The sequence below is a fragment of the Schistocerca cancellata genome, chromosome 8, assembly GCF_023864275.1.
Source record: "Schistocerca cancellata isolate TAMUIC-IGC-003103 chromosome 8, iqSchCanc2.1, whole genome shotgun sequence".
NCBI classification, from domain to species: Eukaryota; Metazoa; Arthropoda; class Insecta; order Orthoptera; family Acrididae; genus Schistocerca; species Schistocerca cancellata.
This window is the reverse complement of record NC_064633.1, coordinates 505,007,108-505,079,196: the sequence shown is the minus strand read 5'-3', so window position 1 is coordinate 505,079,196 and position 72,089 is coordinate 505,007,108.

Below are 72,089 nucleotides of genomic sequence, written 5' to 3'. Positions count from 1 at the left end.
TTCAATATAAAAAAGCTATATCTCAAACCCAAACTACTAGAAGAATTTTTCCATAAGTGATCCCACCACCACCCAATACATATTAAGATGCAGGCCATGCCTAGTGAAGCCCGATCTACTGATAGACACAACTACCAGCACTGAAAAGTGACCAATGCCCTCTGCCAACAGTGCCTTCTCCGGACCCATGTTAACTTGCCTAAGAGCCCGCCTTAAGATGAGGCCGATCATGACACTGAAACAGTCGCGCGGAATGCACATTAGTGCCAGCAGTTTGAGTAGCTATCTTAGTGGTTACCACCTACATCGTATTCCCCGTCCCTATCAAGAATATTCCCTGCTCCACCCACTATCACTTCGTGCTCCTCCTTCGTAAGAATCCTACATAACTCCCCTATGCTGTCAGTCACCTGATCAAACCTTGCACTAGGCTTCAGAATGCTGGTTACTCAGTATTCACGCCCCAACACTTCCTGCAACTGCTGGCCCACACCTCTAACGTATGTACTACCTAGCAGCAGAGTCTTCCTTCTGTTGGACTTTGCAATTGACTTAGGCTTTCTAACTGCTGAGGACTGCGAGATGTGTCCTACACCTATAGCTACAAGAGGCTCCTCTTCACTCAACTCAAATCTATTGCATATACGCCAAGAATAACTGTCGGAATACCTCCTCCTCCTAGTTGCCTTCTTTTCCACTGCCAGTTCCCATTCCCCAGCACCATTCACCCTCCTCAACCTATCTAGCTCCTCCTTTGCGAATTGTTACTGCACCTGAAGGACGCAGATCTTACGCTCCTGCTCCTCTATCAACTTATTTCTACTACAGGTTCTGCATTCCCAGGAAATTATCCCGTTGGAATGCCCACTAGCTTCCCCACTGCATTTCCCCCAATGAAAGTACTTTGAACAAATCCCACAATATTACCAACTACTCACAAACCTACGACAGAGTCAACATTTCTCACTCATGGTAAAAATTTAGTTAGTAAAAAAAGTAAACGTCTCCGTTAAGTAAGTCCAATTACGCAAGTAAAACTGTTATAGAACTAATAATAGTGGTCTCGAAATTCTCTCTCTACTACACCACAACGAATACCAATACCAACAAAACTTCACAACATTTATCAGCCAAAGCAAAAAATTCAGGTGCCCATTGGAACACTCAACTAAGTTAAAAACGTTAATGAAAATTTTACTGAAATATTACACTAGAAACAATAAGAAACGTCAGGTGAAAACTAAAGCACGAAATTTACTAAACAACTTCAGCACACAGGAAACTCTAAAAAACACAATGAGCGAACGTTTGCAAGAGTTTATTAAATCGTTACTTTGCTACAAACAGCACCAAATACCGTTGAAAACTATTAAATTTAATAACTGTATAACAGAGCACAAACAACTTTGTCAGTACTTGGCCTAATATCGCTACAGCTGTAACTGCTCACCACGACATGTAAACACACTACTGAGGCGTGAGATTTGCATGAACGACGTAAGCACCTTCAAGAATGACAGACCACTCGATTATATGATTGTCGAGCTCTGGAACGCATGCTGAATTATTTGAAGTGGAGCCACCTCTAAACAAATAGAGGGGGAAGACAGATGCCGAAATGAATCTCGTTGGAAGAATCCTTAAGTAGTATTGCCTAGCGACTTAGAAAGTAATTTACAAAACCCTCTTGCAGTCGACAGTTTAGTAGTGACCATTCTGGGGTCCGTTTACCTGTAGTACTGAAACTTACTGGCAGATTAAAACTGTGTGCCCGACCGAGACTCGAACTCGGGACCTTTGCCTTTCGCGGGCAAGTGCTCTACCATCTGAGCTACCGAAGCACGACTCACGCCCGGTACTCACAGCTTTACTTCTGCCAGCCTGGCTGTGGCTAAGCCATGTCTCCGCTATATCCTTTCTTTCAGGAGTGCTAGTTCTGCAAGGTTCGCAGGAGAGCTTCTGTAAAGTTTGGAAGGTAGGAGACGAGAGACTGGCAGAAGTAAAGCTGTGAGTACCGGACGTGAGTCGTGCTTCGGTAGCTCAGATGGTAGAGCACTTGCCCGCGAAAGGCAAAGGTCCCGAGTTCGAGTCTCGGTCGGGCACACAGTTTTAATCTGCCAGGAAGTTTCATATCAGCGCACACTCCGCTGTAGAGTGAAAATCTAATTCTGGACATGTAGGACTAATAGACGAAGTGGTGAATTTCTCAAATAACTCCGGTGACACATGGAGAAGGAGACGCTGTGGATCATTGTGAAGTTTACTGTAGATATTTAGATGGCGTACTTTCCAATTATTGTCACCCTACTAATTCTACCTCAAATATTTATGTGTTGAATTAACGATTGAGGTAAAATTAGAGACTCGAATTTGTAGGGAGGCTTACAAAATGTCGTTCTTATTGCGAACCATTCGCGAATGTAACTGGGAAAGGACGAATTAACAATTGTGCCCGAAGAACCCTTCGACGAAGATATATTTGAATAATCTCTGTATAATCGTCTGCTTCATATGACGAAATTCATACTGTAATCTCTGCACAGTGCCACAGCGTCCTTACTTTCTTTAAGTCGATCAATAGCACCCAGATTTCCTTTGCACGATAGCACAGAGAACCGCTACAGAAGACAGTTAACAAATGCGAACATTAGGCACGAGTTTTGACAATCCCGTGTTTCACAAGTTTGCTTTTATCCACAAACTTTCTACAAGCTTTGAAACATCCAGGGAGACTTGAGACAGCTCATTAATATCTCCTCTGGGAGTTTTGCGGAACCTATTAGTTAATGTCACACGTCTTCTTTCATCGTTACTCTCTTTTGTATCGCGCCACTTGCTGTGAATTAGTTTTGTCGTGTCAAGTTTAAAAGCAGTAACTGTTATCAAAGATGCACTCTCTGCTAAGGTTGTATGCGTCGGAAAATGTGGCCTTTTCGAGTTAAAATGGCTTACTACCGAAACTCAGGAAAGACAAATCTTGATAAAGTACAGAGCTCTGTTTAAAGAAGATGAAGTCCTTCAGAAAAGCACTTACCTTCTGCTTGTTCATGCCTCCATTCCAATCTCGTACCAGACAAATTTACATGACATCCCCACGGTGAAGGAGATAGTTAATGATTTGAGGAGTTCCACTTTCTGAACACTAGCTACCTCGGCGCCAGTTCTCATTTTGAGCGGACCCTCTGAGGTTAAATTTCCAGAATTGCAGATTGATCGTCGGTTGCTCGAACTGTCCTTTAATATACAGGGTGGTCATACTTCCGCTACTTGAGCCAGTATACAAGGGATACTATTTACCGTGTGGGTACCCAGCTTTGAAGAAATGATTTTCAAACTGTGCTCTGCAGGATTTCTGTTATTAATGGTATTAGTATCATCATTTGCTGTTGAGCGCTGGTGCGGGTACGACTGCAGACAGTGCTCTGCAGGACTTGTGTGTTGTTAATGGTATAAGTGCAATGACTTGCCGTTAGGCGCCGGTACCGGTATGATGACGTAATGTTGAAAAACAAGCATTGTGACTTACAGTTGCCGACTGTCAACGTGGGATCGACGCTTTAAAGGATTACGGTGGGATCCTCTTCTCTCACTGGGGCTGAATAACATTATGCAGAAGCTAGAATTAACTGGCGATTTGGGAATTCCTTCTGGGTAGGTCTAAGGTCAGTTCCGCTACAAACTGTTAAAGAAGTTACAGTTGCATTGGCTGAGAATTCCGGATGCAGTATGCGATCTTCAGCCAGTACAGCAGCTGTGTCATGACAGTTAAACATTCCACGGTCCACAGCTCGAAATGAGCCACGAACAAGCAGTGAGTTAACCCTTTTCAGGGACAAAAAATTTATTCAATATAGCCGCAGCCCCCCAGCCGTCCCATTGCATCACAAACGCCGTCCATACCCTGTAAATGGAGGGAAATTTCGGTGGGCGAAGGTCAGCCGGGCTAACTCTACTAACCTAACTTACCCCTTGGACCACTCCTGCCAGTCCTGTGACGTTACCCTTGAAAGATCATCTGTGCAAAATTAACCCCACGGAAATATTGAGAAAACGTGATTCTGTGAGTATGTAATGCAGGGTACTATGTTTGTTTATTTATGGCTCAACTGGGTTACCTCCAGTAACCTCACTCAGAGATGTGTGCGTTCACCTTGACGTGCAAGGGCCAACTGAACTAGTTAACACTGGTTCTACCAGAGGGTCCTCTTGGCCTTGCTCCCCCCCCCCCCCCTTGCCCACAAGTTCTGTGACATCACCTCCACCTCTCCACTACCTCCACAACTTGTTAATTGGTGGGAAAAGATAAGTCTGTTCCGAGCTGCAGGACAGGAAGCATGTAAGTCATTTACGTATTTATTTTCGTGTGAAATTTGTTCTTCGTGGCGTTACTTTGCTGGTGGATTGTCAACCACACTCCGCCACCCTCGGATCCCACTTTTTTCGATCACACATGTGTGTGTATCCCCAATACTTTTCGAGTTTCAGCTTCTTGTTTGGAGACACTCTCAGACAGAGAAACCATTTCAAAGTCCTACAGCTACTGTGATGTTCACTGCTTTTATGAAACGCTTAGTGGGATTACATTATTTTCGTAACTGGAGGCGGAAATGTTTAGGTAACAATTTTTTATTTTCTTCATTTTTCGAAGCATAGTCCTACAATGCTGTCTAATCACACATGGGAAAATCACACCAACTACATAAATAAAATTTATGGGATATTTCGAAAACTACAAAGTACTGTGTAGCCAGCCCGGTTGGCCGGGCGATCTAGCGCACGGCTTTCCGGGCGGGAAGGAGCACCTGGTTCCTGGCACGAATCCGCCCGGCGGATTTTTGTCAAGGTCCGGTGTACCGGCCAGTCTGTGGATGGTTTTTAGGCGGTTTTCCATCTGCCTCGGCGAATGCAGGCTGGTTCCCCTTATTCCGCCTCAGTTACACAATGTCGGCAATTGCTGCCCAAACAAGTTCTCCACTTTCGCGTACACCACCATTGCTCTACCACGCAAACATAGGGGTTACACTCGTCTGGTGTGAGACGTTCCCTGTGGGGTGGGGGCACCGGTGGTCGAACCGTACGATAACCCTGGGTTCGGTGTGGGGCAGCGGAGGGGTGAAGTAGACTGCAGTGGTCGTCGTGGGGTTGTGGACCACTGCGGCTGCGGCGGGGACGGAGCCTCTATATTGTTTCTAGGTCCCCGTTTAACATACAACACATACAATACAAGTACTGTGTAAAAAATACAAACACACAGGAGGTCGTAAGTCTGTCCTACAGACGAGAAAAATGGCTGGATTTTTCGCTGAATTTTCGATGTCCTGCAAGTACTGGTCCGGAGATGCTCTGAAGCCACAATGGAAGGTGGGGGACAGCATCCCAACTCTCTAAAAAAACGAGGCTGGTTTGCCTGGACTTTTCTCTGACCATTCGATCAAACAAGATATCAGCCGACTCTCTGACATCACGGAACTTTCTGTCTGTAGATGCGTTGTTCGGTCCCTGTCTTGTTTGAACCAGTCTGTAGAGACTCCTATGTCTCCCAGAAAGGATGTATTAAGAATATTTGATGTCACAGAACAGTATCCTGCTTGGTTCTTACGTAATTTACCCACCAAAATGCTGCTACAGGTATGGTAGCAGTATCTGTCACTTTTCACAGACAGACAGATTACGAGAGTTTCAACGGAAAACTATTTTGTACAGGTCAAAAAACCTATGTTAGTCATTTTGCAATGACAGCTAAACATAAAAAATTTGATTTGCCGAGCATGATATACGGAGCAAGCTTCAAAGACTATTAGTCAATTACACAGTTTTCCTACTACCAACGAAAGCTTGAATTTTTCGGCGTGAACTCGATCTCTAACCAGGCAGCGCATTTACCGAACGTAGTCGCAGCACCATATATCCCCCTCCGGCGAAAGCAGTTCATCCGCTAAGTCGGTTGGTCATCCACCGCAGCCAGCGGTCACGATGGCACGTGCTGTCATGCCGGGTAATCTCGGCGCCCACCGTGGACAACGGCCGGTCTCCGAACTGGTTTACAAAGGCCGGGCTGGTGGCGTTACCTGCCGGGTCCACTTGCTGCCGTGGTTTCAGCAATAAACTGCGAAAATCTCCAAACTCTGCGATTACGAGAATATTTACTTTCTGGGCTCTGGCGTTGAGAAGTGCTTCCTTCGTCAATCGCGAATTAATTTATCAGCATCGAAACTGATATCACCTGCATAGACGTCTTTATACTCCAAGAAACGATTATATTTGTGACACTTTTACAATGAAATCATCGAGGAGCTTAGAGAATTTCCAGAATTTACACAATCTTTGCCGTAATATCGTACTACTTATGTGACTTTTAACGATATAAACCACATAACAGTACGCTACCGATTGCCTGAAAATTATAACTCTGAAGATAAAGAGCGGAAAATATATCTTTAGATAGCCGGAGCTTTGACGACCAGATTATGTGAGGCTTACTGCAAACTACTGAGTGAATAGAATATTTTCTCATCTGTGAAATTTTTTATGCAAAAAACTCGAAAATAGAGGAAGCTTGTAGTTCCGCGTGTATTTATTAATAAATGCCGATGTCAATAATATAACAGATTCTAGATCATCCTTATACATTACAAAGTCAACTATCATTTTAATACTCATAATCGTATGTGTTTCTCATGTCCATATATCCCGCTAATGTCTCTTCTATAGGTGCTTCCCATCTCAATACAAACATCACAATCAGAGTTACCTCAGGTAACTAAAGATGGGACAGGAGTAGAATGGCAGTATACCTCACAGTCGAACAAGAGGTTTCTGGAAATTTCGGACCTGGTGGACGTAGAGAGAGAGAGAGAGAGAGAGAGAGAAAGAGAGAGAGAGAGAGAGAGAGAGTAACTACTACACTCCTGGAAATTGAAATAAGAACACCGTGAATTCATTGTCCCAGGAAGGGGAAACTTTATTGACACATTCCTGGGGTCAGATACATCACATGATCACACTGACAGAACCACAGGCACATAGACACAGGCAACAGAGCATGCACAATGACGGCACTAGTACAGTGTATATCCACCTTTCGCAGCAATGCAGGCTGATATTCTCCCATGGAGACGATCGTAGAGATGCTGGATGTAGTCCTGTGGAACGGCTTGCCATGCCATTTCCACCTGGCGCCTCAGTTGGACCAGCGTTCGTGCTGGACGTGCAGACCGCGTGAGACGACGCTTCATCCAGTCCCAAACATGCTCAATGGGGGACAGATCCGGAGATCTTGCTGGCCAGGGTAGTTGACTTACACCTTCTAGAGCACGTTGGGTGGCACGGGATACATGCGGACGTGCATTGTCCTGTTGGAACAGCAAGTTCCCTTGCCGGTCTAGGAATGGTAGAACGATGGGTTCGATGACGGTTTGGATGTACCGTGCACTATTCAGTGTCCCCTCGACGATCACCAGTGGTGTACGGCCAGTGTAGGAGATCGCTCCCCACACCATGATGCCGGGTGTTGGCCCTGTGTGCCTCGGTCGTATGCAGTCCTGATTGTGGCGCTCACCTGCACGGCGCCAAACACGCATACGACCATCATTGGCACCAAGGCAGAAGCGACTCTCATCGCTGAAGACGACACGTCTCCATTCGTCCCTCCATTCATGCCTGTCGTGACACCACTGGAGGCGGGCTGCACGATGTTGGGGCGTGAGCGGAAGACGGCCTAACGGTGTGCGGGACCGTAGCCCAGCTTCATGGAGACGGTTGCGAATGGTCCTCGCCGATACCCCAGGAGCAACAGTGTCCCTAATTTGCTGGGAAGTGGCGGTGCGGTCCCCTACGGCACTGCGTAGGATCCTACGGTCTTGGCGTGCATCCGTGCGTCGCTGCGGTCCGGTCCCAGGTCGACGGGCACGTGCACCTTCCGCCGACCACTGGCGACAACATCGATGTACTGTGGAGACCTCACGCCCCACGTGTTGAGCAATTCGGCGGTACGTCCACCCGGCCTCCCGCATGCCCACTATACGCCCTCGCTCAATGTCCGTCAACTGCACATACGGTTCACGTCCACGCTGTCGCGGCATGCTACCAGTGTTAAAGACTGCGATGGAGCTCCGTATGCCACGGCAAACTGGCTGACACTGACGGCGGCGGTGCACAAATGCTGCGCAGCTAGCGCCATTCGACGGCCAACACCGCGGTTCCTGGTGTGTCGGCTGTGCCGTGCGTGTGATCATTGCTTGTACAGCCCTCTCGCAGTGTCCGGAGCAAGTATGGTGGGTCTGACACACCGGTGTCAATGTGTTCTTTTTTCCATTTCCAGGAGTGTAGTTGCCCGCCCGGCTAGCCGCGCGGTCCAACACGCTGCTTCCCGGGTGGGAAGGCGTGCTGGTCCCTGCCACGAATCCGCCCGGTGGATTAGTGTCGGGGTCTGGTGTGCCGGCCAGCCTGTGGATGGTTTTTAAGGCGGTTTTCCATCTGCCTCGGCAAATACGGGCAGGATCCATATTCCGGCTCAGTTACACTGTGTCGGCGATTGCTGCACAAACACTGTCTCCATGTACACGTACACCATAACTGATTACTCTACCACGCAAACTTTTGGGGCTGACTCGTCTGGTATGAGACATTCCCGAACCGCACAATAACCCTGGGTTCGGTGTGGGGCTGCGATGGGGTGGGTGGACTTCTGTGGCCTGTTGAGGTGTTGTGAACCACTGAAGCCTCCAGGGGGACGAAGCCTCTCTTTCGTGTCTAGGTCTCCATTTCAATACGAAAGGAATACGAAAAACCACAAGTTCCACATAAGAACGCAACCAGGTACTCTAAATCAAGGAAACCTTCGTTCTGTGCCTGTACAGGTATGACATTAGACAAGGAGCAAAGTATAGGAATTACCTCTTCGTGACGACTGTAGCTCCGAAAATACCAATATTCTACCTAAGTATACCCTCCTTATGACTGGACATAATTATAGGTCTAACATCTTTCATGCCCCTACGACTGTATAAGTTTCGGAGCGCAATTCACCTCGTAAAAATAGGTGGATCAATACCTCCATTATGACCAAGCATAGCCTGTTCACTTGCAAACTGCATGTTCTTGCACATGTGCGAACACTGACCACAGTAACTTTACATTCCAACAACTACGCAGTTCAGACAAGCAGTGCAATTTTCTTTACAAGTTTATAGCACCCGAAAAAATTATATGTCCACACTCACACTGGCTAAATATCTAGTTTCTCCTCAGTTCCTTAGGTGTCCCTGCTAATCAGTTTCTAGAAACACCAGTTTTTATTTTCAATTATCGCGTCGTAGAGGTGCTGCATCATGCGGAGGCACTCTCAAACAAGTGTAATAAAGCTCTGGCGTCCAGCACTATGTGATAATGAACAGCGCTCCCGTGGACGAAACTGCTGGAAAGACATCACTGATATGGTTTGCTGTTCTTCAATACACGTCGCTACGACAGTGTGACCAAGAACATATGGGCATCTGCTTAGAGGAGACGATGAGGGGACGTTCAGCGTATCCACGATGTCACAGCCGTATTGCCTGCAGTGTTTGTACGCTGTAGCAGGTCCAGTTGAACACTTACATTTGTGTATTGTGCAGGTGTTTACGAAATGAATATCTCACCCATTATGGTTGGACATACTCGTCAATGCGTTGAAATCATAATTTCTCACATCAAATCTATAAGTGATTTTGCACAGATATACTAGTCTCATCACTTTCCACACTCGTGATAGGTCAGGAAGCTAACCACAGCAGTTTTACGTACCAACAGCATAAAATTTCAAGTAGCGTGAACATCATTTATATTCGTACAGCGTCCAAAAAATTATAGCATGTTTACACTCACAGCAGTTGGGTGCCGTTTTGTACGGCTGCTACCCTAAACCAAAACACTTCTGCCTCTTCGTCGTTATCACATTCCTGTCGAGTAATAAAGGACGTAATTACGTTTACGAAGAACTCTTTTCTTTATGTAATGTACGTCCTGGCACGATCGTCGACGTATGACAGAGCAGGAAGAACTGACATACTTAATGCAGGAAGGGTAACTTAGTAGTGACTGGATAACTTCTACGAAAACATAACCTCAGTCTCCTAGACGTCTCATTTCGCAACCCCCACAAAACGTTCTAACATATATGTCTTCCAGCCAATCAGAATAGAGTACAGACTGTAAGTATTCTGCTCTTGGTATGTCGTAAATAAATGAATTGGTCTCCAGATTTTATCACGAGTGCTGCTCCATCAAACATTGATGTGACTGATAGTGGCTGTTGGTCCTTTCCCATCCATATCCTGTCCTTGTGTGTATCGCGTCTCCTACCTTCCAAACTTTACAGAAGCTCTCCTGCGAACTAGTTCTGCAAGGTTCGCAGGAGAGCTTCTGTGAAGTTTGGAAGGTAGGAGATGAGATACTGGCAGAAGTAAAGCGGTGAGGACGGAGCGTGAGTCGTGCTTGGGTAGCTCAGTTGGTAGAGCACTTGCCGCCAAAGGCAAAGGTCGTGAGTTCGAGTCTCGGTCCGGCACACAGTTTTAATTTGCCAGGAAGTTTCACATCAACGCACACTCCGCTGCAGAGTGAAAATCTCATTCTGGCTCACGTGCAGTATTCAGTTCTCGTTACTGCTAATGGGCGCTAACCAGTACTGGATGTATGCAGCATAAAACAAAGAGCACACAGATTCAGGAGACATCAATTTAGTGAAACGCGGCACAGATGTTAAGAAACAGAGGGACTTATACATATCTGAAAGGCAGTAGTTACAATAATAAACCAGGAACATGACACAGGACATCGAATGCTCACCGTAAGTGAAAGTAACTTTGATATGTCTCTAGCAAGCAAAACACAGTGGCTAAGGACATCTATATCCTTAAAGGATTTATAAAATATATCCAGCAGCCATGTAAAAATTTGTTTTCGTTGACGCTGGTGTTCTCAACTGTACAATATTGCCTCCAGACAGAAGTGCAATAACACAACCGCTAGTTGCAACTTGCTGCATGAACCTTATGTTTATCTGTATGGCATGGGGAGGTAACGTGATTCATAACTGAGGAATAACCACAAACTATTAATAGTTGCAGGGGTACCAACTGCTATACCAGTTAGGAACTAAATACTGACGATCTATATACACTCCTGGAAACGGAAAAAAGAACACATTGACACCGGTGTGTCAGACCCACCATACTTGCTCCGGACACTGCGAGAGGGCTGTACAAGCAATGATCACACGCACGGCACAGCCGACACACCAGGAACCGCGGTGTTGGCCGTCGAATGGCGCTAGCTGCGCAGCATTTGTGCACCGCCGCCGTCAGTGTCAGCCAGTTTGCCGTGGCATACGGAGCTCCATCGCAGTCTTTAACACTGGTAGCATGCCGCGACAGCGTGGACGTGAACCGTATGTGCAGTTGACGGACTTTGAGCGAGGGCGTATAGTGGGCATGCGGGAGGCCGGGTGGGCGTACCGCCGAATTGCTCAACACGTGGGGCGTGAGGTCTCCACAGTACATCGATGTTGTCGCCAGTGGTCGGCGGTAGGTGCACGTGCCCGTCGACCTGGGACCGGACCGCAGCGACGCACGGATGCACGCCAAGACCGTAGGATCCTACGCAGCGCCGTAGGGGACCGCACCGCCACTTCCCAGCAAATTAGGGACACTGTTGCTCCTGGGGTATCGGTGAGGACCATTCGCAACCGTCTTCATGAAGCTGGGCTACGGTCCCGCACACCGTTAGGCCGTCTTCCGCTCACGCCCCAACATCGTGCAGCCCGCCTCCAGTGGTGTCGCGACAGGCGTGAATGGAGGGAAGAATGGAGACGTGTCGTCTTCAGCGATGAGAGTCGCTTCTGCCTTGGTGCCAATGATGGTCGTATGCGTGTTTGGCGCCGTGCAGGTGAGCGCCACAATCAGGACTGCATACGACCGAGGCACACAGGGCCAACACCCGGCATCATGGTGTGGGGAGCGATCTCCTACACTGGCCGTACACCACTGGTGTTCGTCGAGGGGACACTGAATAGTGCACGGTACATCCAAAGCGTCATCGAACCCATCATTCTTCCATTCCTAGACCGGCAAGAGAACTTGCTGTTCCAACAGGACAATGCACGTCCGCATGTATCCCGTGCCACCCAACGTGCTCTAGAAGGTGTTATTCAACTACCCTGGCCAGCAAGATCTCCGGATCTGTCCCCCATTGAGCATGTTTGGGACTGGATGAAGCGTCGTCTCACGCGGTCTGCACGTCCAGCACGAACGCTGGTCCAACTGATGCGCCAGGTGGAAATGGCATGGAAAGCCGTTCCACAGGACTACATCCAGCATCTCTACGATCGTCTCCATGGGAGAATAGCAGCCTGCATTGCTGCGAAAGGTGGATATACACTGTAGTAGTGCCGATATTGTGCATGCTCTGTTGCCTGTGTCTATGTGCCTGTGGTTCTGTCAGTGTGATCATGTGATGTATCTGACCCCAGGAATGTGTCAATAAAGTTTCCCCTTCCTGAGACAATGAATTCACGGTGTTCTTATTTCAATTTCCAGGAGTGTAGAAATGGCATTGACATATATCTTAACTGAATTTTCTTGACAGTAAACTGTGTGACGAATCGATACATGTCCTTTTGTTTATGAAAAAGGATGATAGTGTCGATTTAACTACCAAAGCATATTTAGCACATCGATTCAAACTTAGTAAATCATTAGCTAGGTCTCTCCCTAGTACCCATAATATGTGAAAACTCAGTGTTCATCTTTGCAAAGCTTCTTCTTAGGACCTTTCATCACCGTTAGCTGCAAACCAGACCAGTCAATAGAAAGCTGACAGCAGCGGAGGCAGCTAGAAACAGGTTGCCCGTGTGTATGGTGATAATGCCTTTAGACAGGCCACAGTAAGAAAATGGTTTTCTCATTTTACACTACTGAGTCGCCATGTTTCGATGAAGATCGTGTAACGCATTAACCTACGTTTCTTCACTTCACTGTTATCATTCCGCTATCGTGCACATTTCAATGGAACAGGGGATTCAAATATCAAGTGCATCGTTAGCATATATTATAAGTCAAAATCACGAAGTGTGCAGATAGTTACATGTGCATCAGTTTCTGCTCACCAACAGTAGCTTCATGAGCAACACCAACCTTTCCTACCCTGCATCGTTTCTGTAACAAGAAACGGTGTCTCTATGCTAACATATAGGAAAAAGAAAGTGATGATTTAGCCCAGACAAAGCAGAAACTCCCAGTTGAAAAAACTGTGCACATTCACAAAGGAATTGTTACGCATCTGGTGGAGTAGCAATGATGTGGTGTACTATGAATTGCTTCCATGTGGTGTAACCATCACTGTTGATTTTTATTGTCAACAGCTGAGTCATCAAGCAGATGCAGTTGAAGAGCAAGAACTAGAAAGACAACGTGAAGTGATGTTACTCCACGAAAACACCTACCCAGAAACTTCACCACAGGCACCTGTTCCTAACGACCCAGGCATGTGAACGATATCACCGGCGTTTCGAGAATAATACACCGAGACAATAGTGTAGATGGTACTGTGGGCTAATCATTTAAAAACACTCGACATCGGACCGCTAACTTCACAGACATAAAGCATAGAGGTTCAATACAGGTCCGTAATATCATGTCAGGGGCTCATTATATGAGTGAAAACTATCAAGGTGTACAGTTCAATGTAACTGATAGTGATAGAGTTCACCCCATGGATATTATACATACCCCAATCATAGATATGTTAATATAATAGCAATGCTCACAAGACAGAAGATAATGCAACTTGCTGCATGAACCTTATTTTGATCTCTATGGCGTGGGGAGGTAATGTGCTTCATAACTTAGGAATAACCACAATCTACTAAGTGCCGAGATCACTTTCACTGTCCTGGGGGTGTTGAGTTTTTTACGCGGTTGGATGTCGCGAAATGTTGTTGTTGTTGTGGTCTTCAGTCCTGAGATTGGTTTGATGCAGCTCTCCATGCTACTCTATCCTGTGCAAGCTTCTTCATCTCCCAGTATTTGCTGCAACCTACATCCTTCTGAATCTGTTTATTGTATTCATCTCTTGGTCTCCCCCTACGATTTTTACCCTCCACGCTGCCCTCCAATACTAAATTGGTGATCCCTTGATGCCTCAGAACATGTCCTACCAACCGATCCCTTCTTCTGGTCAAGTTGTGCCACAAACTTCTCTTCTCCCCAATCCTATTCAATACTTCCTCATTAGTTATGTGGTCTACCCATCTAATCATCAGCATTCTTCTGTAGCACCACATTTTGAAAGCTTCTATTCTCTTCTTGTCCAAACTATTTACCGTCCATGTTTCACTTCCATACATGGCTACGCTCCATACAAATACTTTAAGAAATGACTTCCTGACACTTAAATCTATACTCGATGTAAACAAATTTCTCTTCTTCAGAAACGCTTTCCTTGCCATTGCCAGTCTACATTTTATATCCTCTCTACTTCGACCATCATCAGTTAATTTGCTCCCCAAATAGCAAAACTCCTTTACTACTTTAAGTGTCTCATTTCCTAATCTAATACCCTCAACATCACCCGACTTAATTCGACTACATTCCATTATCCTCGTTTTGCTTTTGTTGATGTTCATCTTATATCCTCCCTTCAAGACACCATCCATTCCGTTCAACTGCTCTTCCAAGTCCTTTGCTGTCTCTGATAGAATTACAATGTCATCGGCGAACCTCAAAGTTTTTATTTCTTCTCCATGGATTTTAATACCTACTCCGAATTTTTCTTTTGTTTCCTTTAGTGCTTGCTCAATATACAGATTGAATAACATCGGGGAGAGGCTACAACCCTGTCTCACTCCCTTCCCAACCACTGCTTCCCTTTCATGTCCCTCGACTCTTATAACTGCCATCTGGTTTCTGTACAAATTGTAAACAGCCTTCCGCTCCCTGTATTTTACCCCTGCCACCTTTAGAATTTGAAACAGAGTATTCTAGTCAACATTGTCAAAAGCTTTCTCTAAGTCTACAAATGATAGAAACGTTGGTTTGCCTTTCCTTAATCTTTCTTCTAAGATAAGTCGTAAGGTCAGTATTGCCTCACGTGTTCCAGTATTTCTACGGAATCCAAACTGATCTTCCCCGAGGTCGGCTTCTACTTATTTTACATTCGTCTGTAAAGAATTCGTGTTAGTATTTTGCAGCTGTGGCTTATTAAACTGATTGTTCGGCAATTTTCACATCTGTCAACACCCGCTTTCTTTGGGATTGGAATTATTATATTCTTCTTGAAGTCTGAGGGTATTTCGCCTGTTTCATACATCTTGCTCACCAGATGGTAGAGTTTTGTCAGGACTGGCTCTCCCAAGGCCGTCAGTAGTTCCAATAGAATGTTGTCTACTCCGGGGGCCTTATTTCGACTTAGGTCTTTCAGTGCTCTGTCAAACTCTTCACGCAGTATCGTAACTCTCATTTCATCTTCATCTACATCCTCTTCCATTTCATAATATTGTCGTCAAGTACATCGCGCTTGTATAGACCCTCTATATACTCCTTCCACCTTTCTGCTTTCCCGTCTTTGCTTAGAACTGGGTTTCCATCTGAGCTCTTGATGTTCATACAAGTGGTTCTCTTATCTCCAAAGGTCTCTTTAATTTTCCTGTAGGCAGTATCCATCTTACCCCTAGTGAGATAAGCCTCTACATCCTTACATTTGTCCTCTAGCCATCCCTGCTTAGCCATTTTGCACTTCCTGTCGATCTCATTTTTGGGAGGCGTTTGTATTCCTTTTTGCCTGCTTCATTTACTGCATTTTTATATTTTCTCCTTTCGTCAATTAAATTCAGTATTTCTTCTGTTACCCAAGGATTTCTACTAGCCCTCGTCCTTTTACCTACATGATCCTCTGCTGCCTTCACTACCTCATCCCTCAAAGCTACCCATTCTTCTTCTACTGTATTTCTTTCCCCTATTCCTGTCAATTGTTCCCTTATGCTCTCCCTGAAACTGTGTACAACCTCTGATTCTTTGAGTTTATCCAGGTCCCATCTCCTTAAATTCCCACCTTTTTGCAGTTTCTTCAGTTTTAATCTACAGGTCATAACCAACAGATTGTAGTCAGAGTCCACATCTGCCCCTGGAAATGTCTTACAATTTAAAACCTGGTTCCTAAATCTCTGTCTTACCATTATATAATCTATCTGATACCTTTTAGTATCTCCAGGTTTCTTCCATGTATACAACCTTCTATCATGATTCTTAAACCAAGTGTTAACTATGATTAAGTTGTGCTCTGTGCAAAATTCTACCAGCCGGCTTCCTCTTTCATTTCATACCCCCAATCCATATTCACCTACTACGTTTCCTTCTCTCCCTTTTCCTACACTCGAATTCCAGTCACCCATGACTATCAAATTTTCGTCTCCCTTCACTATCTGAATAATTTCTTTTATTTCATCATACATCTCTTCAATTTCTTCGACATCTGCAGAGCTAGTTGGCATATAAACTTGTACTACTGTAGTAGGCGTGGGATTCGTATCTATCTTGGCCACAATAATGCGTTCACTATGCTATTTGTAGTACCTTACCCGCATTCCTATTTTCCTATTCATTATTAAACCTACTCCTGCATTACCCCTATTTGACTTTGTGTTTATAACACTGTAGTCACCTGACCAGAAGTCTTGTTCCTCCTGCCACCGAACTTCACTAATTCCCACTATATCTAACTTTAACCTATCCATTTCCCTTTTTAAATTTTCTAACCTACCTGCCCGATTAAGGGATCTGACATTCCACGCTCCGATCCGTAGTACGCCAGTTTTCTTTCTCCTGATAACGACATCCTGTTGAGTAGTTCCCGCCCGGAGATCCGAATGGGGGACTATTTTACCTCCGGAATATTTTACCCAAGAGGACGCCATCATTATTTAATCATACAGTAAAGCTGCATGCCCTCGTAAAAAATTACGGCCGTAGTTTCCCCTTGCCTTCAGCCGTTCGCAGTACCAGCACAGCAAGGCCGTTTTGGTTATTGTTACAAGGCCAGATCAGTCAATCATCCAGAGTGTTGCCCTTGCAACTACTGAAAAGGCTGCTGCCCCTCTTCAGGAACCACACGTTTGTCTGGCCTCTCAACAGATACCCCTCCGTTGTGGTTGTACCTACGGTACGGCTATCTGTATCGCTGATGCACGCAAGCCTCCCCACCAACGGCAAGGTCCATGGTTCATATGGGGGATGTCGCGAAATAGCTATCGGATTTCAGTTGTGGTCGACAACCACGGGGGCCAATGGCCGGGGAAGTCCGGTTTCGCACCTCCTGCGTCAGCTCCTGAAGCGCCCTCCCCACCCCGGCGGTGTGTTGGGCACAGGGGTCGAGCGCAGTGGTGAGCTGTATTGACGGTGACCTGTTCCGACTTTTCCGGGGTTCCAACTGCTATACCAGATAAAGATCGAACTTGAAACGCTTCCAGTCAATCGCTGGCTGCAATACTTTCTCTACGGATCGGAAATAGCGAAGCTTTTCAGGTGGCCCTCGATTTGGGGAACACCACTGAACGTCGCTATGCTATCAACGCACGTGAAATGATCACGGTTGAATACCTGTGCTACTTTTCGAGTACCCCGACGTGAATGAATATAGGTTAATGCGTTAAACGATCTTCATCGAAACCCGGCGAGTCAGTAATATCAAATCGGAAAAACCATCTTTTTACCGTGATCTTCACAGTGGCATTATCACCATACACACCGCAAAACGTTTCTACACCACTGGCCATTAAAATTGCTACACAACGAAGATGACGTGCTACAGACGCGAAATTTAACCTACAGGAAGAAGATGCTGTGATATGCAAATGATTAACTTATCAGAGCATTCACACAAGATTGGCGCCGGTGGCGACACCTACAACGTGCTGACATGAAGAAAGTTTGCAACCGATTTCTCGTACACAAACAGCAGCTGGCCGGCGTTCCCTGGTGAAACGTTGTTGTGATGCCTCGCGTAAGGAAGAGAAATGTGTGCCATCACGTTTCCGACTTTGATAAAGGTCGGATTGTACCCTATCGCGATTGCGGTTTATCGTATCGGGACATTGCTGCTCGCGTTGGTCGAAATCCAATGACTGTTAGTAGAATACGGATTCGGTGGCTTCAGGAGGATAATACGGAACGCCGTGCTGGATCCCGACGGCCTCGTATCACTAGCAGGCGACATGACAGCCATCTTTTCCGCATAGCTGTAACGGATCGTGCAGGCTACGTCTCGATCCCTGAGTCAGCAGATGGGGACGTTTGCAAGACAACAACCATGTGCACGAACAGTTGGACGACGTTCGCAACTGCATCGACTATCATCTCGGACACCATAACTGCGGTTACCCTTGACGCTGCATCACAGACAGGAGTGCCTGCGATGGTGTACTCAACGACGAACCTGAGTGCACCAATGGCAAAACGTCATTTTTTCGGATGAATCCAGGTTCTGTTTACAGCATCATGATGGTCGCATCAGTGTTTGTCGACATCGCGGTGAACGCACATTGGAAGCATGTATTCGTCATCGCCATACTGGCGCCATTGGTTACACGCCTCGGTCACCTCTTGTTCGCATTGACGGCACTTTGAACAGTGGAAGTTACATTTTAGATGTGGTACGACACGTGGCTCTACCCTTCATTCAATCCCTGGAAAATCCTACATTTAAGCAGGATAACGCACGAACGCATGTTGCAGGTCCTGTACGGGCCTTTCTGGATACAGAAAATGTTCGACTTCTGCCCTAGCCAGCACATTCTCCAGATCTCTCACCAATTGAAAACGTCTGGTCAATGGTGCCCGAGCAACTGCCTCGTCACAATACGCCACTCACTATTCTTGATGAACTGTGGTACCATTATTGTTGATGAACTGTGCTACCGTGTTGAAGCTGCATGGGCAGCTGTACCTGTGCACGCCAGCGAAGCTCTGTTTGACTCAATACCCAGGCGTATCAAGGCCGTTATTACGGCCAGAGGTTGCTGTTCTGGGTACTGATTTCTCAGGATCAGTGCTCCCAAACTGCGTGAAAATATAATCACATGTCAGTTATAGTATAATATATTTGACCAACGAATACCCGTTTATCATCTGCATTTCTTCTTGGTATAGTAATTTTAGTGTAGCTGCCGCCGCCGCTGTCAGCTCTCTATTGGTTGATCAGATTGACAACTGACGGTGACAAAAGAACGAAAGAAGAATTTTTGGAGGGATGAGAACTCAGTTTTCACATATTACAGGTGATAGAGAGAGCGTCATCTAATGATTTACTAAGCTATGATTCGATCTGTTAAAAATGCTTGGATAGTTAAATCGGTAGTATCATTCTTTTTCATAAATAAAAGTACTTGTATCGATTCCCTACACAATTTATTGTCAAGAAAGTTCAACTAAGTTACATGTCGATGGCGTTTCCGCATAGGTCGACAGTACTTGATTCCTAAAGGAATCTAGCGGTTATGATAGTTCACTTGTGTCTGGATGCAATACGTAACATCTGAAAACCACAGTGTCAACAAAAACTATTTTTTACATAATTGCTGGATGTATTTTACAAATCTTTTATGGATATCGATGTCCTTCGCCACTGTGCTATGTTTGCGAGGGACATAACCAAGTTATATTCATTTAGGTCGAACATTTTATGTTCTGCATAAAGTTCCTCGTTCAGTACTGTAACTCATGCCTTTCAGAAATATCGAAATCCCTGTGATAGTTAACATATGCGCTGTGTTTCACTCTAGCGATGTCTCCTGGTTCAGTGTACCCTTCGTTTTTTACAATATACATGCAGTATTAGTAAACCTTATATTTCCTGACTCGTTACGAACAAGTTGCTGTGATGGGGTTTACTAACATTTAGAGCGAAATTTGCGTCGTAAAACGTGTGTGTGTGTGTGTGTGTGTGTGTGTGTGTGTGTGTGTGAAAGAGAGAGAGATAGAGATAGAGAGAGGTTTTCTTGTTTTCGAATACCTAGTTATGTACCTATTTGAGATGAGTCGTTATAAGCCTGAAAATTCGGAAGCCTCATGTTCGTCTGTAAGGTTTACTGCAATCCTATGCGCGTCCTGTCTTTATTTGCTTGAGGGAACGTTCATTAGGATTCGTATCGAAATGGTCCAACACCTGTAGAAGAGACATCTGCAGGTTCTCTAGACATGATAAATGCATACGATTATGAGTATTAAAGCGATAGTTAACTTTGTAAAATATAAGGATTATCTAGAATGTGTTATATGATTGACACTACATTCATTAAGAAATTCATGTGGAACTGCAGGCTTCCTCTATTTCCGACTTTTCAGGTAAATATATTCGCAGACGAGAGAATCTCCAGGACATGCAATAGTTTGCAGCACGTCCCAAATAATGACATCGCTAAAGATGGTTCAAATGGCTCTGAGCACTATGGGACTCAACTTCTGAGGTCATTAGTACCCTAGAACTTAGAACTAGTTAAACCTAACTAACCTAAGGACACCATACACGTCCATGCCCGAGGCAGGATTCGAACCTGCGACTATAGCGGTCTCGCGGTTCCAGACTGCAGCGCCTAGAACCGCACGGGACATTGCTAAAGTTCAAGCTATCTAAAGATATATTTTCCGCTCTTTATTTTCAGAATTATACTTTGCAGACGATCGGAAGCGTATCACTATGTGGTTCTATCGAGAACATACACATAGATAGTATGATATTACGGTAAATTATGTGGAAATACATGAAAATCTGGAAATCATTTCAGAGTAAAAGAGTAAAGAATATTATCATATCTGGCGTATAATGTCTGATACACACATGACATCGGTTTAGATGTCGGCAAATTAATTCGCGATTGACGGAGCATTTCCCAATGACAAAACTTAGAAAGTAAGTATCCTCGTAATCGCAGTCAGGAGGTGATCACAGCTTGTTGCAGAAATCACGGCAGAAAGCGGGGCCAGCGATAACACTACCGTTACCGGACGCCTTTTTGCCGAACAACCAGCCCAGCCTTTCTCTGTACAGCAGTTCAGAGACTGGGCGTCGTCCACTGAGGGCGCCACGATTACGTATCATGCCAGCACGTACAGGGACAGTGGATGAGCCTTCGAATTTGCGGGTGAATAGCTTTCGTCGGCGGGGGATATCTCTTGCTGCGACTACGTACGGTACATGTGCATTTGCTTTTAGTGTCTGTGTGTCTTCACGGCGTTTGTAGAAGTGTCTGGTGGTCGATAGCCATATGAAGGACGCAGAAGTGATGATTTTGTATTATGTATTATATTCGTTACAGCTATGTAGTGATATGTTATTTCGTACAATCGTTTGTCGTGATACACTGTGGTTGGAGATCGGTTTCACGCTGAAAAATTCAAGCTTACGTCGACAGTAAGAGAACAATGTAATTGGCTAAGCCTCTTCGGCAAAATTCGTCGTATATCATGATCTGTAGACCAAATTTGCTGGATTTCTGCTGTCAGTGCATATGACTGCCATAGGTCTTTTAACCCATACAAAAGAGTTTTACGCTAAAATTCTTGTAATTTTCGGGTCTGTCGAAAGTGACAGAAGCTGCCATCAGACCCGCAGCAGCTTTTTGTCACGTAAATCCAGTAAGAACTATCCAGGATACTTCATTCACAGGAAGTTTCATGACGTCGAGTGTCACCATTCAGCCTTTGTGTGGTGCATATGAGTCTCTACAGACTAGGTCAAACAAGCTGGGGTGGAACAAGACATTTAAATAAATCTCTGTGACGTGGCAGAGTCATGAGACATCTTGTTTGATCGAGTGTTCAGAGACAAGTTCATTCCGACCAGCCTCCTTTGGTTCTGACAGGTAGGACACTGTTCCCCACCCGCCATTGTGGCTTTTGATCATCACCAGACCAGCAATTGTAGGACATCGAAAATTCACCGAAAATTCCAGCCATTTTTCTCGTCTGTAGGATAGTGCTTCGAATTCTAGGATAATCCGTTGACATCCGATCTTCTGTTTGTCTGCGGTTTTTCGTAATCTGCTGTACGTGCCGAAATATCTCATAAAGTTTTTGATATGTAGTTGTTCTGATTTTCCCATCTGTGCTCAGACAGTAGTGTGGGTTTCCTTTTGTAGAGCTGTGCTTAGATAAGCGAGGAAAATAAAAAATAAGTGCCTTAGCATGCCTGACTCCAGCAACGCAAATAAACTTAAGTCCACAGGGAGGGAATGAGGCGGTGGTGTGTGTGTGTGTGTGTGTGTGTGTGTGTGTCTGTGTGTGTGTTTGTGTGTCTGTGTGTGTGTGTGCGTGTGTGCGTGCGTGCGTTAGGGGGGGGCAGGGGTGGCTGCAGGATAGTTTCGAGCGCCCTTTAGTGGCAGTATTGTAGACTAGGGCAGTCCATCTTAAAATTTTAAGTTGAACATACACACACGATATCGAAATGGGTGGGGGCAATGTGTGGATGACATTGGTGGTTGCAGTAAAGCAACAGGAGGATAGCACCACCACGACCTTATTACCCACCAACACAAATACATAAATACCCAACGTCTTTCCTCTCCTGCTGCTCATTACAGACTATCTTTTAGCGCCAATTCAGAAGTAGGGGAGTGGTAGGGTATTTGTGGGTGACGTCATAGGAGTGGTGGACATGGGGAAGGGGGGGAGGAATGAGGGGTGTATGGGAGGATGGGTGATGTCAAGAGGATTGTGTGCTGGATGTAGTGTGAATTAGCTCAGTCGGTCCCTGCACCTCAAGGTGAACACACATGTCTTCGAATTGGGTGACTGGATGTAGCACAATTATTGAGCTATAAATAAATAAATACACTCCTGGAAATGGAAAAAAGAACACATTGACACCGGTGTGTCAGACCCACCATACTTGCTCCGGACACTGCGAGAGGGCTGTACAAGCAATGATCACACGCACGGCACAGCGTACACACCAGGAACCGCGGTGTTGGCCGTCGAATGGCGCTAGCTGCGCAGCATTTGTGCACCGCCGCCGTCAGTGTCAGCCAGTTTGCCGTGGCATACGGAGCTCCATCGAAGTCTTTAACACTGGTAGCATGCCGCGACAGCGTGGACGTGACCGTATGTGCAGTTGACGGACTTTGAGCGAGGGCGTATAGTGGGCATGCGGGAGGCCGGGTGGACGTACCGCCGAATTGCTCAACACGTGGGGCGTGAGGTCTCCACAGTACATCGATGTTGTCGCCAGTGGTTGGCGGAAGGTGCACGTGCCCGTCGACCTGGGACCGGACCGCAGCGACGCACGGATGCACGCCAAGACCGTAGGATCCTACGCAGTGCCGTAGGGGACCGCACCGCCACTTCCCAGCAAATTAGGGACACTGTTGCTCCTGGGGTATCAGCGAGGACCATTCGCAACCGTCTCCATGAAGCTGGGCTACGGTCCCGCACACCGTTAGGCCGTCTTCCGCTCACGCCCCAACATCGTGCAGCCCGCCTCCAGTGGTGTCGCGACAGGCGTGAATGGAGGGACGAATGGAGCCGTGTCGTCTTCAGCGATGAGAGTCGCTTCTGCCTTGGTGCCAATGATGGTCGTATGCGTGTTTGGCGCCGTGCAGGTGATCGCCACAATCAGGACTGCATACGACCGAGGCACACAGGGCCAACTCCCGGCATCTTGGTGTGGGGAGCGATCTCCTAAACTGGCCGTACACCACTGGTGATCGTCGAGGGGACACTGAATAGTGCACGGTACATCCAAACCGTCATCGAAACCATCGTTCTACCATTCCTAGACCGGCAAGGGAACTTGCTGTTCCAACAGGACAATGCACGTCCGCATGTATCCCGTGCCACCCAACGTGCTCTAGAAGGTGTAAGTCAACTATCCTGGCCAGCAAGATCTCCGGATCTGTCCCCCATTGAGCATGTTTGGGACTGGATGAAGCGTCGTCTCACGCGGTCTGCACGTCCAGCACGAACGCTGGTCCAACTGAGGCGCCAGGTGGATATGACATGGCAAGCCGTTCCACAGGACTACATCCAGCATCTCTACGATCGTCTCCATGGGAGAATAGCAGCCTGCATTGCTGCGGAAGGTGGATATACACTGTACTAGTGCCGACATTGTGCATGCTCTGTTGCCTGTGTCTATGTGCCTTTGGTTCTGTCAGTGTGATCATGTGATGTATCTGACCCCAGGAATGTGTCAATAAAGTTTCCCCTTCCTGGGACAATGAATTCACGGTGTTCTTATTTCAATTTCCAGGAGTGTATTTGTTTTTTGCATACCAGGTTCCACGTTGCGCCTTTGCTAGTTTGATGCTCTCCAAGTCATATTTACGACAGGGGTCAAAGGGAAAAGAGCGTGGAGAGTTGCTAACCGTTTTACAACAAACCACTATCTCTAATAGTTTGCAGTTCGGTTTCTTTCGAAACGATAGCTGGGCATGCACACTCTGTATACCGCGTGTTCCTTCGAGTGTCCGCCGATTTGAGTCTTCTCAGCACATTTGTAACAGCTTCTCACCTTGGAAGATATCTGTGGCTATTGGGCGCCGCTCTCCTTTGTATACATTCGATTCCTATGGTAGTAAAACTTATTACTGGTGCCAAGTAATTGAGCAGTATTATAGTATGGATCAACCAAGTGTTTTGTACGCAATCTCTTTTGCACACTACCTGCAACTTACCGATGTGTTCCTATTGAATCTCGGCTTTCCATTTGCCCTACCTGCAGCTCAGGCTACATCACCATATTTTTCCTAAATTAGCTGTGTGACATGACTTAGTCTACTTGTGACTCAATAATTCAGCACTGCAAATGATACCATACATTATATTTTGTGGTATTCACAACACTGCTTTTCCCTACATTAAGGGCAACAAGGACGACTTCAATATTTTGTCAGAATCTGACTATATATAACTGACGTCCTTACCAGATAGAGTTTCCTAATACATAACCGCACTATCTGCAAAATGTGGAGATCGCAACTTATACAGTTCACTAAACCACTAATGTATATCATTTACTTCAATGCTCCATTCAAAGCGCTGTGGGATACACCAGATATTTCGTCAATGTCTCCGGATGTTCCTCAGTCCAACGTGCGCATGTAGAAAGTTGTCAGTAATATAACAAATTTCTTACATACATCATAGGAATGAACGTTTATTAGAAGCTGACGTTAAGGTATTAAATCAAACGCATTTATAAAGCCTAGGGCTGACTAATATAACATCACCTAAGGCCTGCCGAGGGAGAGCCAAGGGTCAACAGTCCATCAGCCATCGACCGTCTATCTATGTGTGAAGGTGACAAATGTAACAAATAGGGGTCCAACGCAAACTATTAAACCCAGCAATGTGTTGGATATAGCCATGGTAGATATTAACGGCCCGTTGCCAAAAACCACAGGAAATTTAGCATATATCTTTGTAGTGGTCGATCTTTTCTCGAAATTTATTAAATTGTACCCACTGAGATAAGCAATGCCAAGAGCTGTGTGCAATAAGATGATTTTGGATTATTTCCCAAAGGTAGGAAAGCTGAAGCGTGTGTTGTCAGACAACAGCGCTCAGTTTTGTTCAAAATTATGGAGAGAAGGTATGGAGAGTAACCAGGTACAGGTGGTGCATATAGCTGCATATCATCCGTCCAGTACCCCGGAGGATATGTATTTTCGCGAAATCGGGTGGTTATGTAGAACATTCTGCCATGAGAATCACCGAGCATGAGGGAAATACATATCAGATTTTTTAACAAAGCATGAACCTGCTGAAACTCGAGAGTGATCGCTTTACTCCAGAGGAGATTCTAAAGCAGAAGCACACCAAGAGTTTGATGGAAAGCTTATTAGAGTTCCCACATTGTAAGGAAATGAGTATGGATGAAAAGAAAGACACATTGAGAAATAAAATGGGTAAGCCAGCTGAGAATAAGATACTTCGTCATGACGAAAAATTAAAACTTCCAAAGTTTGTCATTGGTGACTGGGTTCTCGTGAAAGTTTGCGAGAAATCAAGCGAAATTGATCATGAAATAATCTAATTTAAATTTGTTTATAATGGGCCCTACCGAATAATAAACGTACGACATACCAATCTGTACTGTTTGGAATACCCAGAGTCAAATAAGGGTTGTGGAATTAGAAATATTGTAGACTTGACGAAGTAGGAACCATGGGTTCAACCGACAGATAATCAGACTTAAATGCTGTCTGTAAAAACCTAAAAGAGTGAAGTAAAATAAGTATTTACTACTTGTTAAAACTCGACAATGGTAATAATGTATAAACGTATATAGATGAGATTGTAACATAGTTTTCTAAGTAACAGGGAAACCGAAATGTAAATATAGGTATGGAGGATCTGTGCTTCCAGAAATGCTCTAGGGCACATTGCCCTTTTCTCTATTCTTTTCTTTTGAATTATGTACAGACTTCCTCTATTTTCAGGAGAATTTTGTAAAAAAACTGTGTATTTGGTATACTGTTTGTGTTAATGTTTTGCGACCAATTTTATGTGTAGTTATAAGAGTAACATAGAACCTAGATTTCTGTTTTTTTGGTAAGGTGTTATCTTGGTGGAAAGTAGAACAAAAATTTTGATCATAGAGGAATAGAGTTTTACCAAGGAAACGTTCCGTTAAGCAAAACCGTTCAGGATGATTTAACAAAATGTGGGCCATATGTGATGCCACCATTAAAAATTAAATAAATTTTTAAAAATAATTTTTAACTTTGCTTTAGAGTATTGGAATGCTGAAAGATCGATATTATCGGCTACAGAGATATGTAAAAGCCAATGAATGTGTAAAAGTGTTATGATTGTATGTAAAGCTCTTTGACATAAAAAAATTACTTCATACCCAATTGTTATTTAACGATAAGGAAAATGGTATTGCCATTCAATGGAAACATTGTAATGACTGTAATCATCTCAGGGAAAAATTTTCATGGTTAATATGTTAAAAAATGTACAGAATAGGATGAGGGGAAGTACAAAGGGTTTTACGTGACCAGTTGCGGAGGTGACCTTGGCGAGAGGAGCGCCAAGGGAAAAAGCGGTGGAAAGAAAGGCAGTTGCGTGGAAGCCTTCACAGCGTGTGTATCGGGTTGTGATAGGACCGCTAAAGTGAGGCTTATATGGTGCTAAAGTGGTGAAACGTATTCAGGCAGCAGCGGCTTTTATGCCCCAAAGTGGCCTCCAGTATGTATCAATTCGGAAAGCAAGATTATCCGAACAGTTTTATAATGGAATCCGGCCGACGCTCCATTGAGCAAAGATGGCTTCTGCTTGTATTGTGGCTGTCAATAAGGAAGTCCATCACTGTGAACGTGAAGAGGCGACCAAATCTGTTGTATCAACAGTACTAGGAGCCCTCCAGCTCGCAACGCAAGGCAAGAACTAATTTTATATACTTGTTTGTTTGATCTCAGAACATGTAAGGGGTTACAGTCTACTTACTTTGAAACGAAAATATAGAAGATATGCAAACTTATTCTCCCACAATTTCTTCCCTAAGCCATCACCAGTCCTGTTTCCGGGTCATGTTTGCTGTGAAATGACAGTATTAAAGTTAAATGGCTTGTTTGTTTAATAGTTGAGTAAAACGTACGATAAGTAAATTCGTTATTACTACGAATTGCTTCATAGTAGAGAGAGGAGAGACAATTAATCTACGAAATTGCTATGGTTTATAACATCTTTAAATGTGGTCGCTTTGTTCAAAGAAATAAACTACTGTCCATTGAATAGCATTAATGTTGCTACAAATATTTATTTGCTTTGCTTGCTAATTCATTATTTACGTGACAAGTTTTTCAAAAGTAAAGACGGCTGCAACTTGTCCAGTGCCAGTTTGCTTCATGTTGTTTCTAAGTAAATTCACGAAATAATATACACTCCTGGAAATTGAAATAAGAACACCGTGAATTCATTGTCCCAGGAAGGGGAAACTTTATTGACACATCCCTGGGGTCAGATACATCACATGATCACACTGACAGAACCACAGGCACATAGACACAGGCAACAGAGCATGCACAATGTCGGCACTAGTACAGTGTATATCCACCTTTCGCAGCAATGCAGGCTGCTATTCTCCCATGGAGACGATCGTAGAGATGCTGGATGTAGTCCTGTGGAACGGCTTGCCATGCCATTTCCACCTGGCGCCTCAGTTGGACCAGCGTTCGTGCTGGACGTGCAGACCGCGTGAGACGACGCTTCATCCAGTCCCAAACATGCTCAATGGGGGACAGATCCGGAGATCTTGCTGGCCAGGGTAGTTGACTTACACCTTCTAGAGCACGTTGGGTGGCACGGGATACATGCGGACGTGCATTGTCCTGTTGGAACAGCAAGTTCCCTTGCCGGTCTAGAAATGGTAGAACGATGGGTTCGACGAAGGTTTGGATGTACTGTGCACTATTCAGTGTCCCCTCGACGATCACCAGTGGTGTACGGCCAGTTTAGGAGATCGCTCCCCACACCATGATGCTGGGTGTTGGCCCTGTGTGCCTCGGTCGTATGCAGTCCTGATTGTGGCGCTCACCGGCACGGCGCCAAACACGCATACGACCATCATTGGCACAAAGGCAGAAGCGACTCTCATCGCTGAAGACGACACGTCTCCATTCGTCCCTCCATTCACGCCTGTCGCGACACCACTGGAGGCGGGCTGCACGATGTTGGGGCGTGAGCGGAAGACGGCCTAACGGTGTGCGGGACCGTAGCCCAGCTTCATGGAGACGGTTGCGAATGGTCCTCGCCGATACCCCAGGAGCAACAGTGTCCCTAATTTGCTGGGAAGTGGCGGTGCGGTCCCCTACGGCACTGCGTAGGATCCTACGGTCTTGGCGTGCATGCGTGCGTCGCTGCGGTCCGGTCCCAGCACCTTCCGCCGACCACTGGCGACAACATCGATGTACTGTGGAGACCTCACGCCCCACGTGTTGAGCAATTCGGCGGTACGTCCACCCGGCCACCCGCATGCCCACTATACGCCCTCGCTCAAAGTCCGTCAACTGCACATACGGTTCACGTCCACGCTGTCGCGGCATGCTACCAGTGTTAAAGACTGCGATGGAGCTCCGTATGCCACGGCAAACTGGCTGACACTGACGGCGGCGGTGCACAAATGCTGCGCAGCTAGCGCCATTCGACGGCCAACACCGCGGTTCCTGTTGTGTCCGCTGTGCCGTGCGTGTGATCATTGCTTGTACAGCCCTCTCGCAGTGTCCGGAGCAAGTATGGTGGGTCTGACACACCGGTGTCAATGTGTTCTTTTTTCCATTTCCAGGAGTGTATATGAAAACGGTATGGTAGTATTATTGACGCCAGTAAGGGGTGGTCACGGGGGGGGGGGGGGGGGGGGAGAGGAGGCACGACAGGTGAAAACAAGCAGAATGACGTGTTATCAAAGTCTGAAAGAGAGTGCCAAACACTTTTATCGTGGTGTACATCCTTCCGTACCACAGGCACTTGTTGACAAGAGTGCAAGCTGCATTTCAACGCAGTCTCCAAAAGTCAAATCGCCGTGCATCCCGCGAATTGCAGAAGGCAAGATAAACTGACCATAATGTGTCACATTACAAAGTACAGACAATGGTTGAGGCATTGCAGCCAAATGAGCGTTTTCTGCAGTATGCAGGAAAAATGAGTGTTTTCAGGAGAAGCGAAGTTCTACATTTCTGGACATGGGAGTAACGACAACATTTGGATCTGGGGCTCCGAGTATCCAAACAACAGGCGTTAACACATCCGTCGCACACGACGCTTACTGTCTGGTATGGTTCAGTGCACGATAGGGTCGTAGGCTCATTATTCTCCACAGAGAAATTCATAACGGTAATTGCTTTCATGGACACGCTTGGAAAACTTCTGCTACCAAAGCTCGAAGAGCTGTAGCCGCCCATCATCGTCCAGCATATCGGTTCATTCCAAGATAACGCGTCTCCCGAGAGTTGGTTAAGACCCACGCGCTCTCCCATTATCATGCCTTTAGACTTGTTTTGAGGGTTCTTGCCAAGAATTGCGAGTATGCACATCACTGCGTACGGACGTTGTTACCTTTGTTCAAGAATCAGTGATGCAACAGAACTGCCGCTTCTGCGATGCACACCATTACGTATGCAGAACTCTAATGTCGCCAGTACGACCTACGAGTCTCAACTGGGGCACTCATTGAAACACTTCTACAAGAAAAAAATTTCTGCGGGACACTAAACATCTATCAATAGATGACGACGCTCTGTCTTTAATAATTTCGAAGTTAACATTTTTTCAAGTAATAGGGGAACTTTACAGACTCCCTGTACATCGTGAGAGGTTAAATAGACAATTCAGTCTCTGGTAATCCATGAAGGAAGGTGGGACACAGCCGGAGACATAATACTTGAATGATGATAACAAAACCAGCGGCTATATTTGAATCTACTGTCGTTCATTCTTTTTAATATATGCTACCAGTTGATACACCACGTGGCCTCGAAAGTAATCAGCCATCCACAGCCGTTTGTATGTGCAATGAGCAGAAACGAAAGCCACAGACCAAAATTAACTGGATTCGGTAGCTGCCGTGGCAACAACAGGCCCAGCGTGGTCAGACGACAACTGCAGTTGTGATACGACCATCATCAGACCACGAAAATTCCACAGCTGCAGTGTTAATCGTCGCTATATGGCATGCTCCCCCCTGCCTCTCTTCAGTGGTCATCGTGGAGTTTCAATGGTTGACGGTGATTTTACCACGATCGATACCAGTCACCTGACTAATAAACTTTAAATTTTAGCACGTTACATGCAGACCTAGGCTGTTTCTATTTAGAAACTTTAATTCTAATTTCTGATCACTTTTTTGCCATGAAATATGTTACAAAAGGTGTTGAAGATAATTTATAATGAATTAGCTGCTACCAGTGCTTTTATAGGCATTTTTCCATTATGACATTTAAAGGCGCATGGAATCCCATTTTACGGTGTTTGCATTTATTTAAGTGTCTTGAAAATTGTTCTTTCACTAGCGTCGTTGTAGAATTTAGCAACGGAAGTCTCCAAGGGATGTATTAGAAAAGTACATAAATGTAAATATCTTAAGAGGGGTGAATGTAACACGAATGTACTTCCAAAGACGTGTGTTTTGGGACATAATTTTCTGATGTGGCCTGTCGGGAAAGGGGTGCCATTCATTTGCCTCAAAAGCCAAAGACCTTGTAAAAATAACAAGACTCCCCGAGGGGGCTGCAGTCGCTGGTATTTGGAATTTTCAGAGGACGCGATTGTGGTGGTAAGCGTCTCATAAACAGAAGTGTGTTGTCGCTTCTAAGGACGCGGATTGAACATTATATATTTTTGAGGCATATACGAGTACATATCGTATTACTTTTTCGTAATTCTACTGTGTATACTTTTAATTTCAAGTGAAGAAAAATGGAGAGATGCTCAACATTTCGTTGAACAAATAAATTCGAGAAACGAACCAGTATTACTTTTTATGAGTTCTTAGGTATATAGAGATTCTTGTTTGATAATTAAAGTGCCCGATGAATGTGTTTACAACGAGATATGAATATAATGAAAGAGTATTTGTTTGCAAATTTGTTGTTCCACATCCACAGATTTTAGGAAAATGGTGAAAATGGTTAAATACTGTCAGGAGTCAAGGTTTCCGACCGACAGAAAAACATTTTTTTATGTTCGAAACATTTCGAGGGAAGTTGTTCCCTTGTGAACTGTGTAAACTGCAGAAGGTTGAAAGCTGGAGCTGTTCCACTTATCTTTCGTTTTCCGAACCATGTACAGCAGAAGGTAAAGTATTTTTGTAAATCGTACGAGCTATGGAGTTTTACCGAAGAACTTCAAAGGCAGTAAGATAAGCGGAACAGAGGATATCGCGCACATGTTTACTGTCACAGTGCCCGCCACTCAATTTGTCCACGATGCAGCGCAGACCACGTACGTGATTGTGGGAATTGAAACAGTCGTCAACGTGACGGAAATGAAACACTGACGTGGAGACATAATCGCGTACGTATGGTGCAAATGGGTAGTGCATTGGCGGAAGTGTCATTTTTTCTCTGATGATTTAATATGAATAACGTTCCGATGTGATTACAGCCGCAAGACGGGAATTAACAGATTTTGAATACGAAATGGTAATTGGAGCTAGACGCATGGGAAATTTCATTTCGGGAATCGTTACGGAATTTAACATTTTGACTTCCACCGTGTCAATAGTGTGCCCAAAACACTTGATTTCAGGCATTGTCTCTTACCAAGGCCAGAACGGTGGCCGACGGCCTTCATTTAATGACCGAGAGCACCGGCGTTTGCGTAGAGTTGTCAGCGGTACCAAACAAGCAAGACTAATCAAATAGTGCGCATCCATTAGGATACTGCGAGGAAAACTGACGTTAATGGGCTACGGCAGCAGACGACCGACGCGAGTGCATTTGCTAACAACATGACATCGCTTGCAGCGCCTCTTCTGGGCTCGTGACCATATCGATTCGACAATAGACGACTCGAAAACCGTGACCTGGTCAGATGAGTGCCAATTTCAGTTATTAACAGCTGATGGGAGGGTTAGACTGTGGCGCAGATGCCACGAAGCCATGAATACAAGTTGTGAAGAACGCACTGTGCAAGGGCTGTATTTGCATGGGATTGACTAAGTCGTCAAGTCCAATAAAACATTGACTGTAATTGATAATGGATCATGTTGCCGGACCACAAATGTTCGTGACTGGTTTGAAGAACATTCTGGACAATTCAGGCGACTAAATAGGCCACCCAGATCGTAAAACATTTGCGGTGTATAACGGAGAGGTCAGTTGGAGCAAATAATTCTACTCCACCAACACTAACGCAGTTATTGGACGACTGTAGAGGCAGACTGCCTCTGTACTTTCAACGATTTGTTCATTCCAAGGCACTTGGAGCTGCTGCACTACACCGGGAAAAATGAGGTCTGATACACTTGTTTGTAAATATTTGACTTCCTGAAATAATCAGCAGATATCAGAGGGAGATCTATGTGCAATCGATATCGTAGGTATCAGCCTATACCACAATAGTTCACCGACCTAGCGATCCAAGCAGACGTCTTGTGTAGACGCCGTTCATGCGGATGGTGTGTGAAAGAATCTACTCGGCAGCATCGAATTCGGTTTAATGTCGAATGGCCATGTCTGACAGCTAAGAATTCACGTTCTCTACTTTTGCTCCCACGAATCCAAAATGATCTTCACCAAGGTCATTTTCTAATTGTCTTCATTTTCCTCTTTAAGTAATGCATGCCTAGACAGAAATTAACGTTTCCTTCAGAGGTATTAGTTGATACAAAAATATGCCATGCGATCCCTTCCGCGGGTATTATGCTATACTGTCATGCAACTTTACTTGATTAAATCTACACTCGCACTTATTTCATGCAGATCCTTTTGTACATGATCACGCACTTCCGTTCTATTTACGTGCATGGGACTCCAAGTGAATAAGGTCCATCGCAACCAAACGCTATCATAAGACAAAAAGTACACTCATACGCTCTATATCTGCATTCCACTGTCACATTAAACGAAACGTACCACAAACGTATGATGCGATATTGTAGTCTTACGTGTAAAATTCAGTCACGGACCCTCTCAACAATATACACACTAAAATGGGAGGATGCAATCGCCAAATTAAAAGTGAGAACAGCCAGAGCGCATTTAACATATTGTGACTCCTGCCAGCGGCGGCATATGTAACAAAAACCCTACTTCATCAATCGTAGAACTTCGGAAACAGAAGAGCTAAGGGAGGAGAAGGCCGACGCGAGTATCTTTGCTAACATCACGACATCTCATGCAGCGCTTCTCCTAGTCACGTGACCTCATCGGTTGGATCCTAGGAGACTGAGAAATCGTGGCCTGGTCGTATGAATGCCGATTCCAGTTAGTAAGAGCTGATGGTAGGGTTCGAGTGTGGCGCAGACCCCACGAAGCCATGGACTCAAGCTGTCAACAAGGCACAGTGCTACCTGCTGGTGGCTCCATAAATATGCAGGCTTTGTTTACATGGAATGGGGTGAGTCACCTGGCCGACTGAACAGATCATTGACTGGAAATGATTATGTTCGGCTACTTGGAGACCATTTGCAGCGAAAAACAGTAGAATTTTTGTGGATGACAATGTACCGTGTCCTGTGACACGGTTTTAAGAACATTCTGCACAATTCGAGGGAATGATCAGGCCATCCAGATCGCACGACGTGAATCCCATCGAAAATTTATCAGTCGTAAATGCGGAAGAATCAGCAGTGATCAATGGCAAAAGGATGCAGAAGGCTATGGAAACCACTGCATTAAAGACTCATACTGTATATCCTCGAGACACGTGGCCAGTAACTATAAAGTGTAATGATCACCTCTCCATTGGCAAAAGATTCCGGAATAGTCCCCCATTCGGATCCCCGGGAGGGAATTGCCAAGGGGGAGGTGACCATGAGAAAAAGACTGAATAATCAACAAAAGGATAATATTCTACGAATCGGGGCTTGGAATATCAGAAGCTTCAACGAGGTAGGTAAACTAGAAAATCTGAAAAGCGAAATGCAAAGCCTCAATCTTGATATAGCAGGGGTCAGTGAAGTGGAATGGAAAAAAAGACAAGCATTTCTGGTCAGATGAGTATAGGATAACGTCAACAGCAGCATAAAATGGTACAATATGGGTAGGATTCGTTATGAATAGGAAGGTAGGGCAGAGAGTGTGTTACTGTGAACAGTTCAGTTATAAGGTTGTTCTTATCAGAATCGACAGCAAACCAACATCGACATCGATAGTTCAGGTATATATGCCGAAGTCGCAGTCTGAAGATGAAGAGAAAGAGAAAATATATGAGGATATTGAGAGGGGAATACAGTACGTAAAGGGAAACGAAAACCTAATAGCCATGGGGGAATGGAATGCAGTTGTAGCAGAAGGGTTAGAAGAAAATATTACAGGAGAACATGAGCTTGGGACTAATTGAGTTCTGTAACAAGATTCAATTAGTAACAGTGAATACTCTGTTCAAAAATCACAAGAGGAGAAGATATACTGGCAAAAGGCCGGTTATGCGGGAAGATTTCAGTCAAACAGTGATTCCGAAATCAGATACTGGATGGTAAGGCGTACCCAGTAGCAGATATAGACTCAGATCATAATATAGTAGTGATGACGAGTAGGCTGATGTTTAAGACATTGGTCAGAGAAAATCAGTACACAAAGAAGTGGGATTAACTACTAAGGAATGACAAGATACGTTTGAAGTTCTCTAAGGCTATAGATACAGCAATAAGGAATAGCTTAATAGGCAGTACAATTGAAGAGAAATGGACATCTCTAAAACGGGCCATCACAGAAACTGGAAACAAAAACCTAAGTACAAAAAAGGTAACTGTCAAGAAACAACAGGTAACAGAAGAAATACTTCATTTGATTGATGAAAGGAGGAAGTACAAAAACGTTCCGGGAAACTGAAGAATACATAAGTATAACTCGCTGAGTTATGAAATAAATGGTAAGTGCACGGAAGCTAAGACAAAATGGCTGAATGAAAAACGTGAATAAATCGAAAAAGAAATAATTGTCGGAAGGACAGACTCATGCACCGGAAAGTCAAAACAACCTTCCGTGACATTAAAAGTAAGGGTGGTAATATTACGAGCGCAATGGGAATTCTACTGCTAAATGCAGAGGAGAGAGCGGATAGGCGGAAAGAATACACTGAAAGCCTCTAAGAGGCGTAAGATTTGCATCATCTCATAGACGAGGAAACAGTACTTGATTTAGAAGAGGTAGGGATCCAATATTAGAATCAAAATTTAAAAGAGCTTTGGAGGACTTAAGATCAAATAAGGGAGAAGATATAGATGAGATTTCATAAGAATTTCTAAAATCACTGTGGGAAATAGCAACAAAAGGACTATTCACTTTGCTGTGTAGAATGTATGAGTCTGGCGACATACGATCTGAGTTTCGGAAAAACATCATAGACAAAAAATGGTTCAAATGGCTCTGAGCACTATGGGACTTAACTTCTGAGGTTATCAGTCCCCTAGAACTCAGAACTACTTAAAACTAACTAACCTAAGGACATCATACACATCCATGCCCGAGGCAGGATTCGAACCTGCGGCCATAGCGGTCGCGCAGTTCCAGACTGTAGCGCCTAGAACAGCTCGATCACTTCGGCCGGCTATCATCCACACATTTCCGAAGAATGCAAGAGCCGACAAGTGCGAGATTTATCGCACAATCAACTTAACAGTTCATGCATCCGAGTTGCTGACAAGAATAATATACAGAAGAATGATAAAGAAAATTGATGGTGTGCTAGATTATGATCAGTTTGGCTGTAGGAAACTTTAAGGCATGAGAGTGACAGTTTTGACATTGCAGCTGATAATGGAGGCAAGACTAAAGAAAAATAAAGACACGTTCATACCATTTGTCGACCCGGAAAAAGCATTCGACAGTGTAAAATAATGCTGCAAGATGTTAGAAATTCTGAGAAGAATAGGGAGAGATGGATAATATACAATATGAACAAGATCCAAGAGAGTGGATGACCAAGAACGAAGATCTCAGATTAAAAAGAGTGTAAGACAGCGATGTAGTCTTTCGCTCTTCTGTTCAATGTGTACATCGAAGAAGTGATGATGGAAATCAAAGAAAGGTTAAGAAGTGGAATTGAAATTGAAGGCGGAAACATATGAGTTATACGATTCGCTGATGACATTACTAACCTGAGTGAAAGTGAAGAAGAATTATATGCTCTACTGAAAGGAATGAACAATCTAGTAAGTACAGAATATGGATTGAGTGTAAATCGAAGAAAGGGAAAAGTAATGATAAGTAGAAGAAATGAGAACAGCGAGAAACTTAACATCAGGAATGATGGTCACGAAGAAGATGAAGTTAAAGAATTCAGTTGCCTAAGCAGTAAAATAACCAATGGCGGACACAGCAAGGGCGATATGAAAAACAGAGTAGCAATTGAATAATGGCATGTCTGGCCAAGAGATCTCTACTAGTATCAAACATAGGTCTTAATTTGAGGAAGGGTTATTTGGTAAGCGTGATAGCTTTACGGAGATGTTTAACAAACTCAAGTGGCAGGCTCTGCAAGAGGGGCGCTCTGCATCGAGGTGTATCTTCCTGTCCAGGTTTCGAAAGAGTGCGTTTCTCGATGAGGTATCAAATATATTGCTTTTTATACCTCCCGAGGAGATCACGAATGTAAAATCAGAGAGATTCGAGCGCGCACGGAGGCTTTCCGGCCGTCGTTCTTCCCGCGAACCATACGCGACTATAACAGGAAAGGAAGGTAATGCAGTGTCACGTAAAGTGCCCTCCACCACACACCGTTGGGTGGCTTGCGGAGTATAAATGTAGATGTAAATGTAGAAATTTCTGAGAACGTGCGGGTGGAGTACAGCATTGTATGGTAGTGAAACATGGACTGTGGAAAAACCGGAACAGAAGACAATCCATGTATTTGAGATTTGGTGACTATTAACCCTAGCATTACCAACGGGGGGGCCTCGTAGGCCCACTGACTCAGTTTTTCTATGTTGTATCCACACCCTTTGATATATGAACTTGAAAGCAAAGGTAATTGTTCGTTATTGAATGTACTATTGAGTCATTACAGAATTTCGGAATAAAAATGTAATTAAAATTCATTTATTTGATTTAATTCTCTGTGGGCCTTAGAAGCCCACCCGTTGGTAATAGCAAGGAAAGATTTACGAGGTTGAGTCTCTCGTTTCAGATTCTTACCATGAAACGAATTTTGGCATTGTTGCCTTCAGACATATTATTATGAAGCGGACCATTGTTATTTTCAGTGTTTCTGCTGCTGTTGAACCAGCAACATGAGTAGACATCGTTTACGTGATAGTTCCATTGAAAGAGTGCTAGAAGAAGTTTTGAACGAATCAGATTTAGAGGAAAGTGAAGTGGATGATGATGTGGAAGAAATTAGAACTGATTCATCGTCTGAGAATGAAGATGAGGTTGAAGCCAATCCACCAGATGATAATGATACGGAATATGATAAATTCATTGCAAAAGTGGACGAGAGTATATTACGAAGCCATCTCGACAATATCGGCGTTCTGTACAAAATATAGTGCGAGAAAGAATGGGGCTAGGACAACAAGGAAGAATTGCGTCTCCGAAAGAGGCTATAGAGCTCTTTTTTACACCTCAAATTATGAATCTAATAAAACTACACTCAAATGAAGAGGCTTCTCGACTAGGTATTCAGCACACAGATGAAGATGAGTTATTTTGTTATATAGGACTCTTGCTAATCATGGGTTCAAATCATGACAATAAGATACCTGTCCAAGATTTATGGTCTTTGCTTCAGGGCCGACAAGTGTACTATGGATCACTGAGTCGGACCCGATTTTTCGATTGACTAAAATATTGAGGTTTGATGATAAGAACACAAGAGAAGTTCGTCGCCAGACTGACAAGTTTGCTCCAATGAGGGAAATTTTTGAAAGCTTCAATTCTTCACTCCCATTGTATTTCATTCCTGGTCTACATACAACAGTGGATGAGATGATGTCTTTGTTCCGTGGTCGCTGTCCATTCAAGGTGTTTCTCAAAGAAAAACCTGGAAAATACGGCATTCTAATTCGAATGCTGTCTGATTCTGAGACTAGATATGTGATCAGCATGGACATCTATACAGGCAAGTCAGGAAATACACAGCATTTAAATGGACCGATGGAAATCGTAAAGAGACTAATAAAACCTATTGAAAAATCAGGCCGTAATGTTACCACAGATCGGTACTATACTTCAGTGGAGCTTGCTGAGACTCTATGGAATGATTTTCACCTCACACTTGTTGGCACCCTACAGTCTAACAGACGACACATACCTGAAGAGCTGAAGACTACAACTGGCCGCAGTTTACACTCTTCCATCTTTGCTTATACTGACCCTCAGACACAGAGGCCACCAGTTACTCTTGCATCAACGCTAGTCCGCGAGAAGCCAAAACGACTGCTGTTGATGCTTTCAACTTATCACTCAGAAGGGGTGTTGAATGAAGACTCAAAAAAGACTAACATAAATCTTTTTTATAATTCTACAAAGGGAGGCGTGGACACCATAGACCAGATGGCAAGACACTACAGCACAAAGAGAGGAACAAGAAGATGGCCTTTGTCCCTCTTCTACACACTCATTGACATAGCAGCAATAAATGCATATTCAGTCTTCCTCCTCAACTTTCCGAATTGGAAAAAGAATTTGCTAAACCGCAGAAGAGTTTTTATCACTAACTTAGGTCTCGAACTAATAAGATCTCAAGTAGATAAACGGGCACAAAATTTGTATGGACTTCAGAAGCCAGTAATAATGGCAATGGAAAGCATCACACAACGGAAGCTCAGCTGCTCTGTAGAACCATCATCCTCAACAGCAGAACCAGGAACACGTGGACGGTGCCACCTATGCTGCCAAGAAGCTGCATCTAAAAAGATCAAGTACAACAAGCTGGGAAAGTCAACTGTTACCTGCTCTCAGTGCCACAAACACGTCTGTGGGAAACACTGCAGGAAGACAGTGTTGTGTGAAAAATGCGTTGCAGAATGAGACAGTAAATTTTGTTTGCTTCATGTAGTGTATCGAATTAAAAAAGTCGTTTTTATAAGAAAACACTATTTTGAAACATTATTCCAAAAAATATATAAACTGAATCTCGTGATTTGTTCATTTTATTCCTATTATAATAACATCTTTTATTATCCAGTATACAAAAACAGTGTCTAAGCATTTTGAATTGTTATTAGAGGTATCAGAATAAATAAACTTGATTTATGATAAAATAAATTGTGGTATTCTTTATGGGCCTTTGAGGCCCCCCCGTTGGTATTACATGTAACAAAAAATACGTTGGTAATGCTAGGGTTAAGGTAAGGGATGAGGAGGTTCTCCACAGAGTCGGAGAGGATAGGAATATTTGGAAAACACTGATAACGAGAAGGGAGAGAATGATAGGACGTCTGTTAAGACATGATGGAATGACTTCCATGGTACTAAAGAGAACTGTTGAGGTCAAAAACTAGAGGAAGACAGAGATTAGAATACATACAGCAAATAATTGAGGACGTAGGTTGCAAGTGCTACTGTGAGATGAAGAGGTTGGCACGGGAGAGGTATTCTTGGCGGGCCGCATCATATCCCAGTGAGTTGTTGAGTCCATGACACGTCGAGGGGCTGGACTACGCCGAGTAAAAAGAGTCCGACACGATATTAGGAGGTATCCCATGAATTTTGTCACCTCAGTGTAGTTTTATGAGCTAGGAAGGCTGCTGTCTCATCACGTGGCAATGCGGCCCATGAACTGCATTAACTAAGAGAAATGATCTTGTGGGTTCTCAAAGGCTTCCCATGCCTGCCATGGACGTAGCTATAGAACAGGAGGTGAATTTAGGATACCTGATGGGATTCCAATTCGGTTTTAAAGAGAGTAGTCTATTGCATTGTCTCCTTACATAGCTTGCATTTATCGTGAATCTCTTGCCCAACGTAAAGTCCCGAGCGAGTTGAAAAAAGCGTAGGTGAAGCCTTTATATAAGAAGGGCAGAAGGACGGATCCTCAAAATTACAGACCAATATTCTTAACTTCGGTTTGTTGCAGGATTCTCGAACATATTCTCAGTTCGAATATAATGAATTTCCTTGAGACAGAGAAGTTGCTGTCCATGCATCAACACGGCTTTAGAAAGCATCGCTCCTGCGATGCCCTTTTTTCACATGATATCTTGCGAACCACGGATGAAGTCTAACAGACGGATGCCATATTCCTTGACTTCCGGAAAGCGTTTGACTCGGTGCCCCACTGCAGACTCCTAGCTACGATCGTATGGGATTGGTTCCCAAGTATGTCAGTGGCTGGAAGACTTATTAAGAAATAGAACCCAGTACGCTGTCCTCGATGGTGAGTGTTCATCGGAGGTGAGGGTGTCATCTGGAGTGCCCCAGGGAAGTGTGGTAGGTCCGCTGTTGTTTTCTATCTACATAAATGATCTTTTGGATAGGGTGCGGCTTTTTTCTGATGATGCTGTGGTGTACGGGAAGGTGTCGTCGTTGAGTGACTGTAGGAGGATACAAGATGACTTGGACAGGATTTGTGAATGGTGTAAAGAATGGCAGCTAACTCTAAATCTGGATAAATGTAAATTAAATCATATGAACAGGAAAAATAATCCCGTAATGTTTGAATACTCCATTAGTAGTGTAGCGCTTGACACAGTCACGTCGATTAAATATTTAGGCGTAGCACTGCAGAGCGATATGAAGTGGGACAAGTATGTAATGGCAGTTTTAGGGAAGGCAGATAGTCGTCTTCGGTTCATTGGTAGAATTTTGGGAATATGTGGTTCATCTGTAAAGGAGACCGCTTATAAAACACTGATACGACCTATTCTTCAGTACTGCTCGAGCGTTTGGCATCCCAATCAGGTCGGATTGAGGGAGGACATAGAAGCAATTCAGAGGCGGGCTCCTAGATTTGTTACTGGTAGGTTTGATCATCACGCGAGTGTTACGGAAATGCTTCAAGAACTCGGGTGGGAGTCTCTAGAGGAAAGGAGGCGTTCTTTTCGTGAACCGCTACTGAGGAAATATAGAGAACCAGTATCTGAGGCTGACTGCAGTACAATTTTACTACCACCGACTTATATTTCGCGGAAAGACCACAAAGATGAGATAAGAGGGATTAGTGGTTGTACAGAGGCATATAGGCAGTCATTTTTCCCTCGTTCTGCTCCGGAGTGGAACAGGGAGAGAAGATGCTAGTTGTGGTACGAGGTACCCTTCACCACGCACCGTATGCTGGATTGCTGAGTGTGTATGTAGATGTAGATGTAGATTGCTTTTGCACATTTTAGTCACCTGGTTTTTATGTCTCAGTGGAGTATTTGCAGTAACATGAGACCGAGTGAACTTGCAGTAACGTAAGAAGGAATGAGCTAGCACCACTAAGCGAGACCCCCACCGATGGGGCGGAAGCCACGACGCAGACTAGTGTCCATTAGCAGGCTCTAGACGTGCGATCTGCTGGGATTACAGGCGTAATAACAGAGGGCGCCCGCCGCCTCCCGCGGACGTAATCCTCGGCGAGACGACGCGGGAAGTGCGGCGGAGCGGGGCCATCACCGGCTGCCGGCGCCGGCGCGGCCGCGGGCAGAGGCCGTTGTCGGCACTCGGCGGGGCTGTTAGGGCACGCTGCGACGCCCCCACTGCCCGCGTCGCAGTATCCCGCCGTAGCGGGACGCAGCTGCCGCTGGTAGGGCGGCGCTAATGGCGGACCGGACGCTGCCGTCTACTTCCCCGCCAGTGTCCTCGTCTCGGAGCTGGCGTCTAATCTCCTGAAGGATTTCGGCAGACGTCGGTACAGCTTCCACCAGCGAGTCGCTGATGAGCTGTTTGTCACATGGGCCGAAACGTCGACCGAAATCGTAGTAAATGCCTTCTCAGAAAATTGGCCATTTATTTCATGAGCCCACCCGAAGAGCAAACGGTTGCGAAAGACACACTTGACATCTTAGTAACAAATAATAATGACCAATACTTGTTTTGGAAATAAAACTGCCTTTTTCTGCTGCCAGTTACTTTATTTATCCCATACGCGTTTCGCCTTCTCCTGTTCTAAGGCATCATCAGCGGGATCAATAACGATACAGTTTTGTTAGTTATATAATTGCGTAGGCTTCCGCGGCCAGAGTCAGTCGACATAAAAGTTTTCTGGGTTTGGTACCGCATCATAATGTAAAAAACTACTGCTGCTATAGAAAAGGCAACGTTTCGTCCACGATTGCAGCGGCCTTCTTCTGGGTCTAATGGTCGAGACCCAGAAGAAGGCCGCTGCAATCGTGACCGAAACGTTGGCTTTTCTATAGCAGCAGTAGTTTGTAACATTATGACGCGGTACCAAACCCAGAAAACTTTTATGTCGATTGTTAGTTATAGACTATCAAAAAGTCCGCGATTTTTTGTAAAAAAGTGATTACTTGCGATTTGCTGATCTGCGTTTCCTCACATCTGGTCTCGAGGTCGCACTATCACTTTTATCACTGCCATATAATCACTTCTTTGTGTTCTTGACTTCCATACACTGTTTCTCACTCTTTTCTGTGGTGGACTATTGTTCTTTTGTCACTCGATACAACTATTTCGTCGTACACTGCTTTTCACAGCGTAAATATTGCGCCTCCATTACGTGTTTCATCTTGTTTGGTATGTTTACTTATTTTTTGCCAACCTAACGAAGTATATGTTCGTTACTAACTTCTGTTTACGATGTTTATACCGTGTGTGTGTGTGTGTGTGTGTGAGAGAGAGTGAGAGAGAGAGGGAGAGGGGGGGTGTACTCGCTTTCAGATAGTGGCTGAATACTTTGGTGACAGCTGTTTTAACTTTTCGGTTCAATATTCTGTGGAAGGGTTCATGGATGGGTAAGTGGAAAGATGTTGGGTTCTATTACTATTGCATTGGACAGTATTATTATATTAATTCTTTTTGCGAACGTTATTCTATTATTTTGCCTATTAGTGTAAATAATGAACTGCTTGTCATGTGTACTTGGTCATTTAACAGGATTTTCCCCTCTGCTTTGGTTTTATGTAAGTTGGATTTTTCTTGCATGGCCAGGAGGTGTAGTTTATTGTTGATTCTAATTATTTTCATGTCATCTTCTCTAGTGGTTTGTTTGTGGTCATTTTCTGTTAGGTGTTCTGCAAATGTGGAGTGGTTTGTACCATATTTCCAGGCTCTCAAGTGTTTCTTGTATCTGACATCAAATGTTCTCCCTGTTTGCCCTATGTATGTTCCTTCACAAGTGTTACACAGTTGCTGATATATACCTGCTTTCTGGTATTTGTCTCTGTTTTCTGCAGTTTTGGGGTGTATTTTTGTATAGAAATGTTTGTTGTGTATGCTATGGTTATCCCCTGTCTTTTGAAAATGTTGATGATTCTATGGGTGAGTTTGTATGTCATTGTGTGCCATCTTGCGTTTTCTTCCATTTTTTCTGATTACCCTGTGTAGTTGTTTGGGACTGTGTGTTTGTGTTTGGTTCTGTTGTGTTGTCTGTGTTTTGGAGCTTTATGCTTTTATTTTACTTTTAATTTTGGTGTTTAGCTTTGTGACTATGTTTTTATTGTAACCATAGGAAACGCAGATCAGCAAGTCGTAAGCAATTACTTTTTTACAAAAAATCGCGAAGTGAGCTGTTTGATAATCCATAACTAACAAAACTGTATGGTTACAGATCCCACTGATGATGCCTTAGAACAGGAGAAGGCGAAACGCGTATGGGATAATTTAAGTAACTAGCAGCAGTAAAAGGCAGTTTTATTTACAAAACAAGTACTTATATGCTTGCTGCTGAGGATGGCCACACAAACAGACTGGTTAATCCTGACCAAATGGGGCGCATCTTTTCGGTTACGGGCATTAGTGATCATCAAGTCGTTGTAGTTAAGCTGAAGTCTATAACATCGAAACCCACTAAAATCGATGCAAAATGCATCTACTTGAAGCAGCAAATAAAAATCCCTTCCAATCTATATACACTCGTCACATGAGGATTAAATGAAAAGAAATAGTGTCGACAACAACTCATCGATATGCACCAAATAAATTAATAAGTGATAGTAAACAAAACAGATCGGTATACTATCATGCAACGAAAAAAGCACGCCAAATTTAAAACAAGACAAAATCCACGATATTTGAGGAGTTTCCAGGAAGCTCGACATTTAAAGCGAACTTCAATGCAACATGCTTTAGGCGGTCCCCACAACGAAACTGTCTCGAAATCAGGCACAATTCACATAGAGATTCTGGTCGTACGTAAATTACCCCAACGACAAGACTCAATCAACACCTTCACCGCGCTTTAAAATTGGAAATCTTACTGATGACGATGCCAGTAAAGCAGAGTTACTAAACACAGTTCTTAGAAATTCATTGACCAAAAAAGGCGGAGTAGATATTTCAGAATTAGCATCAGCAACAACTGCAAACATGAGTAACTTAACAGTAGATATCCTCGGCGTAGCGAAGCTTAAAGTGACTTAATAAACGCAAGGCTTCCGGTCCAGATGGTATATCAGTCAGATCCCTTTAAGAATATGCCAATGCTGTAGCTTCACACTCAATAATCGAATATAACTGCTCGCATGTCGAAAGATCCGTACCTAAAGGAAACAAATCTGGGCAAGTCACACCAATATCTGAGGACGAAAATATCAGTAGTCCGATAAGATTCAGACTCATATCGATAACGTCGATTTGCGGTAGGATTTTGGATGCATACTGAGTTCGAACATAATGAACTATTTCGAAGAAAACGGTGTACTTACAAACAGTCAACACAGATTCAGAAAATATCGTTCTTGTGAGCCACAACCAGCTCTTTATTCTCACAATGTAATGAGTGCTATCAACACGGGCTGTCAATTTGATTCTCTACTTTTAGATTTCCAAAACGTTTTTTGCAATGTTCTTCACAAACGACTTCTAATCAAATTGCGTGCCTGTGGAGTATCGTACCAGTACTTCGATCGATTCTTGACTTTCTATTGGAGACGTCACAGTTCGCAGTAACTGAAAGAGAGTAACCGACGAAAATGGCGTTACCCACGGAAGCGTTATAGATCCTCTTCCCTTCCTTATCTACATGAACGATGTAGGAGACAATGTGAGCAGCTCACTTAGATCGTGCAGGAGGTGCTGTCATTTACCGCCTTGTTAAGGCATCAGATGATGGAGCGAAGTGCAATACGATTTATACAAGATTTCTGATGGTCCAAAAAGTAGCAGCTGACTCTTACACGATAATTCACTCAAATCGAAAGGCCATAACTTCAACTAAATATATAGAAGTTACAATTACGAACGAGTTAAATTGGAAAGATCACAGAAAATGTTATGGGAAAGGCTAACCAAAGATTGTGGTGTACTGGCAAAGCACTTAGGTAACATAACATCTACTAAAGAGATTACACTTTGCTTGCCTGCCCTCTTCCGGAGTATCGCTGCGTGTTGTGGGATCCGCATCAGTCAGCATTGACGGAGGATATGTAAATAGTGTAAAGAAAACCAGCTCGTTTTATATTATTGTGGAATAGAGGAGAAAGTACCACGGATATGATACATGAATTTTGGTGGCAATAATTAAAACAAAAGCGTTTTTAATTGTGGCAGGATTTTGTCATGAAAGTTCGATCAGCAACGTTCTCCTCAGAGTATGAAAAAATTTTCTTGGAGCCCACCGGGACATGAAGAAACGTTCATCATAATATAGAGAGAATTCAGAGGATGCATGCAAAGATTTAAGTGTTGACTTTTCCCACGAGCTTTTCAAAAGTGGCACGTAGAGAAGTAGCTTTAAAGGGGGGAGATGAACCCTTTGCAAGACACTTTATCGTGAGTTGCCGAGTTAACATGTAGATGTATGTGTATATGTACAGGGCTATTACAAATGATTGAAGCGATTTCATAAATTCACTGTAGCTCCATTCATTGACATATGGTCACGACACACTACAGATACGTAGAAAAACTCATAAAGTTTTGTTCGGCTGAAGCCGCACTTCAGGTTTCTGCCGCCATAGTGCTCGAGAGCGCAGTGAGACAAAATGGCGACAGGAGCCGAGAAAGCGTATGTCGTGCTTGAAATGCACTCACATCAGTCAGTCATAACAGTGCAACGACACTTCAGGACAAAGTTCAACAAAGATCCACCAACTGCTAACTCCATTCGGCGATGGTATGCGCAGTTTAAAGCTCCTGGATGCCTCTGTAAGGGGAAATCAATGGGTCGGCCTGGAGTGAGCGAAGAAACGGTTGAACGCGTGCGGGCAAGTTTCACGCGTAGCCCGCGGAAAATTGGCTCATGCCAGAACTGGAGACCGACAGCGCCGACTTCATCTTTCAACTGGATGGTGCTCCACCGCACTTCCATCATGATGTTCGGCATTTCTTAAACAGGAGATTGGAAAACCGATGGATCGGTCGTGGTGGAGATAATGATCGGCAATTCATGTCATGGCCTCCACGCTCTCCCGACTTAATCCCATGCGATTTCTTTCTGTGGGGTTATGTGAAAGATTCAGTGTTTAAACCTCCTCTACCAAGAAACGTGCCAGAACTGCGAGCTCGCATCAACGATGCTTTCGAACTCATTGATGGGGACATGCTGCGCCGAGTGTGGGAGGAACTTGATTACGGGCTTGATGTCTGCCGAATCACTAAAGGGGCACATATCGAACATTTGTGAATGCCTAAAAAAACTTTTTGAGTTTTTGTATGTGTGTGCAAATCATTGTGAAAATATCTCAAATAATAAAGTTACTGTAGAGCTGTGAAATCGCTTCAATCATTTGTAATAACCCTGTATATTGCCGTTAGGCGTGTTATGTATAAATCAGATATTGATTCCTATAGTTCATAGACTGACTGACAAAAAACGAGAAGATCCGGAAGGAGAGGAGGAAAGAAAAAGAAACTTCAGGGATCGAAACGATGTGTAACTTTACTTCAGATATCACATATTCAAGTGAAATTTACAAATAACTTGGCTGTATTGGACCACTTATTATTTTGACTCGGCATTCCCTTCCGCCTGGATGCATGCACTGATTCGTTGGGAAGGATACCACAAAGCCGGTCGATCCTCTCCTGAGACAAACTACCCCACGACTTCTCTAACTGGTCCTTGATATTCTGGACACTGTCAGTGAAGCGCAGTTGCGAGTGGATTCCACACTTGTTCAGTCGGGAACAGATGCGGCTGGCAACAAGAATACTTCAGCATCATGCAGACAATTCAAACATGTGTCATGTGTGGAAGAGCGTTGGCATGCTGGAAAATAGCACCGCGATAATGTCTCGTGAGTGGTAGCACATGACGATACACTACGCCCGGAGGTACCGTGCCGGCCGAAGTGGCCGTGCGGTTAAAGGTGCTGCAGTCTGGAACCGCAAGATCGCTACGGTCGCAGGTTCGAATCCTGCCTCGGGCATTGATGTTTGTGATGTCCTTAGGTTAGTTAGGTTTAACTAGTTCTAAGTTCTAGGGGACTAATGACCTCAGAAGTTGAGTCCCATAGTGCTCAGAGCCATTTGAACCATTTTTTGAGGTACCGTTGTGCTGTCAGAGTTCCCTCGGTCACTACAAGCAGTGAGCAGTTCACATATCACATGGCTCCCCACACCTTCAGTGCCACACACCTGTACCTCTCCACATCATTGGAGGAGTGGGACCTCTCCACAGTGTGGCGCCATACTCGCTGACGTTGACCATCCAGGTAATGCATAAAAGCGATTCGTCGATGTACACAGTGCAACATCGTTTACCAGCAGTCCACCCTTCCTGATCACGGTATCGCTCCAAAACCAACCTTCTGCCTTCTAGTGATAACGGTAGCCTATGCTTGGAACAGTGATTGGTGAACAATATGGAAATCCTCCCTTGTCACATATTAACGATCAGAAACTTGACGACAAGTATGCCTACCATCATGTTCCATGTGGCACAGCATCGGAGCCGGCTGCGGTGGCCGAGCGGTTCTAGGCGCTTCAGTCCGGAACCGCGTGACTGAAACGGTCGCTGTTTCTAATCCTGCCTCGGGCATGGATGTATGTGATGTCCTTAGGTTAGTTAGGTTTAAGTAGTGCTAAGTTCTAGGGGACTGATGACCTCAGATGTTAAGTCCCATAGTGCTCAGAGCCATTTTTGAACAGCATCGGACTGCTGTCGCATCCAAATTTTCCATAAATCTGAATGACGACCCACTATAAGGACCCTTTCTTTGTCATGTGTTCATAAAAATATCTCGGGTGGCTAGGCGTCACCTCCATTTCCTTCACAGTGATTACTCGCTTTTGACGCTGTTCAAACTTTTTTATTAGTTACTAGGCCTAGCAACAACGCCAAACACAAACACTAAACCTCCCACACATACAATCAAGTGTTCCACGTCGTAGCTCTGCGTCTCCATATGGCGTTTTCTGGTCACTTTTCTGAGCGGGTCTCATAATACGGAACACCAGACAACAGCTACCGCCAATAGAGAGATTGCTGCAGTGTGCGTAGACATGATATGCAACTACAAAAGCAGCCTGGTGCCGCAGGAAGCGCACCCCTCAGGGGCGTTCCGAATTCGGAACGTGAAGGGGCTGAGTGCCACAGTGATCCTGAACCGCATAATGAAAGCCTACAGCGTCACGATACTGCTGGGAACACGCCTGGCGAACCTGAACCTAATACGGAATGCCATGGGATGGCCTAGCCTAGCCTCCCTCTTTCCGAAAGGATTTCTATGTTCCTGTTTTTCGAAGTATCAGCGCTTGGTGCTCTTCCCTCTTGATCGGTGGTGTGTATTTCTAATCGACTTGGCTGTCATTTCTGCTCGGGATTTTATTCTGCTTTTCAAGCTGAGTTCACCATAGGTTGATATTTATCACAGCATTATTCTGTGACTTCAGAATACCGTTGTGGTTATAGTTGTCTCAGCAGTGAAGCCCTTGCCCCGAGGTACAAATGGTTTCTGTTAAGGACCGTGCACACTTCCCACATAATTCTCATGCAGTGTCACGGATGCCTTACAGTAGCCATTGTACATTGGCTAACTCAAGGAGTTTCACCAATAAAGACAGCCACAATGGGTGCGGACGGGATAGGGAACGCATGGAAACGAATATCACCGCTATAGCCAGCCGATGTGGCCAAGTGGTTCTAGACGCTTCAGTCTGGAACCGCGCGACCCCTACGGTCGCAGGTTCGAATCGTACCTCGGGCATGGATTTGTGTGATGTCCTTAGGATAGATAGGTTTAAGTAGTTCTCAGTTATAGGGGACTGATGACCTCAGACGTTAAGTCCCATAGTGCTCACAGCCATTTTAACCATTTGAACCACCGCTATAAGCAGCTACAGAGGGCGCAGACGGTGCAGCAAACACAGGCATCGCCTAGGCATCGATATGGGACCCCGTCAACAAAGACGTCGAGTTGCGACATCGAAATATCGTGTTCGGAAGACGCAGACTACCGGCAGTAAACTTGATTCTACAATACGACAACGAATCGCCAGGGAAGTCTCATTAATTATAACATTAATTATCTCTCGTGGTCGTTCTACCTGTCACTGAGAACTGTAACTCTGAACATTATATACACGCCGAAAATTTGTACGTGTATGAAGTTACATAGACAACTGATCGTGCCTTATACGCGCTTCACTTCCTTTGCCTGGCACTGGTAATTTTGTGTGTGGTTAACATCTGCTCGTAGTTGAAAGCAACAGACCATTTCGGACTTGTCTTGTTGGACAGTAGTAGAAACTGAAGGAGACGGTCTATATAGAACAAAACTTTCATCCAACAAACACTGTAACACTTGTGCTACCCTAATGCAAGAAGAAAAGGAACACCTCCACAGTCATATGCACCGACGACGTAGCAGGAGTTATATCTTTAACCATTATTCTGAGACGATCGTTTTCAAATGGTGGTACTAATTTAAAAATGTTGCCACCGGCGATGCGCAGAAGAAATTTGCCCTTAGCGCCAGTGTTCTGCAAACAGATGAGATGTAGCAGATTCATGCGCCGTCTCAGTATTTATTCCACGCAGTTTCATAGAGACGGATCAGCAGTTTGACGTGTACCAAGCAATTCATTGTCTACCAAGTGAGTCACAGCAAAGGCTTCATGCATAACACCCGAATATGGAGTATGCGACCTTACCGGTAGCAGGCGTCTGATGGGTCTTTGGCACTCTATTGCAGATCCAGCGCCAGTTAATGCGGTCTTACTGGGGTTAGACAAAAAAAGAAAAGAGAAATGCTTCTGAATATAAATGCAGTTACTAACCAAGCCAGCAGGCTTGCACTGTTATATTTCACCACGAGCGACACCTCTGTAATGTCCTCAATACTTTACACGTGTCAGCCGTGTTGGGAACAATTTTCTGTACCGATGTGAGTGCGTTATGCCGGAGCTCAGTGCATTTGAACGTTTCAAAACTGTTGGTGCCTGTTTGGTGGATGTTACTGTATCTAAGGGAGCCGAGCGCCTGGTTTTTAAAGAGACATTCATCAAAGATTTATAGAGGTTACAGTGAAAGTGGCAAAACGTCACCCACTAGGTCACAATGCTGCCGAAAGTGTGTGTCGAGTGATCATGATAGTCGTCATTGCAGAAAAATAAGAGAACAACAGCGGCTAAAGTCATCCTAGAAATAAAAGTCAAAGTTGCGAATCTTGACAGCGGCAGCACAACACGAAGGGAGATCCTTAAGTGGGAATTGCGAGGCGAACTAGAATTCTCAAACCACCCATGACAGATGCAAATGCTCGTAACAATAAAATGTGGTGCCGAAGCCATAAAACCTCAAATAAGGAGCACGGAAGAAGGTCATTTGGTCGGATGTGTCTTGTTGCACACCCTTTCAGGTTCTGGTCCAGTTTCAGTCCCAAGAGTGAAACATGGAGGGTTTTCTGTGATATGTCAGCCATATAGTGGTATTATATGAGCTCCATGGTTACTCTGCAATATTGCATTACTTATAGGTACTTTTCATCCGTTTTGTCTCATCAGATCCATGCCATGCCTTATCGTGGTATTCCGTGAGCCCCATGGTTAATCTGCAATATCGCATTACTTACAGGTATTTTGTGACCATTTTGTCTTATCAGATCCATGTCATGGTACAGTATTTGTTCCCCAGTGGTGACACTGTGTTCCAGGACCATAGGGCCCCTCTTCGCACACCTGTCATCTTCTGAGGCTGGCTTCGCGAGTACGAGGACGATTTATTTGTCCATCGCCCTAGAGACCACTGTCATCTTCCTCTGTAGATTTTCTTGACCATGAGCGAAATTCATTCTAGATCGGTCGCTTAGTGTGTAGTCTGTTTACCGTTCCGTCGTCACGGACCGTTGCCCGCGGTACACCGTCTTGGAAGAAAATTAATGACCCCTCTGTCTATGAACATATACCTATCCGAAAAATATTGGTCCATCTACCAACTACCCACCTAAAATCCAGGAAACCTATATTAGAGGCCGAAGTCCTCAAATTCCCAGAAAGGTACGCCATAGCAAGGAAATGGAGGCAATACTGCTCGCTGAATAATCACCATCCTCTCATCACTGATGAGGAATGCAAATGTCCAGAAGGACTCTATCGTGTGAGGACTAACCGCGGCAGGAGTAAGACCATCCTCCACAAATGGAAACTCACTGTAGATCCACGATGCGACTGTGCTGCAAAAGAACAAACAATCCTTCACCTGATCTTCGAATGTCCTGTGAGGTGGTTTGAAGGAGAATGGAAGGATATCCATGTGCTGTTTGGTGGGTGACCTGCTTAGATGTGGACTTGTAATAGCTGCAGCGGCTGTCTCCCTAATCTTTCGCATATTGTTGTTTGCAATTAATCATTTGATAATGTATTAGTAATTCGTTTATTATATTAATTAATAGTTTGTGTGCAATTTTACTCTGTAGGTACCACACGCTAAATAAATAAAACCACTGTCATCAGTTACGAATGTTACTGAACCTTTCCAGTCAGCTTTGAAGGGAACAGTCCGTGATAGCTAACCACCTCAGTCATTGTTACCTGAAGTTGCCAGTATTTCGCAAGGAGAATGGCATAAGATTTCCTTAGAGACCATATATGTTCTATATTTATCCATTCCAAAAAGACTGGAAGCTGTTTTGAATGCCAATAGGTTTTCTGCAGCACATTATGTATCGTAATGTGTTTTTTTGTTTTTGTGTTTCCGAATATTTGTCCATCCTCTGTAGATTTCGTAGGAGTTAAAACTAGGCAACGCAGACAGTACAAAGCTAGTGCTTGTGCAACTTCCTACACTCATTAGTTTGATATCACTCGACAGATGTTCCCTGAAAGTAAAGTTACAATGTTCTTTGAGCTTCGAAACATGGTATCCTAGTGGAGACCGCCACGCCACTGTGATTAGAGCTGAGAAAAATCCTCCGCCTTCGTCAGAGTTTTATCTCCTTGAGATGCTACCATGCCAATTTATTTGATACCTTTAGAAAATAAAATTGTAGGAATACCGGTCTTGAACAGGAGAGCATCCGTCTACTTAAATAGATCAGGTCTCTTTGGTCTTATCCATTCGGTAGGTGATGATATACGAAACAAAACATCTGAGTGGGTGTCAACTACTGGAGCATCCGCCTACGTACATGGATCAGGTCCCTCTGGTCTTACCCATTCGGCAAGTAATAGTATGTATAAGAAAACGTCTGACTGGGTGTCAACTACTGGATTTCAGATGGTACTGTAACAAGAGAAACTGATGGTATGTGTATCATAACCAGAGAGCAAGTGCTGGCTAGTGGCTCTCAAATTCCAGTGTAACACCAGACATTGACAGTGTATGTGCCATAACTTGGCAGTGAGTGCCAGCTACTGTCATTTATGAAAATGTGATGACCAAAGAAAAAGACTACAGAGACTCATTCGTCGCTACTCTACTGTCGTCATCCCACATATTGGTGAAGGGAGTGCGATAACGGCAGCGGAGACATGGGTGCACCATCTAGCCGATCCTTCACGTCCCTCTCCCTCTGTCTGTGCCCGTGCTTCTGTAGCGTTCCCAGTACTTTTTCGCAAATACGTTTCCTTCTATTCGCAGTTTTTAAAATTTAATAGTCTGTCCAAAATCTCTTCCTATTGGTGGCGAGCATCTTCAGCTCGGTCTATATATCGCTTTACATGATGTTATTACAATCACAAAGTGAAAGAGACAGCAGTCTTTGGGATACAGGATGGCCTTGGACTTTCCAGTGTGTCCTGAATGGAAACGTATGCAGTAATTTTTTTTCCAGTCTGCATCCTTCCACATGGAAGTTTCCAAAATAGGCTCCACGATGCCAGACTAGCCTTCTGCTCCCTTGATTTACTAGTCAATACAAGATTCACTTTTCCCACTTAAATTCCTATTCTCCAGGAACACTAAAAATTTGTAACAGATTTCATATTTTTACTGACCTAACTCGAAACTAAGCATGTCAAAAATGTGATTAAAAAGGTGACTATTTGATTACAGGGTAATAAGGCGTACCCATGTGTGCATTGTACCTATGTGTCACCTCTGGCGAACTGATGTAGTTAAGGGTGAAAACTAGTCAAGAAAACAGAAGAACCTGGCATGCTGCGTCCAACCACTTTGTGATCACTACAGTACACTAGAAGGGACTTATGTTTCAGAAACACTAGTATGACCGTTTCCTTACACTCAGTGTGTGCAGACATTATATGATCGACATTTCCTGTGATCTGCACATCATCATCGTGTCGAGACGTTGTCTTTCGGCCGTCATGTCCAAGGCAGCACTCAGCAGTCCACAGGGCTTGTGGTCTTCATCCGACATTCCACTCTCTAAGGTAACGGAAGCGCAATAACTTCCACCCGACATCTATTGCTAGTCTAGTTTCTAGCAGATGTAAGGAATAATCTTGACGCAATAAGGGAATTACTTATATTTCAAAATAATGTAATCAGACTCGCGGTTGGGATTAACAGGTGTAAAACTTGTAGGCATCTGTTTAAGATTCTCTTTTAGCAATAAAATTGGTTAGCAAAATTCCATTTCACTTGGAGAGCACTAGAGAAACGGTAACTGAGAATGATCTGCATTACCTTCTAGTGAATCAGACTGACGCAGAAAGCTGTGATATTCGAAGTTTAAAGAGTTTATCACAGGCTAACCACAAAACTGAAAATTTTCGATAGACCGCAACACTGTTCTCTAAGGCAAGATTATTTCTCCTTGGCATGTCTTCTGTGTCGTACAAGAAAACATCAAGTGGAAAAAACTATTAAGTTAAAAACGTGCTAAGGACATTGATACATACTAGCTTCAGGAATGTGTGTGCATAGCTTTTTGTCCGAGTAACACGTTTCACATGATACCATTTATGATAAATCCAACTTCCGATCAAGTAAAATGTTCCATATGATTACAAATGTAATGAAATTGATATATACGACATACGACTGGCGAATTAACTGGCTAATGGAGAAAGAGCGCCTGTGACAGCGAGAGCGAGAGCACCAGCAGCAGCACAGTACTGTTTGTATAAAGCGTTTATTTTGCATTTTGTTTACGACCTTCCACTAAGGAAGGGATTCTATTTGTGTTTATCTGCTCTGCATAGTAACTAACAGTTCTTGATAAAACTTTACGTAGTTTTCGTGTTAGATTTCTTAGTGTTTTCTTGATCGTTTAGAACAGAAAGCGCCCTAAAACCGTCATTTGTTTGTTTCGCGGCCGTTAGCCACTAGTCACTTGAATCAGCAGTTGTCTTGTGACAGCGAGAGCGAGAGCACCAGCAGCAGCACAGTACTGTTTGTATAAAGCGTTTATTTTGCATTTTGTTTACGACCTTCCACTAAGGAAGGGATTCTATTTGTGTTTATCTGCTCTGCATAGTAACTAACAGTTCTTGATAAAACTTTACGTAGTTTTCGTGTTAGATTTCTTAGTGTTTTCTTGATCGTTTAGAACAGAAAGCGCCCTAAAACCGTCATTTGTTTGTTTCGCGGCCGTTAGCCACTAGTCACTTGAATCAGCAGTTGTCTTGCGACAGCCAGAGCGAGAGCACCAGCAGCAGCGAGTACTGTTTGTATAAAGCGTTTTTGTACTTATTTGCTGCGCTTAGCTTTTAAATAGTTTTTCTGGGAAAACCTAGCGTAGTTTTCGCGTCTCGTATTTCAGTGAGTGTTTCTTGATTATCAGAGTAGCTCATCAGAAGATTATCTTGGGAATTTGTTACCGTATAGGGTAGGGTAAACATAGTCATGTGTAGGGACTGTGGTTGTTGTGAGCGGACGCAAGGAGAATTGGCCACTCTTCGGGGGCAGGTGGAGGCTTTGTCTGTTAGGCTCATCGAGCTCGAGGCGCAGGCGTCGGCTCGTAGTGGCGTTGGGGCAACTGTGGTGAGACCTATGCCTACTCCGGTGGCCTTGGAATCACATGGAACCCCTGATGTCGCTGCGTCTTCCGGCAGTGAGCATCTTACCAATCAGCCATCACTCCAGGGTGAATGGCGGACAGTGGTGGGCTCTCGCGTGCCTGGCCGAAAGGCGAAGGTGGGATCTGGCCGCGTGGCAGCTGCCTTACCCCTTTCCAACAGGTACGGGGTGCTTCCTAGTGGTGATGACATCGTTTCCGAGCCACCACAGGATGCCTCGCCTGTTGGGCCAGTGGCCGATTCTCCGGCAAGGTCCCGACAGCCACAGAGGGCGGGCCTATTAGTTATAGGGAGCTCCAACGTTAGGCGGGTTATGGAGCCCCTCAGGAAAATAGCGAGTAGGTCGGGGAAGAATGCCAGTGTGCACTCGGTGTGCTTGCCGGGGGGTCTCGTCCGTAATGTGGAGGAGGCCCTTCCGGCAGCTATTGAACGCACTGGGTGTGACCGGCTGCAGATAGTAGCACATGTCGGAACGAATGACGCCTGCCGCTTGGGTTCTGAGGCCATCCTTGGTTCCTTCCGGCGGCTGGCTGATTTGGTGAAGACAACCAGCATCGCACGCGGAGTGCAAGCTGAGCTTAATATCTGCAGCATAGTGCCCAGAGTCGATCGCGGTCCTCTGGTTTGGAGCCGTGTGGAGGGTCTAAACCAGAGGCTCAGACGACTATGCGACTATAATGGTTGCAAATTCATCGACCTCCGTTATTGGGTGGGGAACTGTAGGGCCCCCCTAGACAGGTCAGACGTGCACTACACACCGGAAGCAGCTACTAGGGTAGCAGAGTACGTGTGGCGTGCACACGGGGGTTTTTTAGGTTAGAGGGACCCCCCCTTGGGCGAAACGATAAAATACCTGACGGCTTACCAGAGAGGACATTATCATCGTTGATAAACAACGTCCGTCCTCAGAGACCAAAAACAGGAAAAGTTAACGTAATATTGGTAAACTGCAGGAGTATCCAGGGCAAGGTTCCTGAATTAGTATCTCTTATTGAAGGAAATAGTGCGCATATAGTATTAGGAACGGAAAGTTGGTTAAAACCGGAAGTGAACAGTAACGAAATCCTAGACACAGAATGGAATATATACCGCAAGGATAGGATAAACGCCAATGGTGGAGGAGTATTTATAGCAGTAAAAAATTCAATAATATCCAGTGAAGTTATTAGCGAATGCGAATGTGAAATAATCTGGGTTAAGCTAAGTATCAAAGGTGGGTCAGATATGATAGTCGGATGCTTCTATAGACCACCTGCATCAGCAATCGTAGTAGTTGAGCGCCTCAGAGAGAACCTGCAGAACGTCGTGAAGAAGTTTCGTGATCATACTATTGTAATAGGGGGAGACTTCAATCTACCAGGTATAGAATGGGATAGTCACACAATCAGAACTGGAGCCAGGGACAGAGACTCTTGTGACATTATCCTGACTGCCTTGTCCGAGAATTACTTCGAGCAGATAGTTAGAGAACCAACTCGTGAAGCTAACGTTTTAGACCTCATAGCAACAAATAGACCGGAACTTTTCGACTCCGTGAATGTAGAAGAGGGTATCAGTGATCATAAGTCAGTGGTTGCATCAATGACTACAAGTGTAATAAGAAATGCCAAGAAAGGAAGGAAAATATATTTGCTTAACAAGAGTGATAGGGCACAAATCGCAGAATATCTGAGTGACCACCATCAAACGTTCATTTCTGAGGAAGAGGATGTGGAACAAAAATGGAAAAAATTCAGAAACATCGTCCAGTACGCCTTAGATAAGTTCGTACCGACTAAGGTCCAAAGCGAGGGGAAAGATCCACCGTGGTATAACAATCATGTACGAAAGGTACTACGGAAACAAAGAAAGCTTCATCATAGGTTTAAGAGTAGTCGAATCATAGCTGATAAGGAAAAGCTGAACGAAGCGAAAAAGAGCGTAAAGAGAGCAATGAGAGAAGCATTCAACGAATTCGAACATAAAACATTGGCAAACAATCTAAACAAGAACCCTAAAAAGTTTTGGTCATATGTAAAATCGGTAAGCGGATCTAAATCCCCTATTCAGTCACTCGTTGACCACGATGGCACCGAAACAGAGGACGACCGAAGAAAGGCAGAAATACTGAATTCAGTGTTCCGAAACTGTTTCACTGCGGAAAATCGTAACACGGTCCCTGACTTCAGCCGTCGCACGGACGCCAAAATGGAAAATATTGAAATAAACGATATCGGAATTGAAAAACAACTGCTATCACTTAGTAGCGGAAAAGCATCCGGACCAGACGAGATACCCTTAAGATTCTACAGTGATTATGCTAAAGAACTTGTCCCCTTTCTATCAGCAATTTATCGTAGATCGCTGGAAGAACGTAAAGTACCTAGCGACTGGAAGAAAGCGCAGGTCGTTCCCATTTTCAAGAAGGGTCATAAATCAGATGCGAATAATTATAGGCCTATTTCGCTTACGTCAATCTGTTGTAGAATAATGGAACATGTTTTGTGTTCTCGTATTATGACGTTCTTAGATAATACAAATCTCCTTCATCATAACTAACATGGATTCCGCAAACAGAGATCATGTGAAACTCAGCTCGCCCTATTTGCCCAAGAAATTCACAGTGCCGTAGACACTGGCGAGCAGATTGATGCCGTATTCCTGGACTTCAGGAAGGCATTTGATACGGTTCCGCACTTACGTTTAATGAAAAAAATACGAGCTTACGGAATATCGGACCAGGTTTGTGATTGGATTCAGGATTTCCTAGAAGAAAGAACTCAACATGTCATTCTTAACGGTTCAAAATCTGCAGATGTAGAGGTAATTTCGGGAGTACCGCAAGGAAGCGTGATAGGACCTTTATTGTTTACAATATACATAAATGACTTAGTTGACAACATCGGTAGCTCCGTGAGGCTATTTGCAGATGACACGGTTGTCTACAAGAAAGTAGCAACATCAGAAGACTCGTACGTACTCCAGGAAGACCTGCAGAGGATTAATGCATGGTGCGACAGCTGGCAGCTTTCCCTAAACGTAGATAAATGTAATATAATGCGCATACATAGGGGCAGAAATCCATTCCAGTACGATTATGCCATAGGTGGTAAATCATTGGAAGCGGTAACGACCGTAAAATACTTAGGAGTTACTATCCGGAGCGATCTGAAGTGGAATGATCACATAAAACAAATAGTGGGAAAAGCAGGCGCCAGGTTGAGATTCATAGGAAGAATTCTAAGAAAATGTGACTCATCGACGAAAGAAGTAGCTTACAAAACGCTTGTTCGTCCGATTCTTGAGTATTGCTCATCAGTATGGGACCCTTACCAGGTTGGATTAATAGAAGAGATAGACATGATCCAGCGAAAAGCAGCGCGATTCGTCATGGGGACATTTAGTCAGCGCGAGAGCGTTACGGAGATGCTGAACAAGCTCCAGTGGCGGACACTTCAAGAAAGGCGTTACGCAATACGGAGAGGTTTATTATCGAAATTACGAGAGAGCACATTCCGGGAAGAGATGGGCAACATATTACTACCGCCCACATATATCTCGCGTAATGATCACAACGAAAAGATCCGAGAAATTAGAGCAAATACGGAGACTTACAAGCAGTCGTTCTTCCCACGCACAATTCGTGAACGGAACAGGGAAGGGGGGATCAGATAGTGGTACAATAAGTACCCTCCGCCACACACCGTAAGGTGGCTCGCGGAGTATAGATGTAGATGTAGATGTAGATGTAGATAATTCCTACTATGCACTCTAGGGAAGTGCACCATTCGAACCTTACGGGTCCCGAGGCTCTATATATTGCAACATTTCACCTGAAGATGAATTGCTAGCAGCTGAAAAAAGCTTACTGTATGCCTAACACAACGTGACTATCGTCCGGATACATAAAATAAAAATTCTGTTATTAGCTCCCGGGGCCTGTGTATGGTTAAGTACTCAAAATTCTTTGCTCGACATCTTACATCCTCTTCAAACGTGTTTTGAAAGACTTTTTATGAGTACTAAGACACGCATCCTTCGATCACAGTTATCCTTATTTGTACGCGTCCACTTTCCGGTAAGAAACTGGGTATCTTATGTCTTGCCGTTTTACATTCCTGTGCGCGAAAGAATATAATTTAGTAAATCAACGAAATGCTAGGTCCTAATGCGATTGTACGTTTCATGAATGACGGTACATGAAAAATGTAAGTCATGATGAGCAAGATGTTTGTAATAAGAGCTTTACATAAAGCTGCAATAATGATTAGCGATATGTGTTGTTCTTCCTGAGTCTAAGAGGGATGAGGATTTGTTCTTAAGGACAAAATTTACATGAGGGATCTAAGAATTTTAGAAATGCACATTGTGACCTTTTTCTAGCTTATCTCTTCGACGAAAGTATATTTTAAATCTTTTATTTCGTTTATTTCGATAAGCCCCAGATCTTAATCTTAAGCTTTTAAAAACAGATACAGTTATAAATTTCAATTGTAGTTCTTAGTGCTACAATTCGATACAGCACGGAAATATATCATAGATTCTATATTGGAAAGGAAAATAGGACCTGAAATCATGTTATGATGTCAGAGATTTATTGGAATTTAGTATAAACATATCTCTTTTCGTTCGTACCAAAAGAGCTTCCTTACCTCTTCTGAAGATCTCGCAATTGAGCGAATTTAATAGTAACTGTAGAAATGGTTGTGTGCATGTTCAGAAAAAAGGCAGTTCAGTATGTAAGCAAGTCTCCAATAGATTTATGCCAGATTACGTTATTCTAACAAAACCGACTACTGTAAACAAAGACGAAATTCTTGACTTAATGGTACAGCGCTGGCAGCTAAATGTGAAAGACAAGCCAGCGATGTAGGTATGAATTTTCTCATTACCGTTAGAAACTCATTAGTTTGGAGGTCCTTTAAGACCTCCAGAGAGTGTAGCCAAGCGTTATTGCGCTGCTGGTACATGACGTCGTGACGGAAAACTGTTGTCGGCATCTGCATGGGTGTGACGTATAGTCTAACCGCGGGCGCAGTTAGCCGCAGCTAAACTTCCAGCAGGTGGTCCCAGCAGCGACACAAAGTTACGACCGGTGGCTTTCCTAACTACGCGAGCGCGGGAAACGCCACCTGAAAACCCTTGCTAGGAACAACAGGAAGCGTATATCTTCGGCAATGCACTTGCCGTTTCATAGCAACGAAAAGTGGTAGCCCTGTAGCCAGTGATGCGTTGGAAGCATTGCGTTACTTCGTAGTTTATGTCTCAACAGACATGGCTTACCATTGCCTCCCGTCAGCAACGGATGTTTGATGGAAGGTCTGCTTGTAGCTTGCACAATACATTGTTGTTTCGTTTTATTACGAACTATTAATGGCCGTTAATAAGAGATAATGGAAACAAGTCTTATTTTCTCGAATAAGACCACCTACGAATTAAAAGTACTTAGCTTACTTTAATTTATTATTTTATTCTATATTGTCTTTATACTTTGTTCAGATTAAGACAGTAAGGAGCGTTTTTTGATTAGCTTCATTTCAGATTCCTGTTTGTACATACATTTCGTTTACCATACGGCATTAAATATCAACAAAGGATTGATGTACAGTTCTCATAAATTTATCAACAGTTGATTCAGGAACATGACGCTGCTACCGCTACGTAAATATACAACCAGTATACTACCACTGGTGCTATGTAAATAATCAGCTACATAAATAATCACTGATAAAGAGACGCCTTCTCGTTCTGCGGGAAATGTCATCTAGTTTATGGACGTATAACTTCACACAGCTAATAGTATCTCATTTTGCTGTTGGAGTGTTTAAACTACCACCACTGGTTAAAACGTCATCGTACCTGTACCTCTTGAAATATGTTATTGCAAGCCCTGGCCGATTCTATGCTTAGCTTTTTCTGATGGTACACCTTAGGCTGACCTCTGATCGGTTTCACACCACATGGAGTTAATTGGATCTTTTACTGCAGCCACAAAATTACCGAGTGACAAAGTCTGGCTCTTTTTACGATGTTGTCTTTTCTTGGCGTAACTTGATATATTCCTGTTCCACATCACCGGAATTTACTGCTAATTGCTACCCAGTAGTTAGTCCCACTGTATTCGTTCAACGCCGGTCTGTTATGTGGGATAATAAGAATTTTAGCATTTTTCTGCGCAGATGGCTAAACCACAACATAGAGGTGATATTCAACGTGTGGTATTTCCTAGCATTGCCCAGGACTGGTATTCATTATACATAATGGGTTTTCTCCAACAACCATTTCTTAATTTTTGAACTTAATTAATATTGTGAGCAGCACTACTGTATATAATTTTCACTGTAAAGCACGTCTTACAACTGATAAATAAGAGAGGCGAAGAAGTAAGTTCCAGCTATATCAGTGTGAAATTGAAGCGTACATCATCTAAAGTAGCGAAGATGTGTCGTCTGCTAAGCCACCCTGACCTGCGGTTCTGGCTGACTTTCCCGATGTCTACTTGTCCTAAAAGTCTCGAGTCCCTTCGCTTCACCCCTCTTCCTTTCTCTTCGGCCGGAAGAAAGAGTCACTTGCACCGAAAGCTTGCATAAGTATAATCTTCCTTTATGTCGGTGTTCTGCCACCGCTTGGTGAGTAGGTTACTTATCTATTCAGTTACATTCAAAATACGAAAGTCGTCCCTCATAGCAGTTCTCCCTCTCTCTCTCTCTCTTTGTGGTTTTCCCTTTCAGACTTCATTAAATAGTAAGCTAATTCTGTATCTAGAAAAAGCAACGAAGTAGAAAAAGATTTAACAACAATTTTATTTTCAGCGCAACTGCGTAACATTTACCCACTTCCTTGCTAATATGTAGACAGGGTGTCCCATTTATCTTGACACCATAAGTAACTGTTTGTCCATATGTAAATTACAAATTGTTTCAAGCAAATGCTTTAAGTCGTCAGGGGGACATCATTCAGCATGACTGCCTTCGTTGTAGCTTTGTATTTTACAAAGATATGAACAACGGTATGACTTTTTTAAATGGCATCCTTTTTTTTTATTCGCTAATTCATCTTTCTTCAAAAATGTATCACAGTGTACCATTCCCTGAAACACAACGTTATTAATTACATAACACAACATTGACGTTGACGCTGCCAGCGCCAAGTGCCGGTACTCAGGATAAAGGAACACATCCGCGTGCTGACGTTGACAGAGGACAAATGTAAACGTAAGTAGAATGCACACCCGTCATTCTGTCAACCATCGTCAGTTGAAGAGTTGTGTGAGTAGATTGTACACCAACGAAGAGAAGATAGAAACTCTACTCATCAATGGAGAATGTAAGTTAGCAGAACAGTAATTGCAATACTGTTTTCTTACGTACGGGTATATTTAGTGCAGTATTTTAGTCCTTTTAAATACTGTTGTGTAGAGTAGGCATACAGTAAGGTCTGTCCTTCCTACAAATTGCATTGTCATAACGTTTCTATTATTGTGGTTGTTGAAGCTAAGCGAAATGCTACGTAGGTAGCGGAACTGTACTGAGAACGATATGCTCACAAGAACCCAACTTCAGGACGGATGTTTCCTCGTCTTGTGCAACGCTTCAGGAAACGGGATGTTTCAATCAACGACAACGCAATCGTCGTAGCACTCGCACAGACGAAGTGCCGAAGTTACTGTTCTCGCTTCCGTTGCTATGAATCCACGTGTGAGCACACGACAGCTTGAACACGAGACTGGCATTCCTAAAACCAGTGTACATCGTATTCTTACACTTCACCGGTTCCATCCTAATCATGTACGCCTACATCAGGAATTGCATGGGAACGATTTCCACAGTCGTGTACAGTTCTGTCAGTGGGCACAGCAGCAAATCCTCGCCAACCCGAACTTCTTCTCCAATGTTCTATTTACCGATTAATGTTCCTTCTCAAACAAAGGACAGGTAAATAAAAGGGACATGCATTATTCGTCCAGCGACAACCCACGATGGCTTAGACAGGTGGAATATCAGCGTCAATAGAGAGTTAACATCTGGTGTGGGATGCTTGGTACTACAATTATTGGCCTTTATTTCATCAGTGGTAGTGTACACGGCACAGCATTTGCCAACTTCCTCAGACGAATTCTTCCTCCTCTTCTGGATGAGGTGCTGCTGCGAACCAGAATGCTTGTGTGGTATCAACACGATGGATGTCCAGCACATAATGCCTTGCGTGCACGTCTTGTTCAAGTCTCGTCCGCATCTTTATAGCGTCTGGACCACGGGCTTCTCTGCTTCCTCGGCGCCGGTCGAGCCAATGAGGCGTGAGCGAAATCGGCACGGAGGCCCGTGTTCTGGGGGGAGAGGGGAGGGGGGAGGGCGGTGGGGGCGAGGGAGGAGGGTGAGGGGGAGGGGGGGTAAGTCGCGGCCACCGGGTCCTGGCGTCTCGTCTCGGTGCGGCCTGTTTATTCCATCCACCACCACCGACCTGCCTCCATCGGTGCACTCTCATCTTATTCCTGATAATGTTCCACACGGTGCTGAGTTGGAAGCCACTATTCCAGTTGACCAGGTTATCACTGACACGTAACTCCACTGCCTGTTTGATACTAGAGACCCAGAACCCATTCTCAGTACAACAAGAGACTGTGTACGGCGAAATTATTCGGGGACTCTATTATTAAAGAGGCAGTGGAGATACGTGTCAGTGAGGTAAAGATAGATGAGCATAGAACTTCCTAGGTTAAGGTCTGGAGACTGAGGATTTATATGTTGTTGTTGTTGTTGTGGTCTTCAGTCCTGAGACTGGTTTGATGCAGCTCTCCATGCTACTCTATCCTGTGCAAGCTTCTTCATCTCCCAGTACCTACTGCAACCTACATCTTTCTGAATCTGCTTAGTGTATTCATCTCTTGGTCTCCCCCTACGATTTTTACCCACCACGCTGTCCTCCAATACTAAAATGGTGATCCCTTGATGCCTCAGAACATGTCCTACCAACCGATCCCTTCTCCTGGTCAAGTTGTGCCACAAACTTCTCTTCTCCCCAATCCTATTCAATACTTCCTCATTAGTTATCTAATCTTCAGCATTCTTCTGTAGCACCACATTTCGAAAGCTTCTATTCTCTTCTTGTCCAAACTATTTACCGTCCATGTTTCGCTTCCATACATGGCTACACTCCATACAAAACCTTTCAGAAATGACTTCCTGACACTTAAATCTATACTCGATGTTAACAAATTTCTCTTCTTCAGAAACGCTTTCCTTGCCATTGCCAGTCTACATTTTATATCCTCTCTACTTCGACCATCATCAGTTATTTTGCTCCCCAAATAGCAAAACTCCTTTACTACTTTAAGTGTCTCATTTCCTAATCTAATACCCTCAACATCACCCGACTTAATTCGACTACATTCCGTTATCCTCGTTTTGCTTTTGTTGATGTTCATCTTATATCCTCCCTTCAAGACACTATCCATTCCGTTCAACTGCTCTTCCAAGTCCTTTGCTGTCTCTGACAGAATTACAATGTCATCGGCGAACCTCAACGTTTTTATTTCTTCTCCATGGATTTTAATACCTACTCCGAATTTTTCTTTTGTTTCCTTTACTGCTTGCTCAATATACAGATTGAATAGCATCGGAGAGAGGCTACAACCTTGTCTTACTCCCTTCCCAACCACTGCTTCTATTTCATGCCCCTCGACTCTTATAACTACCATTTGGTTTCTATACAAATTGTAAATAGCCTTTCGCTCCCTGTATTTTACCCCTGCCACCTTTAGAATTTGAAAGAGAGTATTCCAGTCAACAATGTCAAAACTTTCTCTAAGTCTACAAATGCTAGGAACGTAGGTTTGCCTTTCCTTAATCTTTCTTCTAAGATAAGTCGTAAGGTCAGTATTGCCTCACGTGTTCCAGTATTTCTACGGAATCCAAACTAACCTTCCCCGAGGTCGGCTTCTACTAGTTTTTCCATTCGTCTGTAAAGAATTCGTGTTAGTATTTTGCAGCTGTGGCTTATTAAACTGATTGTTCGGTAATTTTCACATCTGTCCACACCTGCTTTCTTTGGGATTGGAATTATTATATTCTTCTTGAAGTCTGAGGGTATTTCGCCTGTTTCATACATCTTGCTCACCAGATGGTAGAGTTTTGTCAGGACTGGCTCTCCCAAGGCCGTCAGTAGTTCCAATGGAATGTTGTCTACTCCAGGGGCCTTGTTTCGACTCAGGTCTTTCCGTTCTCTGTCAAACTCTTCACGCAGTATCGTATCTCCCATTTCATCTTCATCTACATCCTCTTCCATTTCCATAATATTGTCCTCAAGTGCATCGCCCTTGTATAGACCCTCTATATACTGCTTCCACCTTTCTGCTTTCCCTTCTTTGCTTAGAACTGGGTTTCCATCTGAGCTCTTGATGTTCATACAAGTGGTTCTCTTATCCCCAAAGGTCTCTTTAATTTTCCTGTAGGCAGTATCTATCTTACCCCTAGTGAGATAAGCCTCCACATCCTTACATTTGTCCTCTAGCCATGCCTGCTTAGCCATTTTGCACTTCCTGTCGATCTCATTTTTGAGACGTTTGTATTCCTTTTTGCCTGCTTCACTTACTGCATTTTTATATTTTCTCCTTTCATCAATTAAATCAAATATTTCTTCTGTTACCCAAGGATTTCTACTAGCCCTCTTCTTTTTACCTACTTGATCCTCTGCTGTCTTCACTACTTCATCCCTCAAAGCTACCCATTCTTCTTCTACTGTATTTCTTTCCCCCATTCCTGTCAATTGTTCCCTTATACTCTCCCTGAAACTCTCTACAACCTCTGGTTCTTTCAGTTTATCCAGGTCCCATCTCCTTAAATTCCCCTCTTTTTGCAGTTTCTTCAGTTTTAATCTACAGGTCATAACCAATAAATTGTGGTCAGAGTCCACATCTGCCCCTGGAAATGTCTTACAATTTAAAACCTGGTCCCTAAATCTCTGTCTTACCATTATATAATCTACCTGATACCTTTTAGTATCTCCAGGGTTGTTCAATGTATACAACCTTCTATCATGATTCTTAAACCAAGTGTTAGCTATGATTAAGTTGTGCTCTGTGCAAAATTCTACCAGGCGGCTTCCTCTTTCATTTCTTAGCCCCAATCCATATTCACCTACTACGTTTCCTTCTCTCCCTTTTCCTACACTCGAATTCCATTCACCCACGACTATTAAATTTTCGTCTCCCTTCACTATCTGAATAATTTCTTTTATTTCATCATACATTTCTTCAATTTCTTCGTCATCTGCAGAGCTAGTTGGCATATAAACTTGTACTACTGAAGTAGGTGTGGGCTTCGTATCTATCTTGGCCACAATAATGCGTTCACTATGCTGTTTGTAGTAGCTTACCCGCATTCCTATTTTCCTATTCATTATTAAACCCACTCCTGCATTACCCCTGTTTGACTTTGTGTTTATAACCCTGTAGTCACCTGACCAGAAGTCTTGTTCCTCCTGCCACCGAACTTCATTAATTCCCACTATATCTAACTTTAACCTATCCATTTCCCTTTTTAAATTTTCTAACCTACCTGCCCGATTAAGGGATCTGACATTCCAGGCTCCGATCAGTAGAACGCCAGTTTTCTTTCTCCTGATAACGACATCCTCTTGAGTAGTCCCCGCCCGGAGATCCGAATGGGGGACTATTTTACCTCCGGAATATTTTACCCAAGAGGACGCCATCATCATTTAATCATACAGTAAAGCTGCATGGCCTCGGGAAAAATTACGGCCGTAGTTTCCCCTTGCTTTCAGCCGTTCGCAGTACCAGCACAGCAAGGCCGTTTTTGATATTGTTACAAGGCCAGATCAGTCAATCATCCAGACTGTTGCCCTTGCAACTACTGAAAAGGCTGCTGCCCCTCTTCAGGAACCACACGTTTGTCTGGCCTCTCAACAGATACCCCTCCGTTGTGGTTGTACCTACGGTACGGCTATCTGTATCGCTGAGACACACAAGCCTCCCCACCAACGGCAAGGTCCATGGTTCATGGGGAGGGGAGGATTTATATAGTTTATTTTATTGTAGTTTTCTTCCAAATACCCTAACCTATCTCGAGGACCTCATGTTTCGTGGTCGATTAACCCTACATGAAAGGCAGTATGTCTAGCAGGCTTTGCTGAGAACTTGACAAGGCAGATGGACAGTGCTGAACCCCAGAGGGCTTGCAAATCCTACAAGCTAATGTCACCACGATTTAGTCACATACTCGTAATGTACCAGCAGAGTCTTCAAACGTTACGACATTTCACTGATGAGTAAACAATGAAATACAGAATAACTGACTGAGGAAATGGTAGACATGAATATTTTCAATTATATGAAAAATGACCAACTTAGTTAAAATTGGATAAGGTAAAATGCTTCTAGTCGAGCTACTAACGCCACTAACAACAGACGAAATAGATCTCCCAGATACAGACCTTCCACTATCCGGAGATCCTGGTACCCCCAACTGATTATGAAAGAGAAAGTGAATACTAGACATGCCGAGACTGTTGAAGAATTACAAGACGGATAGTTACACTTCCAACAGACAACACAAATTTTACGTGGTCAACTGTATGTTTAGATACTAGTTGTTTCATTCCCAAATTTACTGATGTACTGATATGTAATGTCACACTAACAGAGCTAGTAACTATGAATAGTGAGTTGTCTTAAGATCAATAGAGTAAGGTGTGCAGGAAACTATATGCGATTATGACAGTTCTGAAAGTTTAAAAAATCGGTGTTGTTAGCATTGAGCAAAGTAAAGGTGAAGATCACACCAGCAGAGGGGAGGAGACTAAGAAGAGGTTAGTGTCAGTGAAGGCCTGCGTTGCAACAACTGATATAAACGGTGTTTGAAAGTTTTTTTGCATAAAAGTTCGGGGGTGATCACGTGATGGAGAACAGCTTTGGATAAAGATAAAATAACCACTAAAGATTACTGGCAACATCGAGCGGTCTTCTTTTAAAAAAAAAATAAATAAAAAAAAACAGTTGTGTACCTGAGGGAAAGTGGTCGGGCATAGGCACTCAGCAGCACGCCTTTATATTGTGTGTTGACTACAGTCCAGTCATATACTCCATATGAAGAGATGTAGGCCCTTCAACAGTAAAGTTCTATATTCGTTTCTGAAGTATCATCTTGAACTTGGAGGCATTCTTGGAGAGATTTTTAAGGTATTCTTGTTGAAATCACTATCAGTTAATGGGATACCCAGTATGCATCATACCTGGGTAGTAGATCTTTCCTCCGGCGGAAGTGGCCGTGCGGTTCTAGGCGCTGCAGTCTGGAACCGAACGACGACTACGGTCGCAGGTTCGAATCCTGCCTCGGGCATGGATGTATGTGATATCCTTAGGCTGGTTAGGTTTAATTGGTTCTAAGTTCTAGGCGACTGATGACCTCTGAAGTTAAGTCGCATAGTGCTCAGAGCCATTTGAACCAAGTAGATCTTTCCCGTTCGATGAAATCTCGTCGTCTCGGGGCAGGAATATACTAAGGGACGCCTAGTGTTAAAAAGAAACATCATTCTACATATTGTCTGTGACAAAAAGTGTTCACCATGACGTGATGTACCTCCCCTAGACACTTGATGCTAAGACTTAGAAACACCTTGCATACGGCTTTTATAAGAGACTCTTTTTTGTATGAAGTACTCAATATTAACGAAATACTTCCGGAAATGCATCAATTATGACACCGGAGAAGATTAGAAGAGAAAAACAGTTACGAAAAGCATCGCACGAGTAGTATGCAATCGTCATGATCCAGTAACTTGGAAACGTTAGAGGTATTCAGAAAACATTTCCAGAGCTGCGTTAATGTAACGAAAGTAGACAGGTAGTGAAACAAACGACACCATTCCATTTCTCGTCAGTCTTTACGATAAATGTGATATTAAACTGTTACACTTAACATAAAACGAGATGAATATTTCAAAAAGTAAGAAAGAAATGAAGCTTTACCCTGAAAGAATAAGAAATTGTCACGCGGGATAAAAGTCTTTTTTCTACAGCTATATGAGTACTCTGCTGTGGACTGTCAAGTGGATGGCAGAGATTACTTCGTGCAACACCTCAGATCGGCGTTTCTTCTCGTTCCATTCGTCTGCAGAACGTGGAAAGAATGACTGCTTTAAAATTTCTGTGGGAGCTATAATTAGTTAAATATTGTACTCACCGTTTGTATGGATGAAATATCTAGGGGTTTGTACTCTATACTTAGAATCCTCACAGAGGATTTGTTCACCTCTACCTTCAACCGTGGACCATTTCAGGTTCGTCTGCAATTTCGTGACGATCTCCGGTAGGCCTCACAAACCTCTTACCACCTGCGTTGTCCTTCTGTATATTTATGTTCTATAGCCTCTGTTAAATTTGATACGGGTCCAACACACCTGGATAGTGTTGCAGGAGGGGTCGTACCAGTGTCTCGTAAGCGGACACCTGGGTGCACAGAGGAGAAGATCAAATGAACATCCAAAATTGATAAATTCAGAATGACTAAGAATTAAGTAAGAAGAAATGAGCAATCACTGTATTCTGAATTTTCAAGGATAGATGTGGACCACAATAAGCAATTAAAAACCTAACAAGAGATGTTCAGAGAATCGTGGAGGAGAGGAAGAAGAAAGAGAGGAATGGAATCAATACACAGAAGGGGAATAGGGACCAAGTGAATAACTGTACTATCGGTTCTGTAAATTAATCATTGAAAATAGTGTAGTGGTGGTCTAGAAACTTGATGACCCTCAACACTCGTCATCTCTCTGAAATTCTACGTTTATATATCTGTCGGCCAAAGTTATGGTAATTTATTAATCTCATTTGTTTTAGCATTTTCTCACAGGTTATTACAAGTAATAAGTATAGTATCTCATATTTAGCGGAAAGACAGCCTTACAACCAGTGAGATTTCGGCGCCTTGCTCTTGTGAGATCGGCGTCTTTGACCCGGCTACATTATGAAACGGATGGGCCATGACTATTTTAGCTTCCGCAAACCCCATCTGCAACGCCTCTCCCTTGTGGCCCATCCGTCACTGGTAGCCAGCGAAAGTGGCTAAAAATATATGTCATCCACTGCTGGTGTGGTTTATCGTCAGGATTTATTGCAAGATTTACGTCAACTGTTTCAACACTCGTCGTTTATCGTTTTCAATTACAACTGTGCAGAACGAGTGTTACTCACTTTAGCAGAAAGCCACAAAAACGTAATTATAAAGAGAAGGCAGTATTCTTTTTATTTAACGGCTACGTTCATGAATAAAAGAAATGACAGTATATTTTGATGAAGTTTTCTACTTCTGACACAATGTCGTCATTTGAGTTAACTAACAATCTTTAAAATTATGGCGTACGTTCCATATTTTTCCATATAGCTTTATGATTGCGAACGTGCAAAGAGAGGCAACATATGTATTTCTTCTCTGCTGTTCTACTAAATCAATATGGTAAAAGAAGCCCATGTTCTTACCGGCTGTTTGCATACTCGTTATTGTTCAGATGTGTTTGTTGCAGTTTCATAGGGATCCAGCGTCCACGTGACGTTATACTGTAACGGTCATTCGTGCGTATATACATGTGATTGAGGCTTCCGTCCGACTATGTTCATTATTCACTCTCCTTTCTTGCACTTTATAATGTAACCATTACTCGTAACGCTCTCATAAAAGAATCAACTGCTATTCGCTTTGAATAGAAGCCGAAGGGAATGTAGTTTGGTTGAACGTAGAGATTAAACGATGTCCGTTACTTTGTCTCCTTCCATATTTACTTTAGGTACTGATGCTACCTGTTGTTTGGTTACTGACTAATTGTGAAGTTGGATTTTCATAAAATAAGGCCTCAACATTTTTTCATGTCCCATGGACTTGGTGAAGGCACTGCGCTTCATATCTCGAGCAGTCAGTGCCTCTCCATTTGGAAATTCGACTGATTGTAGTGTCGTCTGAACTCATTAAAAGAATTTATGTGAATTGGAGGCATTCATTATTCTATA